This window comes from Adiantum capillus-veneris, chromosome 17 (assembly GCF_014529385.1).
Source record: "Adiantum capillus-veneris isolate H3 chromosome 17, ASM1452938v2, whole genome shotgun sequence".
In the NCBI taxonomy this organism is placed as follows: domain Eukaryota; kingdom Viridiplantae; phylum Streptophyta; class Polypodiopsida; order Polypodiales; family Pteridaceae; genus Adiantum; species Adiantum capillus-veneris.
Window position 1 is genome coordinate 104,691,426 of NC_140947.1, and position 72,089 is coordinate 104,763,514.

The following is a 72,089-nucleotide window of genomic DNA, read 5'->3' on the forward strand; positions in this document are numbered from 1 at the left end:
TGATGCCATGGGATATCAAGACCCTTACCTCTCATGTCTTCCAACAAGTTGTACGGAGCCATACCATGTCCAAGAGGGAAGTCTTGGAGGTTGATACGACGTCGATTCTTCTTGGTTTCCTTGGTTTCCTTTGCCTTCTTTTCTCCTCCATGGTCCCTTTGTGACGTAACTCCTTCTTTCTCCTTACTTTTTCCTCGGACACGCTTAATGCCATTTTCTTCCATGTCAACCTCTTTTGAATTTTTCACCTCTACTACATGCACATTTGGTCTGACAAAGGTGGAACTCCCTCCACTCCTCATGGAGGTGGTCTTGTCCCATTTGGTCTTTGTAGATGCCCTGGTTGTTGACTAGTTTCTTCACCTGCATTCATCACTCGATAATTCAAGTTAGGTTTCCCTGGCTCCCCACGGGGCCAAGGACAATTATACATCCCATGTCCAGACTCTCCGCAATTCCAACATTGCAAGACTCTCCTATGTCGTGGTGGCTATCACTCTTCTGACTTTTTTGCTTGTCCCTTTGGACCTACAGCTTGTGCAATGTGAATTGACAGGTTGCTTAAAGATTCATTTAACTGCTCAATCACTTCAGCCGTTACCTCGGGAATCTCTGTTGCGGAAGCAACTCACACACCCATGAAGTGCATGCAAACACTACCTAGATCAACATAATGTCAATCGAGGACACAGATGACACGATAGGCACACGGAGGAAATCACTTTAGCTTGTCAGGCTGAGACCATCCTACACATACAACACTCTGGAAGGCCAACTAAACCACAATCAAGAACCTCACTGCTCTCAACTACACCACCTAGCCACATACACACATACGGAAGGTAACTCACCTAATCATGCCAGATTCGTACGAAACTTAAGGAACACCATCCCCTCACTAGGATACACCTGTCCCTAAGCTTCTACACTCAAAACCCTCACTCTAAACCCATCTGCGGAAAACGCGTAGGATGATAGAGCAGAATTTTGAAAGTGCCCAAAACTGAAATTTATGAGTACCTATGCGTAGCTTATGTTGCCACGATTCTATAGACTACTAGCACGCAGAAAACAGACATCGTTTGATACACTTACGGCCACAAATAGCTCGTAAATGCGTCGGCGTGTGTGCTTCATCGCGCGTGGAATGCTTGGCGTTGTCGCGTAGCTCTCATCGAGCCTACAGCAATGGTGCAGTCGCATCTCCAATGTGTTGAGCGAGCCGGGCGTAGTGAGAGGATAAAGCTCACGCTCACTCTCTTTCTCTCTCACACACAGTAGACGGCAGCGCTAAAGTTTTTTATTATGAAAAAAAGTCTTTTTTACAAAATGACCTAGGTACCTTATATACTAAGGCTACCTTAGGTTTAACCAAAAATGGGGTTGAAAGGGTCAAATGGCTTTGTATTTACAATCTGGAAGTGCCATTGCACCCCGGCTTCTGAAACTAGAATAACTACTCATTACAAATGACATCTATAGCCATAATCTGCAGCATTTCATAACTCGCAAAAGATAAGACTTTGGTACGAAACTTGAGTTATGTTGTGTTGTTGACCCAGCGGTCAACACTCCCCCCTTCCGCGTTCATGTCGTCCCCGACATGACCTGATTGTCGATGGCAATGTGGTCTTTGCTGTCGTTTTGGCTTTATCTGTTGCACTGCTTATAACTTTGTCGAACCACAACAAGAACTATGATCCATTAGAGCGGACATCTATCATCATAACCATTCATCTTTTGAGATCCTCTGATTACTTTTATGTCTGCTCTTCTTCATTGGGGACTTCTTTGTTCCTGTGCAATCATGTTGTTAGTGTTGTCTGCGGCTTTGTCATTGTAGGCCATTCTGCGACTCCCATTGAGGAGAAGTATGCTATGATCTGAAATTGGTGCTCCAATTCATTTGTCAATTGATTTGAGTAGCATTTCCTTATTGTTGATGTAGAAGGAATATGTACAAGAGGATGGTGATAGATGTCTTTAGGTTAGGGTATAAAACCTGGATGACCAAAGGGAAAAAAACCGGGTGGGAAAAAAAATGCCTTTGGTATACGCTCTTATTGGAGCTGAGCAGTTGAACGTGAAGTACATGTTCATGAAAGGTGAGTGCTTGGGTGAAACACGGAAAGAGTGCCTGATGCAAGTGCCAATTATGGGACACTCTATATGCATATGAGAAATTTGTCAACAAAAGCATACAATGTGAAAGAAGGAGATGATGGGTGTTTCGAGGAATAAATGTAGCAGATGTGACATCAAAAGATGTCTCAATAGCTTCCACCTTTCCAAGAAGGGTTGTCGATGTAGAATTTTCTCCACTCGTATCTCACTGTGCTCAGTACGTGAGTGTCTTTTGGACCTTCTCCTTCACTTCACCAGACTTAAGTACTTAGACTTTGACTCTTTTGCTCACCTATACCAGCATGAGTGACACAACGTAAATATGCTCAACTCTTCCATCTTGAGCAGTACCTAGAATAGCTAAGACGCTTAGACCACAGAGAATATTACTTGAAGCTTTGGGACTAACACCTCACTCATTTTGTGGCTTAGCTACTTGACTCTAACTTGTATGACTTGTCGGTTGCCTGTTGACACTGCTTTGTGACAAGTTCTTCGGCTGTTGTAGTGGCTTCTGAGACATACTTCGTGAAGTTTCATCGTCTTCCTGTACCTTCTTCTCTTTGTAGTGCTCAGGCCTCTCGTCAATCTTTTCTTCATGTGGATTATGGATTTTTTTATTTTTTCTTAATAATAAACAAAGAAAATCTTAAAACAACTCAACAAAAGAAAAATCATTCAAATAGAAATCTAAATGCTATGCACACTATACACATGTCCTTAGGGGCTCATATATGGATTTTGTCCCCATACTCCTTCGTAACACTACTATGAGGGCATATACTCTAAATTTCCTCAAAAAATTATCACAATAAAACGCAAAAATTCAATGCATCTCACAAAACATTGCCCTCTAATAGTCATAGTGTTAGGTCCGCATTCAGAATGCCTCTCCCCTTCCTATTTGGAGTCATCCTTTACGACAGGGTATCGCAAAGTGTATGTGTTGTGCTTGGGCAATTAAAAGTTGTGTCTATGCAGGCCTTGTAATGTAGCCCTATTATGCATACACAGTCAATGCATGGAAAAGATTTTTGTTGTGCAAGATGTGGGTATAAGCAATTTGCTTATTGGCATTTGTTGGCAAGGCTTCCTATTCTAAGCAATGTAATGGTCTTTGAAGCTCCTATATCGTTGCTTCATTGAAGCGACTTGCTCTCTTCTAACTGTACTGTAATCGTAGGAAGAATTGTAAGAATTCAAGCGGCGATGCACTGACAGCAGTTTTGTTGTTCTTCGTTGGGACCCATTTCTTTGCGATTATTGGTTGTTTTGTTGTGCTGACGCCGTTTGGGAACCCATACTTTCCCGTGCTTCATTTGTGTTTGAAGAGACTTATTTGGGATCCACCTTTTTGTTGTGTGAGTCAACAGTGGTCTTTGCTTCAGCCCTTGTACACTTGGTTGGGGATGGGATTTAGGCTTTGAAAGTTGATATTGTGGTTGTTTTGGAATCCAAATGAATTCCTGACTTTTTTGTGCTTGAATCAACTTCTTTGGAGCCCAAACCTGAGTTGTGAAAGCTTGCGACTTTGTGATATTCTTACCCGTTCGTGCATTCTTTCCTTGTTTTTGTTTTGGTGTTGGATCTTGTGATTTGTCATTAGAGATCTTTGTCTTCTTGATCCATATCTGTTTTTGGCCAATCTGGCTTTTTGGCATCCAGATTTGTCGAGCTTTTTGGCTTTGACTTGTTGTCATGTTTCTTTGACCTATCATGGTTGTTGTTGAAGGGGTTGGTGATAGTGATGGCCTGAGTTGATGATAGGGGATGTCGTAAGATTCATCACTATCGCTACTATCCTCAGCAAGGTTGACTTCTTGTACTTTCCCTTGATTTTTTGGTTGGTAGTGGAAAGTTACTGTCTGTTTGCTCGTGGGTGGTAGTTTCTTGGAGGACTTTTCTAGCCCATTGATTAGAGCATTGTTAGCTTGTTGCTCTGGTCGTATTCCTCCTAGCTGAGTCTTTGCATCCTTATTAGGAGCCCTGTATGAGGATGCTTGTGGTGGCTGTGTCTTCACCGAGGACTTTGGAATCCACTTTTGATGCACTTTATTTGTGTAGCGATGGCATTGATTCCCGGGTCATTGATCTTCTTGAAGCTCGAAGTGTTCTATAGAGTCATAGAACTCGTCGTCTTCTTCATCTTTTGATTCTCCACATTTCTTTGTTTGCTCCTTATTTCGAGAGCTTGTTGATGTCTAGATCTCTTCGTTTTCTTGAATTACACTCACTGCAAAATAAAGAACGACATCATAGCCATTTTCATCACAAAACTTTGTTGTGGGAGCATCCTCCAAGGCGCACACGTCCAGAGTAGCCAAGATGTGTTCCCATCCAAAAGGCTCTAACTCTTCTTCAGGAAATGGTTCTGGGATATAGTCCCTATCCTCTATAACCCACTCTAGGATACATTCCTCAAGTTTCAAGCTGCCACATTGTGAAGCTCCACACATCCATAGTTCTTTAGGCTTACCTAATGAAGCTGGAAGTTCTGATCCTGCTATTGGGGCGGAATCAAACTCCTCAACCGGTGTTCTCGTCACATCCCTATAGCTATGTTCCCTCAAGTTTATCTTTGTTATCGTTTCCATATGTCTCAGGTATATATGGTCATAACCCCAATCTTGGACCATTTTCAATTGTCGCATGAATGGTCTTCCCAGAATGATGTCATAGTTGTTCTTCTTGCCAAAGTCAACAACAGCAAAAGTGTGTTCATATTCAATGCCACAAGAAGTAACAAGTACTTTTTCTAACAGTCCTAGGGGCTTTTCCTTGTGTCCGTCTGCAAGCTGCGGGGCCATTCGTGTGGATATCAAGGCAGGTTTTTCCCATTTTTTCCAAACCTCTTTGGTTGCAATGGCCACACCAGCTCCACTGTCAAGGATTGCCATGGTTTTTACATTATTGAATTCCATAGGAAGGGTACGTGGTGTTTCCATCTTCTCCCTCGTAATACTCGCCTACCTTGTTTAATGGCACTGGCCTAGTATTTAGTTGAGGCATTTCGAGCTCTTTGATGCCTTCCTCGATTTGAGTCATTGGGGTTTTTACACCAAATTTCTCTACACATTTACCCACATTAGCCCACATGTTTGGTCTTATTCTGAGCAACTCGGCTAACATTATTGTAGAGGTGACTGGGGTAGATAGAATATCTACTAGCCCCTTTGAATCAATGGCCTTGTTGGGAGACAGTCTCTGTGATGGGACTGCAACCACATCTGACTTGGTCTCGTACTCTCCCATGTAGGACAGTAGTGTTCTTAGCTTTCCTTGCATGGTGAAGAGTAGTGAATAACCTTAAGTCCTATGATACATGATTATTTAAAGTTTAAAATCCTTAATCCTCCTGTGAGGATCTCCAAATAGATGGCATAGACTGTGGATTTTTGACAAATTCTTCGGAAAAGAAACAAGATGCTGTCCAAACTTTTTCACATAGAAGGCTTTTCTTGGGCTTTGTTGATACATTCGACATATGGTACTTTGTAGTTCAGGCTGTAAGCTAATCTTGCCGGTGTGACATGGATAACAATTGGACCAGTATTAACACCTGTAAAATGCACAAGCATAGCCAGTTCTGAGTGAATGCTTTTGTATAGGATGCAGGTAATGGTTGAATCCTTCTCCTCGTAGGATTAGTGGATGTTTGTTTCTAGGGACTGGATATCTTCCAAATGGATCACAACAATAGCAATAATTAGAGAATGACGATCTACATCAAACATTTTTTCAGTCAATATAGGTTTAGGCTAATGTAAATTATTAAAATAAAATGTTGACATGGTGTTATATACATGTAACTTATTTTTTAGGTATAATGTTCGTATCATTGTCCATGTATCATTACCCATGTCCTCATGTCAAATGTGATCTATTCCATTGTATGGTTCAATAGTTTGTATAATCAAACTATTCTTAGGCTTTTCATTTCAAACACACACACATGTATACCTATAGAACAGTTAAATTATATAAATATAACAAATATATATATATATATATATATATATATATATATTCCCTTTTTTACAAGGATCCCTATTTACCTTGTTTGTTACTCCTAGGTTGAAACCTACACTATTGTACGGGTCGGTGTTTCTTTAGAAAAAATGGGCGGCAACCCTCCTCCTTCTATCGTCTCATGAGTGCCCACCCCTAAGGAGATTATGTAAAGATTGTGACTTTCATTACCCTAAACTTCACGCCCACGTGCTCTCTCTGTCCCCCTTGACTATACTACAACACATAGTAGCCTAATGCTAACTCCTACACATGCTCTCTCTCCCTCTCAACTCCAAGTATGCAAGCAGGAGTGGCCATAGCGGCGGCTTGGGAAACTGTAGCCCACCAAATACTCGATCGTGGGGCGTCTTCTCATCTTGAGCAAACCAGTTGCACTATAAAAGGTGAGGGTGCTTTGGCCCCTCAGTTAGTCTGTGGGTGTATCTCTCTTTGTGTGTCTATTTCAAATCAAGGTGTGAGGGCTTTAACACTGTGCAGCTATGGAGGTGGTTGAACTACCGTCACAGGTTGGTATTCTCCTTGTTAAGGGTACCTTGATGACTTAATATAATGTTTTTGTACATACTGCATGGAAACTTATTGTTATCCTTAGGAGCTTAGTTTAAATTCCACATATCGCACAGGTACTGCCTGGCTTAACCTGGTTTTCTTGTTGGGTATTCTGTCATGAATGCATAATGTGCATAAACTGGTTGTTTACGGGAGGGATGGTGAAACACTATGGCTTGTGGTACCCATTTTTTTGGAAAAAATTGAAGATGAATATTGAGGGGATTAATGATTTTGTAACCCATACTAATCACGTTGATTATTGTAACTGGGTTTTTTTGGCCTTTTTATGGTAGGATGTTGGTTTTTTATACGAAGGGTTTTGAACAAAAACAAAGCAATTGATAACTTGTATATTGCCTTAAATACATTGTGGTTGAGATTTCTAGAAACCCATGCATAATCAGAGTAGTGGTGCTTGATATTGCAGTATTCGGACAACAAAATAATGGGGGATCTTTGGGTACTTGGTACTGACATTTTTCTGGTCCGTCATGATAATATGCAACCTAATGTTTGAGTTTTTTACTATGTATCTGATGCGTGGAAAAGTTTGCATACTATTTCGTGGTATAATGGGGGGTTCTCTTCCCTTATGCCATTTTTGGGATTGTTATGCATGCTAAAGATCTCGCTTGTTGTCTTATATAGCATGATGCTGACAGAACTATAAACAAATATGGGTTTTTTCTTTTTTTTTAATAAAGCTGTAAATAGGTTCTTTTTCACTAACATCTTGGCTTTGGCTCATTTAGTGTGTTTTCTTCTCATTTGACATACAAACTGAGGTAAGATGAATTTCGTAAGCCCAAATGGGCATGAGAAATTTGAGTTTGCTTGATAACATAGCGGAGTTTTGTTACCTTTAAATGGAATTTTTTTGTTGAGAGGTATCTGAAGCCATTGTTTTGGATACTTTATGGCTTGGTGGTACTTAAAAAAGCTAGAGAGCCTGACAAAACTGGCAAAGTAATTTTGGTATTAAAAGAATGATCTATGAGATGATATGGGGAGTAAGACACTTGGATCAGAAGGGATGGTGGCCTTTTGATCAGAATGCTATATATGCTAATATCTATTTAAGGTCTAAAAGAAAAATGGGGATAGAAATACCATACTTATAAGTACTTCTTTTAAAATCTTTGGGGTAACAAAAACCAAAGAATTGAAATACATGAACACTTTGGACAATGGTTTTAAGTTGTTTTTTTAAAAGGTTGTAAGTTGGACATGGATAGCAACTGATATAGTCCATTGACACCTGTGAAACACATCCAAGACTAGCGTAATTGTTGTCTTGTTTGGATGGATGCAGGTGAGGACTCTATCCTTTCTTGATTTTTTTTTTGGCTTAAAGCTATTTTTTGTACGATAATACACTTGCTCCTACCCCTTGGGAAGTAATTCTTTATTGGATCACTATCATTGTATACTAGAATGTGGCTTCATTCTCATATGTCATGCACAAAGATAATTCTAAGACTGAGTTGTTTTTGTACTAATCTTTTCCTTTCCTCTAAAGCCAGCTATCTTTTGAATGTAAAATTAAAGTTCATTACCTTGAAATAGCCTCTCTCCCTCTCTCTCTCTCTCTCTCTCTCTCTCTCTCTCTCTCTCTCTCTCTCTCTCTCTCTCTCTCTCTCTCTCGCGTGCACACACACACACACCATGTATTGATTGCTGGCAAGATCAATCTCCTGAAACTCCTTATACTGGTCTAACTATAAAAGATCCATTTACTAGCACTTACACTCTCTAGTATTACTTTGGACTTTACCCATAATTTACTCCTTGGCCTAGAAACCATGGTGAGTCTATTGCCCAATCTGGTTCGTGTTAATTATACCTTAAATTGGGTCTTTTTCCCACTTATGGGACCTTTTCCTTAACCATTATTGCTCACACCTACTTGGTGGCCTCACACTCCTTGGCATGGCATTTACTTGTGCCCTCTTCCATATGCTGACTTTTGATGGCTGTAGCATCGCCTACTGCTCCTTTCTGCTTGAGGAACATTCCTGCATACCTCTTGTCCTCTTGATGTAAAATTCCACCCTCTCTTCCCCTAGCCCTAATATTTGTGTGCATACTACTTCTCCTCTTCTATCCCCTGTAACGTCTTAGAATCTGGTTTTTTGGCAGCAGCTCTACTTGGCATCTGAGGCTTTAGCCCATGCAACTGTAAGGACATGGGTCCTATGGGCAAGGCCACCGGCACGACCAGACAGTGTGTACGCTAGGGGGAGGCTATAAGATAGCACGGTTGGGTGGAGACTAGCACACGCATTACCACCACCCTTTCATTGGTATCCGAGCTATTTCTGGGGGAGGCTAAAAGTGGCTTTGCATGTGCATGCGACGCCCTGCTTCTCCCCCATGTTCCGCAGACAGCGACGTCTCCGTTGTGCAGCAAAAAGAAGACATACACAGTTTCTTATGCGAACACCGCGTGGACAAACAGCGACAGCCGATCGCGACCGCCCCATCTACGCCCTCCACAACGCACGACCAAGGCAAACTCGACGGCACCGAGGCTCCGAAGGCTTCCGTTGGCACCGTTGGCTACGCGCGTAGGAAGGCCCGCTTAACCCTTGCATGAAGGAGGGTTTAACGCACCCCATGAGGGTAAGAGGCCAAACTTTATCATCAAGCTATTGGAACTTGTTGTGTATAACGAGGAAAGATAGTCTACTTATGTTGAAAGGAAAACTAGAAGGAATGGGAAAGCTTCAAACTTCAAGGAAGTAGCTTTACCCTTCCTTTTCACTTCTTGGAAGAAGGCATGTTTTCCTCCAAAAATTCTTTTTTCCTCAAGGAGGTAGCTTCAAAGTGAAGAAAAGCCTTCACAAAAACGACGAGTTTTTGTAAAGAATCATCAACGGTGTTCTTACAAGGAACGACAAGTGAAGCGCTCAACTTTTCACAAGGCGAGGTTTGCATGCAATGCAAATCGCGGAGCATACAAAACACAAAGACTTCAATTTCTCAAGGTACAAGTTGTTGTTTCTTTTTCCGTCTTTGCATTAGTGTGTGTTTACCATGGCCAGTGAGGATATCCCACCTACACACACATTTGATTTTGAGCACGTAGAATCGGGGCACCATGGGTGATGCTGACACTAATATGCATGATGATGATGATGATGATCTAGGAGATCATGGGCTTGTAGATATGACTTCTTTCAAGACTTTGGAACATTGGCAAAGCGTACTTGAAAGAAACATGTCTGCACTCAATGCAAATGTTACCAATCTTACAGAGTTACTTGTGAAATTTATGAATTCACAGACAACTCAAGGAGCCACAAGTGGCATGGTTCAAGGGAACCAAGCTCGCACAACTCAAGGAGTCCAAGAGACAAGTGCTGCAGAAGATGCAAAAGGTAGCAATGCATTACTTAAGAATATCACCATTCCTGAGTTTCACGGGGAAGAGCGTGATCGCAACAAGGATGCGGTCAATACGTTCTTACACAAATGGAGTGATATTCATAGATTGAGACACACCGCAGATATAAAGACGGCTGTTGAAACAAGTCTATCTCTTAAAGGCAAGGCCTATAAGTGGTGGATGACATTTCCAATAGACGCTCGTCCTCCGTCTTGGGCTGTGTTTCAAGCTTCTTTCTCCAAAGAGTTGTTGGACTCCAATGAAGAAGATAATAATTGGTTAGCATGGGATGCATGCCGCATGTCTGGTCTATCTCTCACACAGTACCTTTCAAAGTATCGGGATATCATATTAAAACTAGAAGGTCTAGATGAATTCCAAAAGATACGGGGTTTTAATAGGGGTCTTCCGAACATCCAAAAACTTTGGAAGAAGCCATTAGTCATGCACAAAGATATGATGATGACCAAGAGAGGAAAGGAAATGTTCCCTACTCGAAGAATACTTTTGCTAAGAGCAATGTGGCTAAGAGCTAATGGCGAGTGTTGAACGGATACGCCGCGATGGACGTCAGCAGAGCGAGAACTCACCTAACAAGATTTGTCAGCTAAGGACGAAGTTCGACTCGCAGGCGCGTGGAAGCAAGCATAAGGTGTCAACCTACACTCGACTGACTCCTAACTAATTCCTACAGAGGTCTCTATCCAATGTCTAAGTCACAACCTTCAAGAGTGCATAAGAGGAAACTTCCTACAACGCTTTCTAGAGCCGAACACCCATCAAACAATCTCGAAACACCACAGAACTTGAAGGAGACCCTACTAACACCAATAGGTCACTCTCCCTAAGGTCTATGAACCAAAATCCCAACCCAAAACACCCGGTGCAAAATCACGTAGGATGTCTGGCCAAAATTTGCAGGTCTTCGTTTCCAAAATCTGAAGTGCCTAATATGTAGCTCTACTCAATGTGAACGCATGGATATGCTGCAATGCAAAATCGGACAACATATGCTCACCGAATCACCAGACGAAGCTTGTAGATAGAGCTCGCAAAACTGGATCGTACGCGCTCAATGTAGGTATCGGCGCGTAGCTCTCGTCGGGGGCAACACGCTGCACTTCTCCGCACTCGATTTCGACTACCGGTGCACACGTAGCGTCAAGATGAAGCTCACACTCTCTCTCGTACACAGTACGTCCACTCACAGACTTCAAAACTTTTTAAAAATGACAAAAGGTCTTTCATTAACGTCAAAGAGTGGTGTAAATACCTTACAATTCTCAAACCCTACAGTTCCAAATCAACCATCTACTCAATATAACTATCAAAACTGGGATACAATATGGAAACTTCTGTAAGCCCCAATATTTACAAGGTGAAATGTCTAGTTTTCTCAATAAATGAATAATTACAAAAAATGATAATCTGCCGAGTAGTCAGTTTGTAGGGTGGGTCCAGCTTCTAACACTCCCCCCCTCCTTGCTCATGTCGTCCCCGACATGGCTGTTGAGTTGCTTCTTCATCTTATTGTTTCACACATCTTGAGAAGCGACTAGTATCTTGCATGTAAATCCTATAGTGTTGGGCCGAATATATCAGTGTTGATGGTGAAGAAGCCGGTGTAGAACGCTTCTTCAAAGGCCTGGAGATGATAGGATGGCAGAAACATTATCCTTTGATACAATGCATGTATCACCTCCTTGGAAGGCTGACCAAATAGATCATAGCACATCTGTAAGTATCTTGAAAGAAGAAGATATTGTCTGTCACCTGGCTCGGTTTGAACGTCTCGAAGACTGCCAAAAGGGTTTTGCAGATCTTCCTCATCATTATGCAAGAAAGGTCAGGCGAGACAATGAACAATCTGATGGCACCCGTTAAGGTTTTCACCATGTATTGAACACTTATTCTCTCGCCTGCCTTCAAGCCTGGCAACTTCGGATAGTTCAACCAAGTGGGTTGGCTTCTTTGTAGTATCTCCTGGGCCTTCCCCGTCTGTATCCTTGGTAGAGCACAGAAGCTTAGGTTATCTCTGATGATTTTGGGAGCCTCTACCAAATGGATTAGGTACTGTGGATACTTCGTCAGCCATGCCTTTCTCCACCTGGGTTGGGAGTCGACTATTAACTTGGCCCCTTCAGGCTGGGAGATATCTGTTGTGTAGAGTGGCATCCTCGGCTCTTCTCTAATCCTCTTGTTGATGGTGGCGGCTTCGTATTTTAGCAAAGGATATGGAAGAGAGGGCTGTAGCCATTCACGCCTGAGGTTGCGGGCGTCGATCTTCTGAATGGTCATGGATTTGAAAATCCTCTGCTCCCATTCCAAGGCTTCCTTGGCCGTTTCTCTTATTTCTGCCTCTATGGCCTTGCGCAGCTTCTCTTCCTCTTCTTGTGTCAGATCTTGTGGCTCTTGAGAGGGTCCATACTAGGATTTCCTCTTGCATGGGTGTGTCCACAGGATCTAACACATTCTCTAGGTTTATGCCTTCCATGGTTGGCGGCCCTGTGCCTGCCTGCTCTTCTACCTGCTGTCCTCTCAGCTCTTCTATCTACTTTAGGAGTGTCTGCTTCCTTGCTTCAGCTTCTTCTCCCATGTTCACGAGGAGATTGTTCAACTCAGCGGTTATCTTCTCCGCCTCCTCGAGCTTTCTCTTGATAATTTCTAGCTCATCTTGCATTGCTTTCTGCTCTTCTTCCATGTGTGTTTGCATAACCACCGACCCTTATGCCATCATCAACCTTTGCTTTTTTTCTAAAGTCAACTCTTTCTGAAGCTCTTTCATATGTTCTTCATAGATCTGGCTTTCCGTAGTGGTGTGAGTCGACCTAGTAGCTCTAACTCTGGTAGGAGATGCCCGTAGCCGCTGGATGGTTTGATCTTTAACTTTAAGTTGGTCTTTGAGCTCAAGGACTTCATCCTGGCTAACCTCTTGGTTTATTTCTGCCTTTTCTTTGGAATTTCTTATGGCCTCAACTTCCTTGGACTCCTCAGCAATTTGTAGGGTTAGGTTATCCCTTTCCCTCTCTAAATTTTTCAATGACTTGCTGAGTTGTCTATACTCCTCTTTGGCTCCTTGCGGTCTTTGGATTGCTGCCTAATTTTCTCTTTCCATTACCTGGCATCTTTGCAATGCCTTTGCCAGACTGGCTTGCAGCTCTTCTTCTCTCTCTATCTACCTTTGGATTTGTTTTTGTAAAGTGTCAACTTCCATCTTTATATGCACTTCAGTGGCTTTGAGAGTTTCCATTTCACTTTCTGAGGCCATTGACTGGGCTCTTATCTTGGTTAGCTTTGTCATCACCACATCCCAATCATTGGTGGGTGGGTGCAGGTCCACTCTATCAGTGGCCATCTCCTTTATCTCTACTAACCGTATGCTTTGCATTTGCTCTTTGTTCCCCGTGCTTGCCAAGTCGAATGCGACTGTGGCAGCCTCTTCTTTTGTGTATCCGGCAGCTAGCAGGTTTAGAAATGTGTTGTATGATTCATTTGGGTCTGGTTGCCCACTTTTAGGCTTAGCCTTTTCCTTTGGTTCCTGATCCTGGCTTTGCTCTTGCTTGGACTCTTCTTGTTCTTCTGGTTTGTCTTGCTCCTGTTTGTCTTCTTGTGGAGGGCTACGAGGAGGTGGTGAAGGCGGTGGGCTAGACTTAGGGCTGGCCGGTGGAGTTGTCGGCTTTTTCTTGAAATCTCTATCCGCCTTGGTCTTCCTTTCTCTCTCTTGGCCCTCCTGCTCTTCTAGAAGTTTCTGTCATACTTGCTCCACTTCCTCTTCTGTAAAGGGCACATGTGGGATATTCTCTACTGTGGCATCAAGAATCTCAAAATTCTTAATGTAATCATCGAATCTGTCTTTGTGCACCCTTCGGGATGATCGCGACATTTCTTCCAGAGACAGCTTCCATAGCTCGTCTAAATCTCCTTTGAGGGCTCTTTCTACCCTGAAGCTTTCCATCAGCCGCTCTAGACGTGCCGCTTTCTGTGATTTCGTCTCTTTTGCTGGCACTTGGGCAGATTCTTTCTTTCCTTTCTTCAGCTCTGGCTGCTCTGCTCGCACAATTTCTAACTGGCATTTCAAACGGGTTGCCACCCTTGGTGCTTTTGGTTGCTCGTCTTCCTTATCTTCTTTGAGCCTCATCTAGTCGTTCTGTGATGGAGGGTCAGGCCATCTCCCCTTGGCGTGCAATGCTCCATAAATCACCTTTGTGATTAGCTCACCCGACACAATGTATGTGGGGTTCTTATTGCCCATCTTCACCAGATTATCATGTACATAAGCTGCAAAATTGATGAGCTTCGGCTTGCTTTTCTGCATTGCTTAGGTGAATGTTGTGGAAATTGCTGCAGGCGGCATCCTGTACTTTTGTGGCCTCTTTGTACACATATGGAAATATTGATTGTACAGCTGACTCATGATTGCCACTTTGGGGTTGGCAATATCTTCAAAGGTATAGTTGGCTTTCTTTTCAGTGTACACCTTTACTTCGTCTCTTCTTTTGGTTACACTATCCCCCTTGTTGGAGAGGTCTAGAGCCGCTTCCACTACTCTTTCTGTGATTAGAATCTCAGTGCCTGGCTTGCCCTGCAGATCTGTAACTAGAGCCACTCCATCTTCTTTTATTGTTGTCACAAATTCCCAGACTCTTTTTATGCCAATACCTGCCGGCACCACTTCAAAGTAATTGTGGAGATCAATCTTCTCCAGATACTCTGCCATCTTGCTTCTGGCGAACACATTGAGTTCCTGCGGTAGCATTGGTAGCTCTATTGCGTTTCCTTCGGTGTCTTTGAACACGCCTTGGTAAATCTTTAGATCATTGGACTTTAGAATATCTTCTTGGATCCATGTGCTTGTTGGCTTGAGAGTTCCTTCTGGTATGACGAAGGGCTCTACCTCTTCTAGGTAATCTTTTATGGTCATCCTTTTCTTCTTTGCCGGTGACTTTGCGGTTGCCATAGATCCTGTTGCACGCAGTAGTCCGAAGTTAGTGTTTTTTTCCATATCAGCTGAGAAATTGAGTTTTAACCATCCAAATGACTTGAAAATTGAAAATAAAGCTTAAAAGGAACTTGTGAAACTGTGCATGTGCTCATAGTGCAATTCTGGCCAAAAATTTTCAGTTAGACATCCTATGCGTAGGATGTCTTTTTCATCATATTTGGGTTATACTTGACATGTTGGTGGTCCTTGTCCTGTACAACATGGCTATGTGCTTGGATTTGGAATTGGGCATGAAAAAGTGGATTTTTGGGCTGATTCATGCTTTAGGTCACAAATTGGGTAGAAAGTCCATAACAGGTACCAAGTGATGTCCAAATGGGTTGAAACTTGATATATGGGCTCATTGCACCATGGTATTGGCTCCCATGATGTCATTCTTTGCAGAGAGGATCAAAAATATGCTGGAGACATCCTAGGCGTAGGATGTCTATTTCATCAAAATGGCTTGGGATTTGTTCTATGGGTAGTCCTTGGCATATGGAACATGGCCATGCTCTTGGATTTTGATTTGGACAAGAATTGATACTTGTAAGAGCCTGTGTAGTAGTTTTGGGCTCAAAAAGTGTATCTTGAAGGTGTTGGGGGTCAAAAATGATTAGAATGGCTTCAAACTTGGTATATGAGCTCTTGAAGATGAATTGATTAGATTTGGAATGGAGAAACACCCTCTGTAGATCAAAAAATGTCAAATAGACTTCCTACGCGTAGAATGTCTATTTCATCAATTTTTGCTTGTGAACACAGAGATTGGTTGGTTATGTGCTTGTGAATGTGTTGTGCAAGTTTCATGTGATTTGGACAAGTTTTGGTAGGTCTATGGCCCATTATTGCCTCTATGCCCTAACTTTGCGTTTTTCATGCATATGAGGTCAATTTTGGTCCAAATGTGATGAAACTTGGTGGCTAGCATGTAAAGGTCGTTCAGAAAATATGTGTGATGAGAAATGTTGGGATCTGTGCCCAGAAATGCCCTTGAGACATCCTACGCGTAGGATGTCTCCTGATGATTTTTTCATGGAATCTGTCACTAGTGCCTGCCCTTAGTCCCCCTGAGTCCCTTTTAAGACTAAATTCAACAAAAAAGTCAAATGGCCCTGTGTGGATTTCAGAGCCTCCGAGCCGTTTGCTGAATTTTGGAGTGCTTTTTGACGATGAAATTTCTTGATGTTGGTCTCCATAGCGTCCCGATCCCTTGGGGATCCTTGCCGTATGGTTTTTGTCGCCTTTGGCTTCACCGGAGCTCCATTTGGCAATTTGTCGCTCTAGAAGCACCTGTGGTTGCGTTTACATGTCTTCGATGACTTGTGGTGGTCTACCACCATAGGACTTGGTTGTTGATGGTCTAGGAAAGTCGCTCATGAAGTTTGGTGGCAAACGGACATGTGGTTTGGCCGCGAGAGCTATTTGACGCTTTGTGTGTCTGATGCCGTTTCTGAAGTTTAGTGCCACTTCGGGTCACCTTTTGGTCATGTGGGCTACATAGACTTGTTGAGCATGTCGAGATGCTCCTACCCATGAATTTTGGTAGCATTTGGGCGCCTTTCTGCCGATTTCCCATTTGGTGGCCTCTTGCGGGATTCTAGGAATTAGGGTTCTTCCTGATGGTTTTCTACTGCCTTTGGACATCCAAGATTGGTCTCCTATGCTAGGGTAATCTGCCGATGAAGTCTCATTGCTTTTGGTTTAGCCGTTCGGTGGCCTCTTCTACTTGTAGGTCTCTACTGCTCGCTTTGTGTGTGATCCCTACGCTAGTTTTCACGACAAAACGACAAACATGCGTGAAAAGATCAAGGTGGTGAGCCTACCTCTCATGTCTGAAGCCCGTCAAGTAGTCGTGCGCGTTGTAGAAGCTGCTGGAAGTTCCGCTCGCTCTAGGTGGCAGAAGCTCTCTCTCAAATGTCAATAGTGAAAATGAGCTAAAAATGAGGTGAAAATTTCTTATAATTGAGGTCCCCAAGCCACTTTTCATGATATTTGATATGTGCTCCCAACTTCTTGCGAGATGCGGTTTAGGCTTAAAAATTTCTTGATTTGGACTCCATTTGCCCTGTTTACCAGAAATCTAGCATTTCGGTCAAAATCTCTCTCTACTGCTCGCTTTGTGTGTGAACCCTACGCTAGTTTTCGCGACAAAACGACAAACATGCGCGAAAAGCTCAAGGTGGTGAGTTTACCTTTCATGTCTGAAGCCCGTCGGGTAGTCGTGCGGTCGTAGAAGCTGCTGGAAGTTCCGCTCGCTCTAGGTGGCAGAAGCTCTCTCTCAAATGTCAGTAGTGAAAATGAGCTAAAAATGAGGTGAAAATTTCTTATAATGGGGGTCCCCGAGCCACTTTCATGATATTTGACATGTGCTCCCAACTTCTTGCGAGATGCGGTTTATGCTCAAAAATTTCTTGATTTGGACTCCATTTGCCCTGTTTACCAGAAATCTGGCATTTCGGTCAAAATTTGGCCAAAACACGCTTTCCGCTCCAGTCTCATAATTGCACCCCCACTGTACCATAGGTTGTCCTATAGTCACTGATCATCCCCATATTTTTTGTACAACAGTTTTTCACTTGCTTTTTGTATTTTTGAAGTTTTTCTGCCGAAAATTAGCAAAATTAAAAGGAAAATAGCAAATCAAACCCAAAAATTTCCCAAAAATCATAATAAATCCAAAAACATCACCGCAAAACATTATATACACTCACATGCAATTTTTATGACCAGATTTCTCCGTTTTTTCAATATTTTGCTGGAAAAATGGCTATATCTACTTATATACACACACCTAGGGGCTTGATTTGGCGTTTGGCCCCATATACCTGTAGATACATGCTGTATAAGGGCATTTGTACTTGGGTTAGTTCAAAAAATTTCGCAATCAAACAACAACCCTTAAAATTAGTCAAAAATCATGCCCTTTTTTACTCTTTCTGCTATTCGCTCCGTATTTGAGAATGCCTGGCCCCCTACTAGCCGGAGTCCCCCCGGACGACAAGGTATCGCCTTGGAGTATGTGCCATGCATAGGTTGAAAAACTTGTGCTAATGCGTGGCCGATTAATGTGGCCCTATTTTATGCATACTCGGTCAATGCATCGCAAAATTAATGTTGTGCAAGAGAAGGGTATAAGCAAGATGCTTATTGGCATTCGTCGTCGAGGTTTCCTATTTTCTTGGCAAGTAACAGATGTAACTCTACTGCTCTCTGTTTAATTGTCTTTCTTGCAAAAGGCAGTCGCTTTGCCGCTACTGTTGATATGGCCGTAGTCGTTTCTTTGGAGAGGATTGGCTTGGCCGAAATGGCCATAGACTATATCTCTTTTGCTTTCCATTGGTAGCTTGTTTTTACCGGTTTTTGTAGGTTTTTTACTACTTCCTTTGTTGCCACTATTTTGTTGCTTATTGACATCCACATAAGTCGGTTTTCCGGTTGCAAATGCAGCTATCTGCCTTCCAATGTTGCTTGTACTGAAGGGATTTCCTTTTGCTTTTGTTGTGGTATCCAAATGCGAGTAACATTTGGGTTATCGCTAAGCATTTTCTTTGGGATCCATATTTGTTTTATGCCCTTGGTTTTTGGTTGAGCTATCTGCTTCGGTTGAATTCTTCCGTTGTATTGTTTTTGGTCTGCCATGTCTGCCGTCGGTGACTTCGTATGTATGTAGTTAGCATGGTCTGCTTTTACCTGTTTGTTAGCCTTGGGTATCATGTTGTTCTTTGGTGGAACTCTTGCTTTTAGCTCTTTTTTCAGTGATTGCATTGTTGGCAGTTGATTATTGCGTGGTTGCTGAGTAAAGGCTATTACCTGTTGTTCTTGTGCATGCTGAATTTGGACTGCATTCACATTCCAATCTATCTGCACATTGTACTCTTTTTGCCAAGGTTGTCCCAACAACATTGGGTGTTTTGTGCTTTCATCTTTGACTACATAAAATTTGTGTGGGTAAATATATTGATGTACTTGTACATGCAATATAGTCCAACCCAATGTTTTCAACGAGTGTGATGTACTACTTTCCAGCACTTGAGGAGTATGATGAAGTTGACTTGTGGACTTGAGCTGTTGGTATAATCTGTAAGAGATCAAATTTGCTTGAGCTCTAGAATTAATCAATGTCGTCGATTCAAATTGATTGCTATCAACTTTGACTGCAATTATTGGCTCCATTGTGTCTTCATCCAACGTCGTTAGTCGAATGGCATTGATTCGCAATGGTGCTCCACCTTGTTGTTGTTGTCGCAGAAGTCTTCATTTTGCAATGCGTTCTTTTGCTTTTGCTTGAGCTTCTTCTCATACTCTCTATTTCTCCTTCATTCGTTGTTTTCCTTGATGGATTTGTTGAAGCATATTCTGTGTTAGTGGTAAATGATATTTCTTCAATCGACACCCACTAACCGCACTTGTTTCGCATTAGTAGGCCTTGGTAGGTCTATTGTGACTTTGACTTTTTGTAGATCAGTGGTTATGCCATTTTTTGAGACAATGTGTCCTAAGATCGGCCTTGCCTAACCATAAAAATACACTTTTCCGGGTTAAGACAGATTCCATATGTCTTGCATTTTTCAAATACCTTTTGCAAATGGTCAATATGTTCCTCTCGTAGAAGAGAGTGTAAACAAAGATCATCCATGTATATTTCTAAGAATATTCCCAGGTATTCTTTGAATGTGTGCGTCATTAACCTTTGGAAGGTAGATGGGGCATTAGTTAAGCCAAATGGCATAACTCGATACGCATAAATTCCCCATTCTGTGGCAAATGCTGTTTTGTGTTGATCCTCCATTGCAATTGCCAGTTGGTTGTATCCCGAAAACCCATCCAGAAAGGAATAAGCCCGTTTCCCAGCCACCCACTCAAGTACATGTTCTATGATTGGCAAGGGATAATTATCCCTTATGGTGGCTACATTTACCTTTTTGAGGTTTACACACACTCGCAGTTTCCCGTTCTTTTTGGGGACTACTACAAATGGGTGACACCCAATCTATATGTTTGATTTCATAGATGAATTCAGCTTCTATCAGCTTGTCAATCTCCTCTTTGATTCGTTTAGCAAATGTGTCATTATATGTATAAGGACGTTGTTTGCTAGGTTTTGCATCTGATTTCAAAGGAATTGTATATTGGCATATCGCTGGATCAACTTCTTTGAGGTCTTTATAGGACCATGCAAACACATCTTTATACTTCTTGAGAAGTTGTGTTAGCCGTTCTTCTTCTTCAGGCTCTAAATCGGTTGCTATATAGACCGGCTGAGGCTTTTCACCTAGTTCCGCGAGGTCTATCCTTTTTTCATTTTTTGGCCCATCGTAAGATTCCTTGTTGGTTCTTTCCCTAACTGGTGGTGTCATGATGATTTTTCTGTCCTGGATGGTAAATTTCCGATAGTGTGATGGTACATTCATGTTTCCCTTCTCTGACTCCCCTTTACCATCACTATCTTCTTCAGTAGTCCATATTTCACGTAAAGACCTTTTTAGTTCTTGGTATTTCTGTTTACGCTCCACTTTGGTCCACTCTTGGTCTTTTGTTGTTTCTTTTTTTTATTTTTGTGATTTTGTTTCTGTTTTAGCTTTTCGTACTTGTTTTATTTCCTCTCGCGTTCTTTCCCTTTGAACTTTTGAGAATGTTCCTGATATTTGATCTTTTACACAATCCTCTGCTTTTACAAGCATCAAATAGTGAGTTTTACTTTTTATCCTAAGCATGAGGTTCTCTCACGCTTTGTTTCCTTCTCGTTTTCTCCTATAGCGTTCTTGGCGTCTAGGGTGTTGATTAACAAAATCATAAAACTTGATATGCTCTGTTTTCCCCCCAAGCTCACTCGAGTTGTCTGAACACTCGTTATCTGCATCATTATTTACTTCCAGATGTTCAGAGGAGTTATAAAACTCTTCTTGTTTTGGTGGTTCTATCGTCTCATCTCCTCCTGGTATAATGCTTACCATGTAGTAGGGTAGCACATCATAGCCATCCTTATCGCAAAAAATTTTTGTTGGACTATCTGTAATGGTACAGACATCCAATGTTGCTAGTATGTGTTCCCATTCTAGAGGTTCCAAGGCATCTTCAGGGAAAGGTTCCAGAATATACTCCTTGTCCTCAATCACTCTTTCGAAGACGCATTCCTCTCTTCTTGAGCTTCCACAATGTGAAGCTCCGCACATCCATAGATCTTTTTTTTGCCCTAACCATGCTGGGAGTTCCGATCCTGCTAATGTAGCTGAATCAAACTCTTCCATAGGTGTTTGGTTCACATCCTTGCAACTATGGTCTTTCAGGTGTATTTTAGTTGTTGTCTCACCATGTCTGAGGTATATGTGATCGTAACCCCAATCTTGGACCATCTTCAATTGTCGCATGAATGCTCTTCCAATGATCTCATAATTGTTCTTTTTGTCAAAATCGACTATTGCAAATGTATACTCATACTCGATTCCGCACGAAGTGACAATCACTTTTTCTAAGAGAGAGGCTTCTCCATGAACCCATTTGCCAATTGCAATTTCATTCTGGTAGCTCTTAAAGCTAGTTTTCCCCATTTTCTCTAGATTTCCTTGGTGGCGATAGCAACTCCCGCTCCACTGTCAAGGATAGCTTTGGAAACTACTCCTTGGAATTCTACTGGCAGTGTGGTGTTTCCATCTTCTCCCTCGCAATACTCTCCAACCTTGTTTAATGGTACTGGCCTAGTATTTAGTTGAGGCCTGTCCAATTCTCTGATCCCTTCTTGAAGCTTCGAGGTGGGGTCTTTCACTCCAAATTTTTCTAGGCATTTGTCTATTGTGGTCCACATGTTTGGTCGTAACCTTAAAGGTTCGGCTAATGTGATTGTGCATGCCACCGAGGTGGACAACAACTCAATTAATCCTTGTGAGTCCATCACTTTGTTAGAAGAAAGTCTTTGAGATGAGTTTGCTCTCACTTCAGACTTGGCTTCATAATCTCCTAGGTAAGAGGGTAAAGTTTTCAGCGAGTCTGGTTGGCTGTGCCCCGAACTAATTGATCCCTGGTCCCCCCCTTGTGAATTTATATGAAAGTTCATTTGCGACCTTGCCTCAAATTCTTCAATAGGAGGTAAGATCTCATTCTTCTCTTTTCTCGTGCTATTCATGTGGTTGCTCACCCTGTAAGCCTCGTTGGCCTCACGGATTTGCTTCCACAGATCATCTAGACCGTTACAACCCTTATCCATTTCTGTCAATGTTTTAGGCTGGAACCCATCACTTGCCTCATCTGTTGTATTTGGCACTATGATAGGCTCTCCTCTGGACTCATAGGCATTGGTGAGTCTTTCCTTCATTTCTACTTGTTTCTCTAAAGTTGGTTGGATAGGGGTTAGAGCTGATACTTCATGCCAATTTGCATGTTTACCCAGCAGGTCTTCCATCAATGATTGAGCTGTTTCAATCACCTTTTTACACATTTCCAACCTTTTTTTTTCTATTTCAGCATATGGATAAGTCATCCATCTTTGCTTTTGCGTTTGGTTCTTTTTGAGTCTGGCTTTATAAGCTTTTAGAAGTGCATCCAACTGCTCATTTACCTTTGTCTGCCAGTACTGATCCTCCTGATCGTGCACTTTTGGGCTCTGCTATTTCCTTGGGTGCTATGGTTGCCGTGGTGTGTGATCTTAAGCTAGCTAGATCCTCTAACTGCTCTAATCTATCCTTTGTATGTTTTAACTCCTTGGATAGAGCTGTTTGCTCTCGTTCTTTCCTAGCTTTCATACGCGCCTTTCTAGCTTTCCAAGTGCTTCTCTGATTTTTCGTTTCTGAACTTGGAGCATCGATTTTTGGCTCTTCAATTATGGGTTCGTTCATCATTCTTTGAGCTTGGGCTCGTTTCACCGCCTGAATATGTATGATTGTTTCATTTTCTGACCCTCCACTGGAAGGTACTGTTTCTAGCATGGTGGTTTTTGCTCCTTTGCTCGGGTTTTTAGGGCAATCGGGAATCAAATGAGTAACTCCACACTCGGTGCAATATACGTTGACTCTAAAGATTTCATCATGAGGACAGTCTCTTAGCCAATGGTCTCCACCACACTTGTAGCAGGGTCCCTTGGGTTGTTGAGGTGCTCCTTGAGCTCCCCTTTGTTGGTATGCATGTCTTTGTCCGCTCATGCCTCTATTGGCTATGACGAACAATGTTCGTTCATCTAAGCTATATCTTCCTTCTCCTGCTGCCTGTGAAGTTGTTGATGGTCCTGTACTTCCTATCATGATCTATGGTTCTGGTGTAGAGGGTTCTTCCGGTGGATAATAGACAGAGTTTGCTGCATATCCATTGGGATCTTCATAATATGCATCCATAGCCACCAAGGCCTTCTCTTCTGATTCGGTTACGGTTGGTGTGTATCTTATACCAACTGGTCGTAATCCTGATAGGGGTGGTTGTTGCCCCAACATTGGTTGTGATCTTTCTACACCTACAGGTCCCGGTAGGTTGCCTGCTTGATGCATAGGCATTGGTGGGACTTGAGGAGAAGCTACCTAAGCTTGGGGAGCATAAGGTCTCTCTCTCACATATCCCTTGTTATAATAACATTCCTCTGTTCCATGGTTTGTACATTTTTGTTCAATAGCACACCACTTAGGCTATTTAGCCTGGGTTTGGCGTACAAGTTAATCTTTTTTAGCACTTCCTCTACAAGCTGCTCTTGGTTTATAGCTACTTCTCCTTTCGGTGCTGTCTTAGAATACTTGCTTCCACTTTGTTGTGAGAATGAATCGTCGTCAAGGTCCTTGAACTCCCCTTCTTTGTAGATCGCACAATTGTCCACAAGGTAAAGAGCCTCCTTGGTCAACTCATTCAACGTCGTGCTCCTCTTCATATGTAAGTCCTTCTAGAGATCTGCATTCCTTAGTCCTTGGATGAATATAAGCATAAGTATGGACTGAGTTGGCAGTTCTTCCACAAGACAGAACTTAACATATCTTTTTAGTCTTAGGGATGCCTTTCGTACAGATTCCCCATCTTTTTGTTTTAATTTATGGATTTGTGAGACGGTATTATGAGCTATCCCCCTTTGTGAGAATTCCTCGATAAACTCGTCAAACACTTCCTCCATAGACTCAAAGTCTCTACGCTCTACAGAGTCAAACCAAGTAGCAGCGTCATCCTCTAGGGTTAGTCCAAACCCTGCAAATTGGGTAGGGAAGTCTAACACCTCTTCAGCTCTAATTACACGCACAAAGGCTGCTACATGATCTCTTGGATCTCTGTTTCCTGTGTATTTCTTGTTTACCCATTTTTGCACTTGACAAGGTCTAATTCTACGATGGTCTACAAACCTCATCATTGGATCTCCACGTCCTAATTGATGTACCTCCTCTGGTCTTCTGTAGTAGGCTGCTTCCTCTCCCATTGGTGCTCCTAAGCCATAATTTCTAACAGTTCTTGCCAGAGATGGTTCATCTCTTCGAACTCGTTCGATGGGTGGTCTTCCAGGCTCTGTTGACCCTTGAGTCTTTGGCTTACTCTCTCCTTGATACCTTGAAAAGAGTGGTGGTTCTTGCAAGTCCCTTAGCCCTCGTCCAGCGTGATAACCATCTTGGTTTTGGTCTTGTTCCAATGTTGCACTCTGTCAAAGCCATGCCTGCAATGATGGATGAGTTGCTGGTTGGTTTTGGTTGTTGAATGTCTGAGGTCGGGTAGAATGTGAGGTAGCGTCATACTCCTCTGAAAAGGAATTTGTCAACTTGCTAGGGGCGTAGGTAGCTCTTGGCACTTCGTCTGGGGCATATGTTGATGCTCCTGGAATTGTTTCCTTTTCTACCTCCTCTAGGAGAATACGTTGGCATTCTCGCCCATATCTATCAACAAAAACTATATCCTTTCCCATAGCAGTTTCATAAGAGAATAAGTAAAGAACCTTGTCTTTGCTTAATTCGTTTAAGTATGGCTCTTTGCAGCGAAAGTAAGCGACTATTCCCTCACTCTCATGCTTGTAGATCCCCACGTTCTCATCATAAGTTGAAACCTTGGTTGTTTTCTTATCATACATAAAAATTGCTCCAGGTCGATTAATGTTTGGTGGCAGTTCTTGAGCTTCTGAAACCATTTTCCCTTTCGCCACGTTATCTCCATATCTATTGTAATCTTCAGGGTTACTAACTATCAGATAGTGGTTCCCCTTTTCGTCTCGAAATCTATCTCCATCATCATAGACTCGAATTATCTCCAATCTCTGAGCCGGCCTTTCTTTAATACAAATGCACTTGCGTCCTCGATAATCAGAATAGACTAGGGCTCCCCTCGAGTTTGTTTTCTCTAAGAAGATCACAGTGAACTTGGAATCATTCAAAGGATTTAGGGAGGTGCTTCCTCCTGGCATTGGTCCGTCATAGGTGAAACCTCCTGGCTGTTGACTACCCATCATGAAGAAATATTTGTCTGACGAAGTGTCAGTATCACCACCTTCCTCAATAATCGGTGCTAGTGGATCTAGCCTTGCCTGAGTTACACTCTCCTCAGTGGACACTAAGCTACCTTGGTCCCGTGCCACCTTCTGGTCTCTAAAAATGTATCTTCCTGATCTTAAATTCATCAAACTTATCAATGCAATTTATCACAAATCCAACCACTCACCTGACAAAGGATTAGTCTCCGCACAACTTCTTGCTTTGCTGCTGAATATACCTGTACACAAGTGTTTAATTTCGGCAATCGAATCAAAGCATTTAACTGCTAGAGGTTATCTTAGTAATGATTGGTATAAATGGAGAGTTAATCTCAACCACTACTGTATTTTATACACTGCTGATGTTCTGGATTACGTCTGCTAATCTTGAACTGTACTTCCCTCGGATGTTGGTCAATTTACATGAAAAAGTCTGAATTTAGTCTTTGCTCCGTCAAATGGACAAACAAGGTCCAAATTCACTTCTGAAAGAAGTTCTGGAACCTTGAAGCCAAATGGAATCTCACTGTCTAAGCCAGTCAAATTTTCTCTTCAGTAGGCCCCAATAGACATCTTACGCGTAGGATGTCTCCTACTCTGTTTTGCCTGGATTTTTGCACTATGGATTCCCCTTGATGTGCTGAGTCCACAGTTGTTTTTACTTTTTGATCTGGACAGCTATAAGCTGGTCAATGTATCATAAATATGTTCCAATAGCTTGCTGCTAGTCTTGATCACTATATTCAACTCCAATTTGGACCAAAATTGACTAGGAGGCTTGCCTCAGGCTATACAACACCTTGCTATGCCCACAGCCAGTATCTGGCTTCAATTTCTTGCTTTAGACATCCTACGCGTAGGATGTCTTTTTCATCAGAATGGCTTCAAATTCAAAACACAGCCTCCCCTTGCATTGCTAATCACTTTGGTATGCTCAAAATTAGGTTTGGAGTGCAAAATCACACAGAAGACATCCTACGATGTCGTGTTGTGGCACGTATATAGAGCGAACGGGCATTAAACGATTTATCTTGTGACTTTTTGACGCATAGGTATACTTTATATAATACTCATATGCATAAATAAAAGCTTTCTACCATACCTTAGTATTTACCCTTGAAGTAATATAAATGTACATTACTATTAGAAAGTACTGCAAGCAAAGTATCAATGATTGTGCCTCTTTTTGTCTGGGGGAAAATCATTTGTATATTTCTTCTAATATCTCAGCTATACCTTACCATATATAAATTATTTTCTTCTTTTCACATTTATCTAATAATATAACCCTTCAATAATGCATACCTTCTTGGATACATACAAGAGGGAAGGGCCTACTAGAAGACTTTATGAAAAGGAAGATCCAAAGCTTCTTGGACCATCCCAATTTGAAAATCTCAACCTAAGGGTGTGGAAAAAAGGCCAAAACCAATTCAAGCTCTTTTAGTAGGCCAATTTTTCCTTTTGAAGCATGTCAATCCGAGTTACAGGTCAAAAGTTACAGGGAAACCAATGAAAAACCCTCTCACAACTACACTGCAAAAAGAGATGGTAAACAGGTGAATCAAGTGAAAAGAGGTAATCTTGGTCTTTTTCCATAAAATAAGATATTTGGAGGATAAAAGACACAATCATGTGAATGTGACACCTCAAAGATGCCTTGAAGGACAAGACACACAAGTTGGGACCCCCTGCTGGAGCCACAAAAAAGATGCCTAGGTGGGGCTCACATACATCATGCACCCACATGGAGACTCAACGACCACAAATGCTGAGTTTCATGATATTTTGAGTCCTAATATTGCCCATTTTAAGAAATATCCAAAGAACATTTGATTTGGGCTAACTCTTTAGCCTAATCAAGTGATTATGTAAAACATGGCTCCCTCACCTATAAAAAGGGCAACCTTATCTTCATTGGGGGCAAGATATGAGTGAGTGAGAATAGATCAATTCCATTGTGACACACTCATCTTAGTGCCACATTTTCTCTTGAAGAAAGGCTGAAGTCTTGCCTCATCTTCTCTCTCCATTAAGGTGGTGGTGATTGCTCTCATGTATTCAAGCAGCAACCTTGTCAATGTATTAATGGGTACAACCTTCTTGCGGGAAACAATTATGTGCACAAGGTTAGTAACCATATCTTCATCTTACACAAGTATCTCTCTCTCTTAAGGTTCTCATTCTCTTCGACAAACTCTAGAATCTCCTTGCTACAGGTACTTCTCTCCCCGCAGTATCCTTATTGCCTAAGGGCAACAATAGGGCTTGGGAGAGAAACTCTCTTCTTCTTCTCCTTTCACTTCTTTCACACCTTTATCTTTGAACATACTAAGTATATCATTGATGAATAACCATAATCCACAGAGGTAATTTCTTTCAATTCCATTCAGTGCAATCTATTAGGGTCAACATTTGGATTAGTCGAAAGATTCACTTTCAACAACGCATAGTGTTTCTATTTGGTCCTGAAAGGCTCAACGAAATACTTCTCTCACCAGATCCCATCATACTACCTATTATTGACTATGACTTCTCTTTTGATGTGAATGTGGTTATTTTATTATGAATCAAGAGGATTTGTACTCACAACTAATCCCAATCTCTAGACAAAACATATACATAATAGTAAGCACAAAGCTACAGTTCCAAAGAGCAATCCGTAGCTTATTTGGACAACAAAGATTAAATATCATTAACTCATCCATTAACCCTTTTATTCTACCCATGATACGATATGATCGTAATCTCGATGTTTTCATTTTTGTTTTGTTCTGACTATCTTTCATGAGTTCTCTCCATCACGTGTGTGTTTGTAAGCAGAAGTGAGCGGCTTCTTTGGCTACATTTCTTCTTTAGCTTTAGAAGCTATGTTATCTACATCTTAGCTCCTTCTCATAACCCTTGAGCTTCCTCACAAACTCTCACAGCAAGAGGCCCGGTGACTTCCTGGCAAGACCGCCAACTTCTTGACATATTTTTGGTGAACCTGACGCGAAACTGCCAGGGTGAGAGTTTGTGCGTAACCATGGGTGATCATGTTGAGCAATAGGGTATGCATTTTTACCTAACAACAATGCAAATGTTTCAAGCATTTGCAATGTTCATGCAACAACAACATGCCACTGAAAGAAGGGAGATTTCAGCAACGAAGGCCATACAAGCGGTCGTCAACAGAATGGATCAATTCAATGGCAAAGATGTAACCAAGTACTTACGCGAGTATGTGAAGGAGATGGAGCTGCATCGCGTGTCAGAAGGTGAGATGATTCAAAGCTTTGAGCTAGTTGTTGCTCCAGAAATTAGGGAGCATGTTAGGGCAATTAAAGATGGACATGGGAGAAATTGGAAAGAACTCAAAGTAGCTTTAAAGGAGAAATATTTCATGGAGGACTCTGAGAGAGTAACCAAAAGGACATTCTTAGAATGGGTAGTCAAGCCAAAGCAAGGACTATCAATAACAGAGCTACTTAGGGAATTTGAGCGGCGCTATGCACAACTCACAAGGTCAGAAAGGGCCACACTAGATGCACAGAAGACAAATATTTTCTTACAAGCTGCAGGTAAAGAGTTTCAAGAAAATTTGGAGCTTCTTCTTGAAGATAAAGATGTTGAGCAAGGACTAAAGACCGACTGGAATGAAGTTGAAGGTGCTGTCTCGTTGCTTGCCAAACGACAAAGAAGAAGGGACAAGATGGTAGTAAACACTACAAGTCCTTCAACCTCAACTTCTAACAAAATGGTAAAGCCTACTTTTATCGCTCCTAAGTTTGATGAGTCCATGCTAGATGAGCTTGTGAAGGGAATGCGTGACTTGAAGGTGAAGCTTGCAAAGCTTGAAGAAAAAGGCCAACCATCAGGGCCACTTCCTAGGCAAAGACAACAGCCCAAATAAGGGTTTGTTAATAGATGTATTTGGTGTGATAGTACAGACCATGTAAGAAGGGATTGTGATGATTTTAGTGATGCTTTGTCAAAAGATATTGTCTTTTTTAAGGATCGTAAAATCCACTTAAGAGAGACAGGTCTACCCTTGAGAACTAAATTTGGGAAGGGGGGAATGCAAACCTTAGTTGAAGATATGGCAACTAACTGTGCCAGCTCTTCAGGTGAGGCAGCTACTTATGAAGTAAAAATTGAGCATTTTTGTGATGAAGAGGTGATTGACCATCATGGTCAAATTTGGTCAAATGTCATGCAATTAGCTAAAAAGGGAAAGCTTACAAAAGAGATTCTACATGAAGCAGGTGATTGCATACGGCTAGAGACAGGATGGAATGATCCAGTGGACTCATTGTCAGTGCATGCGTACATTACAAAACGCCAACAAAATGAGGCAATTGTAGAAGAGAAGTGCAAACGTGAGAATGCTAATGAAGGACCATCAAAATGAGCTTCTAGAAGTGGGGGAAGAAGAGACTCAATGCCTTCTCAAACACACTCGACACAAGGAGAATCTCCACCTGAAGTACTCATGGAGGAGTCTACAACAGGAAAGAAGAAAGAGCCAACAAAAGGTAAGACAAAAGGCCCAACTTATAAACTACAATCTGATAATGAGGTTGCTATAGATTTAAAGAAGGTCTTGGAGGAAAGGATCTTGAATAGCAAGATTGAGTTTACGCTGGGAGAAGTTCTTGGCATTGCAAAGCGTGAATTCCATGAGGAGATTATTGACATCATCAAGAGGAAGAGGCAAACCCTTGCTGAAGTTTCTTGTCCACAGGTTGAAGGGGAAACCTCGAAGACACAAGGGATGCAGCTGCTAAATAAGGAGGATGATGGAGCTGTGGTAGGATGCTACCAATCTAGTGGGAGAGTGAAGCAAGTGAATTTCTCAAATGATGATGAAGAAGTTGAAGATATTCCTAGGAGCTACTATTCACAAAGTCACTGGGCAAGGGCTACTATAGAAACTTTGGTCAAGGTAGGTGATCTTGAAAAGCCATTTGTTGCCTTTATTGACCATGGTTCAGAAATAAACATAATGTCAAAGAGTCTCTACAACAAGCGCAAATGGCTGATGGACACAGATCATGGCTGGATGGTAAAAGTGGAAAACAATTCATCCGGTGAATTGTATGCAGCATGTCCAGGTGTGAAGGTGACAATAGGTGATGTAAAGATTGACCAAAACTTCTTTTTACATGATACATCTTCATATCATCTCATCCTTGGACAGCCCTACATTGTGGGAGTTCGAATGGAAACAAAGGTAATGGACGATGGTTCAACATATGCTAGGATACGCAGCAAAGATGGTAAATGAGTTGTCCAATTTCTCACAGTTTGTGTAAACCATGAAAGAAATCGTGACAACCTCAAAGAACATCCTCTACCAAAGGTAAGCAAAGAGTTTCATGATCATAGAGAAATGATGGATTTTGGCCAAGTACCATTGTAAAGCGGGATTGCAATGGTACAAAAAGAAAAGGGGTCTCGTCTAATCCAAAAATAGGTGAAACTTTCTCAATGAGCTCTTTGGTAACAAGGAATGGATCGGTATGTTTTACAAAACTTGAAGATTTGAAGAGATGTGAGAGGCAATATGTGCATAATGTACAAATAGGCATGAAAAAGAGTGGGTTGCTAAAGCCTACTGAACATGTTTTGGGTTTGTGTGAATAAGTTTCTTTTGTAGATACTATGGGTGAGCTTGATGCTATAATGAGGTCTAGTTTGCATCTTGAAAATGAAGTTGTGGAAGTTTGCTCTATGGAAATGTATCAAGTAATAGAAGCCTTTAAAGAAAGCCAAACAGTTGGCCCAGAAGTCCATGTTGAAACTAAATACAAGAGTGTAGCAAAGAAGGTGAAACCAGTAGCTTCACCCTTACCACCCAACAACAGGGAAAAGATTGAGCAGGCTTCTTTACAACCAAGTTTGAGGAATCCTAAAAAGATCGGACATACCTTCACAAAGGAGTCTTTTCAAGAGTTGCAGATTGGTTGCGAGGAGTTTCTAACACAGGAGGAGACAAAGTGCTTCAAAGAAATGCTTTCAAAGCATGGTAAGGCTTTTGCATTTGAGCCACATGAGATAGGATGTGTTGATCCTTCTATTGTAGCTCCTATGGTAATTTTCACAATACCTCATGTGCCTTGGAATCTGCGGCCTATTCCAGTTCCCAAGGCTCATTTGCCAAAGTTAGTAGAGCTACTGAATGAGAAAATCAAAATGGGAATCTTGGAGCCTTCTTGTGCTCCATACTCAAACAGGTGGTTCACAGTTCCAAAGAAGAATGGTTCTCTACGCTTCATCCAAGATATGCAACCAGTAAACAAGGTGACAATTAGAAATGTAGGTACAGTTCCAATTGTGGATGAGTTTGTAGAGGTGTTTGTAGGGAGGGCAATCTACTCAATGGGGGATCTCTACTCAGGGTATGATCAATTTCAGCTTGCAATCAAAAGTAGAGACTTGACAACCATGAGGACACCTTTGAGTTTGGTAAGGATGTGTACCTTGCCACAGGGAGCAACCAACCCAGTTGCACATATGATGAATGGGATGAATAAGGTCTTACGTGACTTTATTCCTCAAATCACAATGCCTTTCATTGATGATTTGCCTATCAAAGGACGTGAAGAAAGTGACAAAGATGAAGCTTTGGATCTCAAGGGATGTCGCAGGTTTGTGGTAAATCACATAAATAATTGTGATAAAATTTTGTCTAGGTTGGAAGAAGTGAATCTTACATTGTCAGGGAAAAAGTCTATGTTTGGTGTCAAAGAAGTGCTCATTGTGGGGCACATGTGCGGGCCATATGGTAGGAAACCTTGTCCATCAAAGGTAGATGCCATCCAAAGAATGAAAGAAACATGCACTAGCATCACTAAGGTTAGAAGGTTTCTGGGAGCATGTGTCTTCTATGCTATTTGGATTCCACATTATGCACATGTAGCTGATCCTCTTTATCAGCTGCTTAGAAAGAATCAGAAGTTTACATGGACAGAAGCACATGTAAAATCCATGAAAAAGCTAAAGGAGTTGCTCCAGTCAGCAACAACTTTGAGAAAGGTAGACTATGAGTGTCAAAGGCCAGTAATTGTGACAGTAGACACCAGTCCTATAGGGATTGGATGGGCAATAGGGTAAGATGACAAATAAGGACACATGTATGTGGTAAGTTTTGGAGAAAAGGTACTAAGTGCTCGCCAAAGAAACTATCCACAGATAAAGAGAGAGTTATGGGGTATGGTTACAGCCTTGAAAAGTGGGAAAGAGTACCTAATTGGTACATGTGTGGTTGTAGAAACAGATTGTCTACCACTTCTTGGGATGATTACAAGCTGCTCAACGCTAGACATTGCTATGTTGCGGTGGATTGCCTACATTAAGTCCTTAAATCCTGAGTTTAAGCACATTGTAGGTAAAGACAATACAATGGCAGATATGCTATCAAGGGAAAGGTATGAAGATGAGTCACAAATGATTGACGAGGGAGATGATGTAGGCACAAAGTTCTATTCTATCTGTCATGTCAAAGGTAACAATGTCTGCATGACTAATCTACTTGAATCATTCTTGAAAGAGCTTTATGAAGGTGATTGGCTTCTTGAGTACTCTAACAAAACAGGATGATTGGTCTGAACAAAAATTCACGAGGATACGCAGGAAAGCATATGGGTACTTTTTGAGGGATGGTTACTTGTGGAAGCATCCTAAACAAAAGGGTGCTACACCACAACAGGTTATATGTAAAAAAGAGACTCAAGTAAAGCTCATGCAAGAGTTTCATGAGAGTCTATGGGCTGGACACAGGGGTGTGTGGGCAACCTTCTCCAAGTTGAAAGAAAAATATTGGTGGAAGGGTATGTATAAAGATGTATCTCAATTTGTAGAGTCATGTGTAACTTGTCAAATGTATTCAAATGTCCGACATCGTGATGGATTGCACCCTACATATCCACTAGCCATGCACTATAAATGGGTTGTGGATCTAGTCACAATGCCTTTAGGACTCTGGCAGATGAGATACTTGGTTCTTGTACGAGAAGACATAACTAATCAGGTTGAAGGAAGAGCATTAAGAGCTAAAACCACAGAAGCTGTGTGCAAATTCCTTCTTGATGAGGTGATTTGCCGTTATGGTTGTGTGGGAAAGATCACTGCAGATAGAGGTGAGTTGGATGCCGAAGAAGCAAGGGAGTTCTTTTCGAGATTAGGAATCAAGATTTCTCTTACTACAACTTACAACCCTAAAGGCAATGGAAAGAGTGAAAGAGGGCATCCTCCTATCATCAAAGCTTTGGCCAAGGCTTGTGAAGGAAGAGTTGGTGAGTGGCCAAAACTGTTACCATATTCTTTATGGGATGATCGTACAACACATAGCTCAGTAACTGGCTACATGCCTGCGGAGCTAATGTATGGTCAAAAGCTAGTGATGCCGATTGAAGATACAATTCCCACATGGAATGTACTACCTTGGCAAGAGGGGCTAAGCAGGGAAGATCTCCTTGCACTGCGTATAAGGCAACTAGAGAGAAGACCTGGCGACATTGAAGCTACAAAAGAACGACTCAAAAATGCAAGGTTGAAAAACAAGGACTACTTTGATAAGCGACATCGACTCAGGAGCAAAGCAATTGACAAAGGTGACTAGGTTTTAGTGTATGATAGTAGCCTTGATAACCAGCACACAGTCATGCACAAGTTCTCAAAAAGATGGTTTCGACCGTATGTTGTAAAGCATGTGCATGAAAATGCTACTTATAGTTTGTCTGAACTAGATGGTACAGAAGTAAAGATTCCCATTGCAAGAAAAAGGATCAAAATGTTTAAGAGAAGAGGAGACAATGATCTATAAGATGTTGATGAGGGAAAAGAGCAAAACACAGGTGAAGATCAAAGTGAACATGAAGCTCTGGAATCATCCACTGAAGAAGAAAGCAAGGAAGATGTACAAGAGGGCTGATCTTACAAAGAGACAATATGGCGCATACCGGAGGATGTGCAGGTTTAGAGGGGATGGATGTCGTGTTGTGGCACGTATATAGTGGGAACTGGCATTAAACGATTTATCTTGTGACTTTTTGACGCATAAGTATACTTTATATAATACTCATATGCATAAATAAAAGCTTTCTACCATACCTTAGTATTTAACTTTGAAGTAATATAAATGTACATTACTATTAGAAAGGGGGGGATCCACATTTCGAGCGAAAAAAACCGAGCAACACATTTTTCCAAGCGAAGCGTGTCAAAAACTTGATACAAAATGCATACTTGCTTAGTTAACCATGATATCAAAATGTAATAGGTACTATAGGCAGCTTGGAAAAATTCTCGACCATATTGTAAACACCAGTAAAACTATCTTTGGTCACACTGAGAAGAGAACGACTGATGATAAAGTTCCACGATGGGCTTGGCCCGATTCATTGGCCGCATCAAAATTCTTCATAACTCCCAAATCACAACAGGCATGTGGGATGGACTATGTCACACTCAAAACATGTGTGTGTGTGTGTGTGTGTGTGTGTGTGTGTGTGTGTGTGTGTGTGTGTGTGTGTGTGTGTGTGTGTGTGTGTACGGAGTGGGTAGGGCTACGGGGTGGTGGACACAACTGTACACGTGGAATAGCAAAGGTAAGTAGAATTGGTGCTGAGGGACGCGGGGATGGGATGCCTTGGAGATGCGCTTTTGAGGAGTTGGCAGGTACAAAGATTGTGGAGCAATGCAACGATTATTTTTTTAATGCTAAGTATTGTATCTAGGTGGAGTTCGATGTGACAGTCGGAGTGGTCAGGAGTGGTCATGAGAGCCGCATCCCAATGGGTGGTGTCAAGCTTGAATTTGAAACCATCATTTTTAAATGGTGGAAGGAAAAGAAGAAGAGTAGTATTTTAATGTCATAGGAAACTATCCCAAGAGACCTTTAAGAAATCAATAAAACTCAGATGCGTAGATTTTGAGGGTCAAAGGCTCTTTCTCTCTCTGTCTTTCCTGTGCGCCCGCACGTCTCTCTCCCTCTATCTCTCGTGCGTCACCATCGTGAGGAAAGTCCATGCGCGTGAAGAGACATGGGCCCATGCACGGACACACATGTAAGGGCAGTAGGTGTCGAGCCAAGTATAGCTCTCTCTCTCTCTCTCTCTCTCTCTCTCTCTCTCTCTCTCTCTCTCTCTCTCTCTCTCTCTCTCTCTCTCTCTCTCTCTCTCTCTCTCTCTCTCTCTCTCTCTCTCTCTCTCTCTCTGCTTCTGTGGCAAGGGAGGTTGACGGGTCTCCGCATGGGTTGTGCACGAACGCTCTCTCTCTCTCTCTCTCTCTCTCTCTCTCTCTCTCTCTCTCTCTCTCTCTCTCTCTCTCTCTCTCTCTCTCTCTCTCTCTCTCTCTCTCTCTCTCTCTCTCTCTCTCTCTCTCTGTGGCAAGGGAGGTTGACGGGTCTCCGCATGGGTTGTGCACGAACGCTCTCTCTCTCTCTCTCTCTCTCTCTCTCTCTCTCTCTCTCTCTCTCTCTCTCTCTCTCTCTCTCTCTCTCTCTCTCTCTCTCTCTCTCTCTCTCTCTCTCTCTCTCTCTCACACACACACACACACACACACACACACACACACAGCCCTCAGCGTTGGAATGTGCAAGTCTGCCCTTGCTTGCGCAATAGCATCTCTCTCTCTCTCTCTCTCTCTCTCTCTCTCTCTCTCTCTCTCTCTCTCTCTCTCTCTCTCTCTCTCTCTCTCTCTCTCTCTCTCTCTCTCTCTCTCTCTCTCTCTCTCTCTCTCTCTCTCTCTCTCTCTCTCTCTCTCTCTCTCTCTCTCTCTCTCTCTCTCTCTCTCTCTCAGCGCTGGAATGTGGAATCTCTGCAGCACCGGCAACATCGATCGCACCCTGCGATCATAATGTCCCACTCCTTGCTGCCTCCAACGTATGGCACCTGCACTCTCACACCTGCGCATGCATTCTACCACTCCCCATATTCCTTCTCATTCATACTTGGGACAGTGCTCGAAACAGTCCCGCGCCAGCGCGGGAATGTTTCGAGCACTGTCCCAAGTATGAATGGGAAGGCAGTCCATAAGGGATCCCATAATAATTGCCTATCCAAAAGACTACTGCGTTGGCTCTTCTAATTAAAAAAACGAGATTCTAGACGAATATTCTCCTACCCTCCTATCCCCCCAAAAAGGATGTTGTCATCTGGCTTCACTACATCAGGGGGCTCCACAAGCTCGCGAGGCAGACACGCAAGGATCTCACACTACGAGACACAAAAAGAAAGGGAGAAGAGACCGTGTTTGTATGTGTGTGTGTGTGTGTGTGTGTGTGTGTGTGTGTGTGTGTGTGTGTGTGTGTGTGTGTGTGAGAGAGAGAGAGAGAGGATAGCCTCACGAGCCTCAAGAAATGTCCTGTGGGATCAATATATTGTTGTTGGCATATGGCAAGGACGGTTGCCTGCCAAAATATACCTTGAGCTTTCTTCGTGTCCAACAATCCTTTGCCCGGTTTTGTGCAAACCAAGGCCATGGAGAGAGCCGGCCTACGCTTCTCCTCCACCGCTGGCAAACGCTACGAGGAGCTGCTCATCACGGCGTCCAATACTGTCATGCATGATGCTTGGCTCTTCTATGGTATGCCCTTTCCTCATTCAAGAGTATGCTTCTGATGCTTTCGGGTTCCCTACCTTTGATGTTGTGCTTGGCGGAGACTAGATGTACGCATTTGGCTCTTTAAGAATTTCAAGTAATGCAATTTCCTTTCCACATAATGGACAGACGATGATCACCCTCCCTATCTCTCAAGCTACTCCCAAGATGACACATTAGTACCCAGGAGTAGTACAAAGGTGCATATCCAAAAGCATGCAATTACTATGGAGTCGAAGCTTCGTTACTTAGCAATAACACTATTGCAAGATGCTTGAGTATGATATGGCTTTGCTATTTTCATTTACTTAGATGTGAAGTTTCTATTTGCCTTCTGTAGAAAGATATTAGCTCCTTTCAAGAGGTTAGTTTATTTAGATCTTTACAAGATCTTTAGATCTTAAGTAGTAGGATACTCGCTTAAAGACATAGATAAAGATATACATTGCAAGTAGCTGAAGAAATTGCCCGAGAAAGGTGGAATATCTTTTGTTTAAAAAGGATTTTGGAAGTCATAATGTGTCATGAGATGGGTAGAGGGAAATTTCACCTTTATGCAAATCTTATTATATAATATTCCCATGTAACTAAGTTTAAAGTTTGGTGTTGAAAAAAAAAGAGAGAGAGAAGATGATCAAGGTGATGCTCAATGACAGGCCTGGCAAGAAAGTCAAAGTGAAATGCATGATGAAGACGACACCATATGCAACCTTAAAAACCTTGTTGCTGTGCAAACATGCACGTGCCCTGAGAAGATCTGCATCTAGAAGTTGTACAACATCTACAAGGATCACATCACCCTTAAGGACTGAGAAGTGTTGTCATAGAACAACAATGCAAGGCCTCATGATGTACATAACTTCACTTGAAATAATATATTACAAAAATATGTCGTTTGAACTTCTTCACTATCCCTCATTGTCCCTTATGATAAACCTGCCGTGTTAGTGCAGTAAGTGGAGTAGAGCACTGAACGAGGGGGGATTCATTCCAGTTCCCATGTCGTGGTTCATAATAGCACTTGATTGATAGCCTTTTGTGGATAGAGAGGATGAGTGGAACTTGTCAAGGGCACTTGAGGTCTCGCTCCGTTTTTTCTTTTGCTCGGTAAAGTTCGCTCGGTGCATGGTAAGACTCATTAGAAAGTACTGCAAGCAAAGTATCAATGATTGTGCCTCTTTTTGTCTGGGGGAAAAGCATTTGTATATTTCTTCTAATATCTCAGCTATACCCTACCATATATAAATTATTTTCTTCTTTTCACATTTATCTAATAATATAACCCTTCAATAATGCATACCTTCTTGGATACATACAAGAGGGAAGGGCCTACTAGAAGACTTTATGAAAAGGAAGATCCAAAGCTTCTTGGACCATCCCAATTTGAAAATCCCGACCTAAGGGTGTGGAGAAAAGGCCAAAACCAATTCAAGCTCTTTTAGTAGGCCAATTTTTCCTTTTGAAGCATGTCAATCCGAGTTACAGGTCAAAAGTTACATGGAAACCAATGAAAAACCCTCTCACAACTACACTGCAAGAAGAGATGGTAAATAGGTGAATCAAGTGAAAAAAGGTAATCTTGGTCTTTTTCCATAAAATAAGATATTTGGAGGATAAAAGACACAAGCATGTGAATGTGACACCTCAAAGATGCCTTGAAGGACAAGACACACATGTTGGGACCCCCTGCTGGAGCCACACAGAAGATGCCTAGGTGGGGCTCACATACATCATGCACCCACATGGAGCCTCAACGACCAAAAATGCTAAGTTTCATGATATTTTGAGTCCTAATATTGCCCATTTTAAGAAATATCCAAAGAACATTTGATTTGGGCTAACTCTTTAGCCTAATCAAGTGATTATGTAAAACATGGCTCCCTCACCTATAAAAAGGGCAACCTTCTCTTCATTGGGGGCAAGTTATGAGTGAGTGAGAATAGCTCAATTCCATTGTGACACACTCATCTTAGTGCCACACTTTCTCTTGAAGAAAGGCTGAAGTCTTGCCTCATCTTCTCTCTCCATTAACGTGGTGGTGATTGCTCTCATGTATTCAAGCAGCAACCTTGTCAATGTATTAATGGGTACAACCTTCTTGCGGGAAACAATTATGTGCACGAGGTTAGTAACCATATCTTCATCTTACACAAGTATCTCTCTCTCTTAAGGTTCTCATTCTCTTCGACAAACTCTAGAATCTCCTTGCTACAGGTACTTCTCTCCCCGCAGTATCCTTATTGCCTAAGGGCAACAATAGGGCTTGGGAGAGAAACTCTCTTCTTCTTCTCCTTTCACTTCTTTCACACCTTTATCTTTGAACATACTAAGTATATCATTGATACATAACCATAATCCACATAGAGGTAATTTCTTTCAATTCCATTCAGTGCAATCTATTAGGGTCAACATTTGGATTAGTCGAAAGATTCACTTTCAGCAACGCATAGTGTTTCCATTTGGTCCTGAAAAGCTCAACGAAATACTTCTCTCACCAGATCCCATCATACTACCTATTATTGACTATGACTTCTCTTTTGATGTGAATGTGGTTATTTTATTATGAATCAAGAGGATGTGTACTCACAACTAATCCCAATCGCTAGACAAAACATATACATTATAGTAAGCACAAAGCTACAGTTCCAAAGAGCAATCTGTAGCTTATTTGGACAACAAAGATTAAATATCATTAACTCATCCATTAACCCTTTTATCCTACCCATGATACGATATGATCGTAATCTCGATGTTTTCATTTTTGTTTTGTTCTGACTATCTTTCATGAGTTCTCTCCATCACGTGTGTGTTTGTAAGCAAAAGTGAGCGGCTTCTTTGGCTACATTTCTTCTTTAGCTTTAGAAGCTATGTTATCTACATCTTAGCTCCTTCTCATAACCCTTGAGCTTCCTCACAAACTCTCACAGCAAGAGGCCCGGTGACTTCCTGGCAAGACCGCCAACTTCTTGACAACGCGTAGGATGTCTGTTTGGCCTGTTTTACCCCAGACTTGACCCACAGATTCCCCTTAATGTCAGCAACCCAGTGGTATGCCTAGATTTTGGTTTGGATTTCAAAAGTCCCCAATTTTAGCTGTTCTTGCCTTTTTCAGTCAAAAGTGCTAAAGTCTGCTTTGAATCCCAATTTTCTTACCCAAATGAGATGAAACCCCTCTCAGTCACTCAATATATCATGCAGATCCTGCTCAACCAGCCATCCTATGGTTTTGGTCTTAAAATAATTCTTTGGTACAATTTGGGTAGGATGTCTGACAATTTTAGTATATCTAGCCTTATCCTGTCAATATATGGTCAAATTTCCACTTTCCAGTTGAAACTAGGGTAAACCCCACCTTCAGAACACACTGCTCAACTCAAAATTCCAAAATTCCCTCCAGATTAGCCTGTAGACATCCTACGCGTAGGATGTCTCCTAGCTTAAAATTAAAATTTTTTCTGACAGAAATGCTCCTGATGCTCTGCAGCTCTATCAGAAACACTCACAGTAACTTTTGGACTTCACTTCAGCTTTCAAACACACTTTTGCGTCTTTTACAACCTTGTGATGAATTTAACAAGCAAGTATACATGCATGAAGTGCTCTAGATCCTGAATCATGATGTCCTACTTACTCTACTCCTACTCATCCTGTGAAATGGTGATAATGGTGTTTTGGTTTCTTTCTGGCCTCTCCGGACTATCAAGCTCTCCTCTCACCGCTTCTACCACTCCAACTCATACTCTCAAACTCAACTCATACCTAAAACTATCTCAATCTACCTAAATCTACCTAAGTCGAAGGATCTAGGCCAGACACACGCTTCCTAGACTCCCTCTAAGACCTAGAGAGTCCTCCACCCTCTGGTCCTATCTAAATGTAAAACGAGACTCTTGGCAAGCCAAAAATCCCTATCCTCAAGGACTAGTCTCGGTCACCTACCTAAGGTTTTCGTCCCGGACAGCGGTGCCAATGTTGGACGGATACGCTGCGACGGACGTTGACACAACGAGAACTCACCTAACAAGATTTGTCAACTAAGGACGAAGCTCGACCCGCGGGCACGTGGAAGCAAGCATAAGGTGTCAACCTACACTCGAGAGACTCCTAACTAATTCCTACAGAGGTCTCTACCCAATGTCTAAGCTACAACCCTCAGGAGTGCATGAGAGGAAACTTTCTACAACGCTTCCTCGAGCCGAATACCCATCAAACAATCTCAGAACACCAGAGAACGTGAAGGAGACCCTACTAAAACCAATAGGTCGCTCTCCCTAAGGTCTATGAACCAAAACCCCAACCCAAAACACACGTTTCAAAATCACATAGGATGTCTAGCCAAAATTTGCAGGTCGCCGTTTCCAAAATCTAAAGTGCCTAATGTGTAGATCTACTCAATGTGAACGTGTGGATATGCTGCAATGCAAAATCGGACAATGTATGCTCACCGAATCACCAGATGAAGCTCGTAGATGGAGCTCGCAAAACCGAATCGTACGCGTGCAATGTAGGTATCGACGTGTAGCTCTCGTCGGGGGCAACACGCTGCACTTCTTCGCACTCGATTTCGACTACCAGTGCACACGTAGCGTCAAGATGAAGCTCACACTCTCTCTCGTACACAATACGCTCACTCACAAACTTCAAAACTTTTTAAAAATGACAAAAGGTCTTTCATTAAGGTCAAAAAGTGATATAAATACCTTAAAATTCTCAAACCCTAAAGTTCTAAATCAACCATCTACTCAATCTAACTATCAAAACTGGGATACAATCTGGAAACTTCTGTAAGCCCCAATATTTACAAGGTGAAATGTCTAGTTTTCTCAATAAATGAATAATTACAAAAAATGATAATCTGTCGAGTAGTCAGTTTCCGTAGGGTGTGTCTAGCTTCTAATAGCGAGGTAGATCTCCCACACATTCCAAGAGGAACAAGAGACAATCTACCTCTGCACGCCCATAAGAGGCTAAGAAGCCTAAGCAATCACAAGATACTCCGCGTGGGTCTCTCAGCACTGCTGATTTTGAGCGTGCAAAGAAACACAATTTGTGTTTTAGATGTCTTTTGGACCAACATAACAAGAAAGATTGTCCTCTTTTGCAAGGCAAAGAAAAGGCCATGCACACGGTACAACGCCTCACATTAGATTCATCTCCTAAATATTGTGTTGTAGAGGTTCTTCATATGGAAGAAAAGCACAAGTGTTGTGTGCCTGCTTCAATGTGGCAGCCCACCTTTGGCCCCCATGATTTGACTCGCATGCATGGCACTATTAACGGACAACGTGTTCGTATTTTAGTGGATGATGGTGCAACTCATAGCTTCTTGAACTATAAGCTATTCAAGAAATTGAAGCTTACACAGACTCCCTGCTCTCACAAGTATGTGGTGGAGCAGATGTCTGGGATGATAAAGAAGTATGGGACACGGTAGTTCAAGGGGTTGAGCTTATTGTTCAAGATCATACGATGACCCTTGAATTCCAAGTTATGAACATGGACCGCGCTGATGTAGTTTTACGACGGGAGTGGCTGCATGGTTTAGGAAACACATTGCACACTAGTTATGAACACCACTCCTTATCCTTTATGGCCAATGGTAAACATGTGCTTTTGCTTGGTGAGAAAAATATACCATCTGCACCTCTTATATGTACAGCCGAGCTTTCTATTTGCAAAAAGCAAATTTAATAGATGAAGTCTTTTTGTGTTACTGCTTGTCTCCAAATCTTGTGAATTCTCAAGAGCAAAGTGCGGTGAATTCTAGTAATGGTATGCAAAGTGCATTGAAATTTACTGATAAACAAAGTGTTAACAAATCTAACGAGCAAAGTGCTTTCAATTTTGAATTCTATAGAGCAACGTGCAATTGTTGTAAAATAAACATTACAAGAAATTACAAGATTTTCCATCCCAGCATAACTCTAGCTTACTTTCTCCTTTTGCACGGCAAAAGCTGACTCGCTTACTCACGGAGTATAGTGATGTGTTCTCAAGTGATTTACCATCGGGTTTACCCCCTACACGTGATGTGCAGCATGGCATAGATGTCTTGCCAAGCACTAAACCGGTGAGTAAACCACCTTATCATATGAGTGCTAAAGAAGCCAAGGAGGTTGAGAGTCAGTTGGCTGACTACCTTGCTCGTGGTTTCATTAGAACTAGCACTTCGCCTTGGGCATCACCAATTCTATTGGTAAAAAAGAAAGATGGTACTATGCACATGTGCATAGATTATCGCGGATTAAATGCAATAACCATCAAGAACAAGTATCCTCTACCTCAAGTGGATGAGTTGTTTGATCAACTCCACGGGGCAAGATACTATACAAAGATAGATCTTCGTTCAGGATACCACTAGGTACGTATCCTACTGCAAGATATCTCCAAAACTGCCTTTAGAACACGGTTCGGGCATTTTGAATTTTTGGTTATGCCTTTTGGTCTAACCAATGCTCCAGCTACATTTATGAAACTCATGGATAGTGTCTTACGTCCCTATCTTAGAAAATTTGTTGTTGTTTTCCTTGATGATATTCTCATTTACAGTAAGACTGAAGATGAACACATAGAACACTTACGATTAGTGTTTGAACAGCTACGAGCTCACGCGTTGTATGCTAAGCAAAGCAAGTGCGATTTCTTTAAAACAGAGATACATTACCTCGGTCATGTGATCTCTTATTCTGGCATCAAGATGGACATTGACAAGGTCGCTGCCATTCTTCGATGGCCACATCCCAACACGATTGAGGAGCTTCAAATATTTTTAGGCATGGCTGGATTTTATAGATAGTATATCGGTGACTATGCCAAAATCATTGTTCCTATGACGGATCAACTTAAAGCAAAAGGTAAGACCTTTTCTTGGGAAGAAGTCCAAAAATGCAGTTTCGAACAGCTCAAGGTAGCTATAGCCACTGCTTCCATCCTAGCAATCGTCGACCCACTTAAGTCGTTTGTGGTAGAGACTGATGCTAGTGATAAAGCCATTGGTGTGGTACTTCTCCAGGAGGAAAGGCTTATAGCTTTGAAAGTAAAAAGTTAGATAGAGCTCAACAAAATTATTCTGTCTATGAGAGAGTGCTCTATGCCATAATTCACGCTTTACAAAAGTGGCGACACTATTTATATGGTGCCGAGTTTGAAGTAGTTTTTGACCATGAGAGTATGAAATGGTTTACTACTCAAAAAGACTTGAAGGGCCGTAAAGCTAGATGGGCAGAATCCTTCAAGATTATGATTGTAAGCTACGATATTGCAAGGGGCGATATAATGTAGTAGCAGATGCACTAAGTCGGATGCCTCAGATTAATTCACTTGCTTTCACGGAACTAAAGAGTGGATTTTTGGAGTCATTACGTGGCAAGTGTGCACAAGATCACTCATATGCTAAAGTGTGGAGTGCAGTTTTAAAAAGGGATCCCTCACACTCAATGTCCCTAAACAACTAGATCAACATGTCTCTGCATGCGCAGATAGAAACTCCAACACAGAGAGCTCCACCCCTACTCAGGAAGAGCATAAGCGATGGAATAATTTTTCCATTGATGATGGCTACTTACTCCACAAAGGTAGAGTATGTGTGCCAAAGGACTCAGACACTAGGCGTCAAATCTTATTTGAGTGTCAGGATAGTCCAAGTGCTGGTCATCCAGGTATTCGTAAGACGTATGCCTTAGTTCGACAGCAATTTTATTGGCCGGGCTTACATCATGATGTTGAAGAGTACGTACTAAACTGCCAACAGTGCTAAGTTAATAAGGCAGAGCACCTCAAGGTAGGTGGCCTTTTACATTGAGATTCCACAAGGAAAGTGGGAGAGTATCTCTATGGATTTTGTAGTAGGACTACCTACTACAAATCGTGGCCATGATGCCATTTGGGTAATTGTAGACCGTCTCACAAAGATGGGTCGATTCATTCCCACTAAGACTATGGTTAAGACACCGGAATTAGCACGGCTATTTGTAGAGCATATATATAAACTCTATGGTATTCCATCTAGTATCATTAGTGACAGAGATTGAAATTTCGATAATTGCTTCTGGAGAGCTATGTTCCAAAAGTTGGAAACTAAACTTAATCTAAGTACGACTGATCATCTAGAAACGGATGGTCAAATAGAAAGAGTTAACCAAGTGCTAGAGGATATGCTACGAGCATACGTTAGCAAGAAGCAAACCAATTGGGAAGACTACTTACCTATATTGGAATTTGCTTATAATAGTTCAAAGCATGTGACTATAGGGTTTAGTCCATTTATGCTTTTGTATGGATTTCAACCTAGATCACCCGTTGTGGTGGGATTGGCTAAGGAGAAGATACAACAAGCGAAGGATTTTCTTCAAGACCATTTTGACATGCTTCGAGTTGCTCGACAGAATGTTAAGCAAGCTCAAGATCGATATAAGAAGTATGCATATGAGCATCGACGTCTTGCTACTTTTGAAGAAGGAGAGAAGGTTTTCCTCAAAGTTCCGGAGCATTCAGAAAGTTTGAAGACGGGAAAAGTTGCTAAACTTTCACCACGCTATTGTGGACCATTTACCATTCTCAAACATATAGGTCAAGTGGCCTATAAGTTAGCTCTTCCAGAGCACTCACGAGTTCATCCTGTTTTCCATGTTAGCTGTTTACGAAAATAGCTAGGGCAGAATGATAATGTCATTGACACAGGTGTACTATTGACCTTATCGAACCGCCAAGCATTCCTCATGAGCCCGAAAAGATTTTGGATTCTCATGAGCTTCGCACCAGAAATCATGTCAGACGACAGGTGTTGGTAAAATGGCTAGATAGACCTGAAGAAGGTTCTACATGGGAAAATGTCTTCGCACTTAAGAAACGTTTTCCTACGTTTGTTTTTTAGGACGAAAACAATTCTCCAAGGGGGGGTAAATGTAAGGACATGGGTCCTATGGGCAAGGCCACCGGCACGGCTGAACAGTGTGTGTGCTAGGGGGAGGCTATAAGATAGCACGGTTCGGTGGAGACTAGCACACGCATTACCACCGCCCTTTCAACAACCTTGGATTGCTTCGGGATTTTCCATTGGTCATTTGTATGCAAAGCAAACTTCAAGGTGTCTAATGGTGTACTGGCTCAACTTGCGCCTATATAAATAAGTGAGTGTTTTGTTTATCCCTCACTTAGCCTTGAGCTACTGTATTAGCATTACAATTGCAAGAGAGGGTCACTTCATTGTTTGTTGTCCTGAGTACTACGATATGGAACTTGCTGAGAAAACTGATGCCTCTCAAGTTGGTGCCGAACCGCCTGGATGGTTTTTTTTTTAGTAGTTTATACAAATCACTCAAATTGCCATGGTGGCATGATCTATCATCTTTGAAGATTTGCAATATCATTTGCTTGCTTCATACAGTTCCCATGTTGTAGTGTTATTTTCAATGCGATATCTCTTTATTGATTGCTGCTGAATTCATGTCTAATACTATATTATTTTTTGCATATTGGTATATTTGTTATCACAAGGTTGTGCCACTATTAGTTCTAGATGCCCTAATAAATTATTGATCACGTGTATTGGCTGACTTTTCAGGTTATAAGTATGGTTTTTTTTTTAAAAAACCCAGATAGGTTTAAATTACATGAGTATAGTGTAAGATTGTGCCGCTACTTGTTGGGATTACCTGTACTATTAGCTAACTTCTTTGGTTTAAATAATGGTTTTTTGTTACAAAAAATACCCAGACGGGCTAAAACTAGCACGTCTGCTGTCATACTGTGGTTATCGGTTACTTCAAATGGTACCTCTATGATGCCGGTTTTGGTTTTTTCCATGATTGATCATACATATACTACCGTTATCTCATGTGTAACTTGGTAGTAATAGATCTTCTACTATGCAATGCAGATATGCAATATGTATAACTTGGTATTGCTTGATGTACTGCTATGCAATATCAATACGTACTTTAGCTAATTAAAAGAATCTTTGTGGGTTTGCTTGTAGTAGTTGATAATTTTTTTGGGATACACTAAGCTAAAAATTACTGATAATACCAATGTCCAACCATTAGATGACTGATACATGGTGGCCTTTTAGCTTGATTGATTTAAATGGGGTAAGGTTCACTCATTATCTCTTTTCGCATGGATAACCAAAAGCATTAATCTAGTACATCTAAACCTTGTACCTCCCCCTCATGGCTATACATTACTTTACCGGTGGTTATCAATTCCTATTAGAAAACCACTTTACATTTGACTGGATCAGTGGTGTGGTGACTATTTACTTTGAAAGACGAAGCAACTATTTGTGTAATCTCAATGTTTTAAAGCTTGATAGTTTGGTTAATTAAATGGACTAATTTTGAAACTCATTGATTATCTTTCAATTTCTTAAAGCATCGCTAAAAAACCTTACATAAAATTTTACTCTTGGGCCTTGTTATGGCTCAATTAAAAGGGGTGAATATAGAAGAATCTTAATTTGAGTACTACTTGGAATGAATATTTGTCAACACACTTGCATCAAAAGGGGTAATGGCCTTTTCATGTCCTTATAGTGGATATGTAATTCAAAAAGTTACATCATATCTTAAATACATCACATTTTTTTAATGAAATACTAAAGAAATCTTTTGAGACTTGGATCAGAAGGGTTGGTGGACTTATGATCACAATGAAAACAAGTGGAAATATAATTCTTTAGGTTTATTTAATTACTTTTGGAAGGGTTATTTGTCTCCTTAATACTTTGCACTATTTAATACTCCTAAAAATATAGTAGGACTATGCAGAGAAGTTTTTTAGTAGGACATGGATAATAATTGGTAGGTTTGTTGACACTTGTAATACGTATTCAAAGATAACGAATTTGTTGTCTTGTTGATATGGATGCAGGTGAGAATTCTATCTTTAATTAGGAACTTTTTGGCTTAACTGTTGTTTGTCATTGAAGAACCTGGCTTCCTTTACTCTAGGACCATTGTATCTTGACTATCTATTGTACAAAAACATTAGAATGATACTTCATTCTTATTATTATGTACAAAAGTGAATCTAAGACTGAGTCATCTTTGTGCGAATCTCTATCTTTTGTTTAAATCTCGTCTAAAGCCATCTATCTTTTGAACTTTTAGTTCTTTTGTGTATAATTATTAATTTAATACAACAAAACACACACACACACACACACACACTTGATGTGAAAGATTGTAAGAGAAAGAGATATAGACATGATTTGTGAATACATAATATCGCATAAGAGTGGAGAGAGAGGAATTTTGCACCACTACAAGAGGTTGTGTGCACTTGTGATGTTTTTAGTGACGGAAATACCTTGGTGGGTTTTTATACTCCCCGGCGTCGTTAAAACCGTTGCTATGGGAACGTCGCTATCTGCATCACTATTTGCGTTGCTATATATCCTATAGCGACGCTCATAGAGATGTTGTAGAGTCTTATATAGAGACGCCCGAGAGTAAAATTTTTTGGTTGGTAGGGCATTCACCCATCAACCATATTGAATGTTTCAATAATAGAGTAAACCAAAATGAATCCAAGATAAGCCGAGATTCACCTTTGAAAGAAAGTGCAAGGTATAGACCCAAAGTAGTCACCCACAAGACAATATAACGATTAACTCCATCATGCATAGTATTGTTTGCGGAATAAAGATGCAAAATTGACAAAAGTAAATTGATCGCGTCCAAGCGGTGTATCTGTCAAATTCTGTAGAAAAACAATAAGACTTTCTGTAAGTATAAACATATAATTTACAAAACAATACAACAAATGGAAAAGAGTAAAATGAAATACTAACTATGCCATCGTGAGAACTCAGAATGTACATCAGGGCGTTGAAGCCCTTTCTGCCTGCATACTTGTGCTCGTATGGTGTGAGGTCATGTCCTGTCATCGACCACTGTTCAAAACATACAAAGAATCCATTATGTTAGAATTTAAAAGTACATATAAACGCCACCGTTTCCCAAAGTGGTGCGAGCTCCCTACCTCTACTCTTGCTTTGGCTGCTTACTTTTGTTGCTTCCACTTGTCAGGATTCTCATGTGTTGCTCGCTTTGCATTCTTCCAATCTTCTTTGGCCAGCCACTCTGTCTGTTCCACTCATGCTTTATTGCTTTTTGTACTTCAAAATGTTTGTGCTTGCATTATTCGCGCATTTGAATCTTCACCAGGTCTTCATTGAAGTGCTCATTCCGACTTGACACGAGAAACTCGTCATGTAGCATGCTGATGACTCTCTTTTAATTCACGTGGCACTTCACTCCAGGTGTTTAGTATGTAGTGTCTAAACACCTGAGAGCAAAGACCACATATGCACGAGATCACCTTCTTTCCTTCATCATCCAAGAAGATACCGCCACTGATGTTGACGGAGTACGGCAAGCCCTCTTGCCTGTGATGTGTGAACCTGGGTGTCTAGTCAGGGGTCTCTAGTGACTTCTTGATGGTGGTACGGACGTCAGGTGTCTCCACTGGAGTTTGGGCCCCGAAGCGAGGAGTGTCGACTGGAGTGACTAGTAGATAGTGGTGCGTAGCCAGGAACGGCCGATAGCTGCGCAAAAGCTGGCATAGATGGTGATTTCGTGGCTGATATGGGGGCCGGACAAAGAAGGGGAAGGTAACGAGCCTCGTCCAACCCGAGGTGATGTCGAAGCATCAGCGGTGGCATCCCCACAACAACCACCACCGCCATCACTAGAGTGTCGGTGCCTAGACGAGTGTGAAGATCGTCTCGTCGACACCAAAGCTTCGGAGCACGTTGAATGCTCTGAAACAGAGGGAGACGTTGAAGGAGTAGAACAACATGATGGTGCTTCAAAGCGATGACAATCCTTGTACCACCTCCTCTACTGGGGTGATAAAGAAGAAATAAGCTCATCATCATCCATACCTGCATTAAACACACGGACATTTAATCTTAATATTGAATGGAGAAGACAACATGGACAAGTTATAATTTATACTATAGATAATAGGGAGAGGGATTCTTGTGGAGAGAGAGAGAGAGAGAGAGAGGGATTCCTGTGTAGAGAGATTCTTGTGAAGTTCTTGTGAATTTTTCTCCCGTATGCATTCTACGTATCTTGTAAAAGGATGAAACTGGTAGTGCGATGGAGACTGAGACTGCAATCGTGAAAGAGGTGATACGTCCCTGCTCATAGATGCGGATCACCTCCTTCGCGATTGCATTTTTAGTCTCTATCGCACTCAGAGCGCAATGCTATGTCGGCGTATCAAACTTTCACGACACACCGAGGAGTATCCCTGCTTGTGAGAACATACCTGGAGCATACCTGGAGTGGAAGCAATGACGAAGAAATGCTTGATGCAAGGAAGCAGAGAAAAATGTCGCAAAAGCTTTTGTGGAATTTTTGTTCCGTGGAGATCTACTCGATATCTCTCGGAATCACATTTTGGACACTTCTCCATGTCTATGTATTCCCCTCTAAAAAGAATGTAGTCGTTAGAATAAGAATGAATCAAATTGTAATCCATCCCCAAGTTTTACAAGATCTTTCTTTCTTCCTCTCTGGAATTTTGCATCACATTATCAGCTGGCAATATGTGCTCTTTGAGCAATCTACACAGCGAAAAAAATGCGGTACACTTGTGTAAGTAATCTATGAGATCATTGTATATCTAGAACACATTATAGATCACCTGAAAAGCGCTAGGACGCTAGTGTCACTCCATCCAAACTTTGCCTGCATGTTGAGAAGAACCAGGAGCGCCTTCAATCTAGACACACTTGCTCCATCATACAATGGCGTATCAGCTTCACTTTTCATATCATCATAGATAAGCCTTTCTGAATCCATGATCGTCTCGATCATTTCATTGATCTCAGGCTCAAACATTGCCTCGTTGGGAATGTCGTCTACATGATCATCCTCCGAGCTGTCAGAGGCTACATCTTGTGGCCTCATGTGTGCTTCTTGACCAAAGTGCCTGCGAGCACGTCTATTGGGTTGCAAGATTTCTACCTGTTGGCCAGCGTCAGAGTCCGATGAGTTATAATTGGCAACAACTCAATCTATAATAGATGGATCAAACTCGCCAACTTCGCAAACATGCTGCAAATAAATGTGTCTTGTCTGTCGCACAGGATGCTTGCATTGATTATAAGGACATAAGATCCTTGTTGAGAGATAGATGTTTCGGTTGGCCGGCCCCACATCCTTGTCACTACTCATAATGAATGTAAAAACCTTATAACCTGGACATAAATTCAATCTTCTATTGGCATCCTCCATCTTTTAATTCTCTCTCTCTTTCTCTCTCTCTCTCTCTCTCTCTCTCTCTCTCTCTCTCTCTCTCTCTCTCTCTCTCTCTCTCTCTCTCTCTTTGTTCACACTGTAAACTACCTCACATTCTCTAGTCATGTACAATCCCCGCACACCTCGGTCTAGAGGTGCACAGAGATTAGAACCATCGGGTTATAATCTCGTCTTTATTGGTCAATGCCTATATTTGTGGGTACGACAAATATACACACCCATGTCTACATGATAGTGCATGTAGTGGACAAAACCCATTTGCCTCTTCTCTAGCTATAACAATTCACAGCATCTTAACATCTCTTTGCAGCAGATCTTTGTTTGAGGGATTACTTAGCACATTACATGTTGGCCTCCAATTTGAGTATCATGCTGTTGAAAGCTTTCCAACTTAAGGTCGCATCCGTAGAGAGGAAGAGAGGGATCACCGTTCGCCTAGCTCTAATTTTTTCCGTAATCCCAAAGATCGACTTTAATATAAAAACTAAATCCAAAATCTGATCTTAAATCTAACCTAATTGAACATATGGTGATTCGTGGCTAATTGAATATGGTTAGTGGGTGAATTAATAGATGTCAGATTCTGATGGGAATATACATATTATTGTGTAACTAGTGTTTGCTCTTTAGGCAAAGCCTTCATTGACATGCCCTAAAATCTAGCCTAAATCTAATCTAATCTTAAATTGAACATAAATCTAGATCTAATCTAATCTTAAACTCAACATAAACTTAAATCTAATCTAATCTTAAATCTAACCTAAACATCCTAAATGTAATCTACCTTAAATTTAAATATAATCTAATCTTAAATCTTGTCTTAATTTTAAATTTAAATCTAATATAATCTTAAACTCAACATAAACCTAAATCTAATCCAATCTTAAATCCTAAACCTAAATGTAATCTAACTTTAATCTAACCTAGTTAATTTTAAACCTTGCCCTAATTTCAAATCTAATGTAAATCTAAATCTAACATAATTTTAAACTCAACATAAACATAAATCTAAATGTAATCTAACCTAATCTTAAGTCCAACCTAATTTTAAATTTAGCATAAATTTTAAATATAAGTTAAATATGATCTAACTTAATCTTAGATCTTAATCTAATCTAATTTTAAGTAAATGTAATTTTAAATCTAACCTAACCATAAATCTTAATATAACATTTTATTTCATATTTTCTTTACTTTTCTCTCTCTCTCTCTCTCTCTCTCTCTCTCTCTCTCTCTCTCTTTGTTTTCTCCCCTTACCTCTCTCTTTTCGTCTTCTCCCCCCCCCTCTCTCTCTCTCTCTCTCTCTTTAGTTTTCTCTCTCTCTCTCTCTCTCTCTCTCTCTCTCTCTTTCTTTGCTTTTTTATATATCTCTCTCTCATTCTCTCTCTTTACTTTATCTTTCATTCTCTCTCTCTCTCTCTCTCTCTCTCTCTCTCTCTCTCTCTCTCTCTCTCTTCCTCTTTCAATGTGTGTGTGTGTATGCATTCTTTTTTTATGCATGTGTGTGTGTGTGTATGTGTTTTTTGTTTATGCATGTGTGTACTCTCTCTCTCTCTCCCTCCCTCTCTCTCTTTCAAAGACACAATGTGTGTGTGTGTGTGTGTGTGTGTGTGTGTGTGTGTGTGTGAGAGAGAGAGAGAGAGAGGGAGAGAGAGGGGAAGGGAATATGAGAAAGAGGAGAGGGAAGGAGCATACCTGGCTCTCCTTCCTCTCCTCATGTGTGTGTATGTGTGTGTGGGTGTGTGGGTGTGTGCGTGGCGAAGAGAGAGAGAGAGAGAGAGAGAGAGAGAGAGGGAGGGAGAGCGCGGGTTACCTCTTTTGCTTGAGCATCGAAAACTCAGATTTGAGATCTGAGTTTCTGACGCTCTTGGTTTATTTTTTACCCCTGCGAGTGTCTCTATAAGCGTAGCTATGTAACAAAGAGAATAGCAACGTCGTGGATTTTCACTTTTGAGCGTGGCACTGCGAGCGTCACTAATGAAGTACCTCTTGTAGTGCACATGAATGACCTAAAAATTGTAGCCCCAAACTCCACGACACCTCTTGTGGAGTTTTATATTTAATTTTTATTATTGGCTTATAGGTGCCAAAAATTGGAGGCCCCGCTTTACACTTAGTTTCGATTTTGTCTATGAGTGGCGGCTATCACTTATTGCATGACCCTCTATAGGGTGAGTTCTCACTAACTATTTACAAGGGAGCCATAGTGGCTTTTTAGCAAAATTAACTATAACACTATGCAAATGAAAATGGATAAGAGAATTATTTATTACTGGTGCATTCTCCTCAAATCTCGTAGTTCCAATCTACACAACATTAACTCAATATTAGTAAAAATAAAAAGACAACACAATAATAAACCATTACACACCAGCTATCCCAATTGTACTTAACCACATCCAACAGAAGGGTGCCCAATCTTGTAACACTAAAAGCCCGATGTAGCAAGAGGCTCGATGCCTGTCTAACTAAAGTAACACATTCTTTTCAAGTGAGATTCACCTCGCTAACACTTGGTGTATGTCATGCATCTATGTTTCTACAATGTTTGGGAAAAGTGTGGCTTAATGTAGCCTTAATCTGGATAGAAATCTATGACAGTCAATTGAAAGGAAAAGTTGAGAAGGAGAAATACGATTTGGAATTGGCTTAAAAGAAAAGGTTTTTCCAAACATTACTTTGGCCCTTGGGGTTTGGATACCACATTTTGTCCTTGAATCATCAAAGAGGGGATATCTATGGTAATTTTATGGACACAGATCTTTGGATTTTGGACACCTCATAGGTCTTTGGACAATTGGGTACCCCATTTGGTCCATGGGCATTGTAAGGATTTTGTTGGGCACCAAAAATTGGGGTTTTTTAACAAACATTTGGGTTTGGGTGATCATGAGTGGATGTTGGACGGTTACGCCGCGACGGAAGTCAGCACAATGAGAACTCACCTAACAAGATTTGTCAACTAAGGACGAAGCTCGAACCACAAGCGCGTGGAAGCAAGCATAGGGTGTCAATCTACACTCGTCCGACTCCTAACTAATTCTTACAGAGGTCTCTACCCAATGTCTAAGCTATAGCCGTCAGGAGTGCATAAGAGGAAACTTTCTACAACGCTTCCTCAAGCTGAATACCCATCAAACAATCTCAGAACACCACAGAACTTGAAGGAGACCCTACTAACACCAATAGGTCGCTCTCCCTAAGGTCTATGAACCAAAACCCCAACCCAATACACGCGGTGCAAAATCACGTAGGATGTCTGGCCGAAATTTGTTGGTCGTCGTTTCCGAAAAATAATGTGCCTAATGTGTAGCTCTACTCAATGCGAACGTGTGGATATGCTGCAATGCAAAAACGGACAATGTATGATCACTGAATCACCAGATGAAGCTCGTAGATGGAGCTCGCAAAATTGGACCGTATGCGTGTAATGTAGGTATTGGCACGTAGCTCTCGTCGGGGGCAACACGCTGCACTTCTCCGCACTCGATTTTGACCACCGGTGCACGCGTAGCGTGAAGATGAAGCTCTCACTCTCTCTCGTACACAGTACGCTCACTCACAGACTTCAAACTTTTTAAAATGACAAAAGGTTATTCATTAAGGTCCAAAAAGTGGTATAAATACCTTACAATCTCAAACCCTAATGTTCCAATTTAACCATCTACTCAATCTAAATGTCAAAACTGGGATACACTTTGGAAACTTCTGTAAGCCCCAATATTTACAAAGGTGAAATGTCGGGTTTTCTCAATAAATGAATAATTACAAAAAAATAATAATCCGCCGAGCAATTATTTTTCGTAGGGTGTGTCCAGCTTCTAACACTCCCCCCTCCTTGTTCATGTCGCCCCCGACATGGCTGTTGAGCTGCTTCTTCATCTTAGGCTTTCTCTCATCTTGAGCAGTGACTCATATCTTGCATGTTGAGCCAATAGTGTTGGGCCGAATATGTCAGTGCTGATTGTGAAGAAGCCGGTGTAGAAAGCTTTTTCAAAGGCCTGGAGGTGATAGGATGGCAAAAACGTGACCCTTTGATACAATGCATGTATCACCTCCTTGGAAGGCTGACCAGACAGATTGTATGCACATCTGTTTGTATCTTGAAAGAAGAAGATATTGTCTATCACTTGGCCTGGTTTGAGCGTCTTGAAGACTGCCAAAAGTGTTTTGCAAATCTTTCTTATCATAATGCAAGATAGTTCAGGCGAGCTAGTGAACAATTTGATGGCGCCCATTAGGGTTTTCACCATGTATTGAACACTTATTCTCTCGCTTGCATTCAAGCTTGGCAGCTTCGGGTAATTTAGCCAAGTAGGTTGGCTTCTTTGCAGTAGTCCGCATCCTTGGTAGAGGGCAGAAACTTAGGTTATCTCTGATGACTTTAGGTGCCTCTACCAGATGGATTATATAATGTGGATACTTTGTCATCCATGCCTTTCTCCACCTGGGTTGGGAGTCGACTATCAACTTTGCCCCTTTAGGTTTGGAGATGTCTGCTTTGTACATTGGCACTGTTGGCTCCTCTCTGATTCTTTTGTTGATTGTGACAGCTTCGTACTTTAGCAAAGGATATGGGAGCCATTCACGTCAAAGGTTGCTCGCATCTATCTTCTGAATAGTGATTGATTTAAAGACCCTCTACTCCCATTCCAAAGCTTCTTTGGCCGTGTCTCTGATTTCCGCTTCTATGGCCTTTCTCTACTTCTCTTCTTCTTCTTGTGTCAGATCTTGTGGCTCTTGAGAGGGTTCTACAAGGATTTCCTCTTGCATGGTATATCCACAGGATTTGCCACATTCTCTAAGTCTATTCCTTCCATGGCTGCGGGCCATGTGCTAAACTGCTCTTCTGTTTGCTGCTGGCCTCTCAGCTCTTCTATTTGCTTCTGCAATGTCTTCTTTTCTACTTCAGCTTGCTCGTTCATATTCACAAGGAGGTCTTTCAAATCGGCATTTATCTTCTCCGCCTCCTCGAGCTTTCTCTTGATGGTTTCCAGCTCATTCTGCATTGCCTTGTGCTCTTCTTCCATGCGGGTTTGCATGACCACTGACCCCTCGGCCATCATCAGCCTCTACTTTTTCTCTAAGGTCAACTCCTTTTGGAGCTCTTTCATTTGTTCTTCATAAAGTTCCATCTCTGAAGTGGTGTGAGTCAAGCTAGTGGCTCTGACTCTGGCAGGAGATACCCGTAGCCGTTGGATGGTTTGATCTTTGACTTTAATCTGGTCTTTGAGCTCGATGACCTTATCCTGGCTAGCTTCCTACTCTATCTCAGCCTTCTCTTTGGCATTTCGCATGGCTTCCACTTCCTTGGACTCTTCAGCAAGTTGTAGGGTTAGGTTGTCCCTTTCCCTCTCTGCATTTGTCAATGACTTGCTAAGTTTTCTGTATTCTTCTTCACCTTCTTGCAGTCTTTGAGCTGCTGCCTGATTCTCTCTTTCCAACTCCTGACATCTTTGCAATGTCGTGGCTAGACTGGCTTGCAGGTCTGCTTCTTTCTTTCTATGCCCTTGGCTTTTTTTTGGAGAGAGTCAACTTCAGCCTTGATCTGAATTTCATTGGCTTTGAGATTGTCAACCTCACTTTCCGTGGCCATTGATTGTGCCCTGAGCTCGGTTAGCTTGGTCATCACCACATCCCAATCATTGGTGGGTGGCTGCAGGTCCACTGTATCAGTGGTCATCTTTTTTAGTTTCACTAACCACAGGCTCTGCATCTGTTATTTGGGCCTTGTGCTTGCCAAGTCAAATGCGATTGTGGCTGCCTCTTCTTTTGAATATCTAGCAGCTAGTAGATTGAGAAACGTGTTAAACCTTGCTTCATTTACCTCTGGCTTCTCACTTTTGGGCTTAGCTTCTTCTTTTTGCTCTTGCTCTTGGCTCTGTTCTCGCCTTGAATCTTCTTGATCTTTAGATTTTTCTAGCTCCTCATTTTGTTGGGTTTGTGGAGGGCTACAGGGAGGTGGTGATGGCAGTGGGCTGGACTTTGGGCTTGATGGTGGAGTTGCCGGCTTTTTCTTGAAGTCCCTATCCGCCTTTGTTTTTCTCTCTCTCTCTTGGTCTTCCTGCTCTTCTAGCAGTTGCCGTCGTACTTCATTCACTTCTGCTTCTGTAAATGGTACATTTGAGATATTTTCTACCGTAGCATCCAGGATCTCAAATTTTTTGATATAATCTTTAAACCTATCTCTGTGCACCCATCGGGATGATCCCGACATGGTTTCCAGTGATGGATTCCATAGCTCGCTTAAATCTTCCTTGAGGGCTCTTTCGGCTCTAAAGCTTTCCATTAGCCGCTCTAGCCGTGCTGCTGATTTTGTCTCTTTGATCAGCACTTGTACAGTTTCTTTCTTTCCTTTCTTCGACTCCGGCTGCTCCTCTTGCACGGTCTCTAACCGACGCTTCAAACATGTTGCTACCCTGGGTGCTTTGGGCAGTTCATCCTCTTTATCTTCCTTGAGCCTCCCCATGAACCACTTTCGTTATCAGTTCCCTCCGCACAATGTAGGTGGGATTCTTGTTGCCCATCTTCACCAGATTATCGTGGATATAAGCAGCATAGTTGATTACCTTCGGCTTGCTCTTCTGCATTGCCCAGGTGAAGGTTGTGGCAATTGCTCCAGGCGGCATTTTGTACCTTTGTGGCCGCTTCGTACACATGTGGAAATACTGGTTATAAAGCTGGCTCATGATTGCCACTTTAGGGTTTTTAATGTCTTCAAAGGTGTAGTTGCTTTTCTTTTTAGAGTACACCTTTACTTCATCTCTTCTTTTGGTTACACTATCCCCTTTGTTGGAGAGGTCTAGTGCAGCTGCCACTACTTTCTCTGTGATTATAATCACAGTGTCCGGCTTGCCCTGCTGATCCATAACTCTGGCCACTCCATCTTCTTTGATTGTAGTCACAAATTCCCATACTCTTTTTATGTCAATTCGAGCTGGCACAACTTCAAAATATTTATGGAGTTCTATTTTCTCCAGGTACTCTGCCATTTTGCTTCTGACAAACTCATTGAGCTCCCGAGGTAGCATGGGTAGCTCTATTACATTTCCTTCGGTATCTTTGAACACGCCTTGGTAGATCTTCAGATCATTTGACTCTAGCAAGTCCTCTTGAATCCACTTGCTGGTTGTCTTTAGAGTTCCTTCTGGGATGACAAACGGCTCCACTTCTTCTAAACAGTCTTTTATTGTCATCCTTTTCTTCTTGGCCGGTGATTTTGCGACTGCCATAGATCCTGTTACACTTAGTAGTCCGAAGTTAGCGTTTTTTCCATATCAGCTGAGAAACTGAGTTCTAACTATCCAAATGACTTGAAAATTGAAAATAAAACTTAAAAGGAACTTGGGAAACCCTGCATGTGCTCACAGTATCATTCTGGCCAAATTTTATCATTTAGACATCCTACGCGTAGGATGTCTTTTTCATCATTTTTTTGTGAAACTTGGCATGCTAGTGGCCCTTGGCCTGTGCATCATGGCTATGTGATTGGAATTGGGTTTGGGCATCAAAAAGATTTAGGCTTTAGGCTCACAAATTGGTAGGATGTCCCCAATAGGTGACAAATGATATTCAAATGGGTTGAAGTTTGGTATATGAGCTCCTTGCACCATGGTAATGGCTCCCATGAGGTCATTTCTTGCACAGAAGTTCACTATCATGCTAGAGACATCCTACACGTAGGATGTCTATTTCTTCTAAATTGCTTGGGATTCGTTCTGTGGGTAGCCCTTGGCATGTGGAACATGGCCCTGCTCTTGGATTTTGATTTGGACAAGATTTGGTGTTGGTAAGACCATGTATAATGATTTTAGGCTCAAAAATTGTATCTTGGAGGTGTTGGGGGCCAAAAATGGTGGGAATGGCTTGAAACTTGATATATGAGCTCTTGAAGGTGATGTGAAGAGATCTGGAATTGAAAAATGCAAGCTTGGGGCCAAAAAATTCATTTAGACATCCTACGCGTAGGATGTCTATTTCATCATTTTTTGCATGTGACCACACAGATTGGTTGGCCATGTGCCCATGAATGTATTGTGCAAGTTTCATGTGATTTGGACAAGTTTTGTGTTGGGGTATAAAGCCCAATGTGGTCGCCCAGGTAAGTGGGCAGGCCGCCAGGTATGTACACATATTCTTTTGTAAAAACCTAATAAGAACTCACTATGCTCTACACATTATAGTAGAGCGAGGTCACCATATCGTCGTGCTCTTCTTCTCGCACTCTCTCTCGCGTCGCACTTCCGCTCGTACTCCTTCAATTGGTATCAGAGCTCAGATCAAGGCTCGGGGCAGCACTGCAGGAGGCTAGAGTCACCAGCTCAAATTGGAGTGAAATTCGACAGGCAAAGACACGGCCCCAAATCTTGTGGGTGAGCTCGTAGGGCTCGGTGTGCTCAGAATTTCATTCTGAGGTCATCTCGGTCACCATTCGGCTTCGACAAAGTTCTACGCAGGCCATTTTCGACTACGTGGTCTCAGCGGGTGCAGATCTGACTCTGCAAATTTGGGGTTTTTCGGTCTACGACTGCAGGTGCTAAGGATATCGACACTCCCAGAGTGTTGATTTGTGGCTGTCTACACATCGAAGGACGGCTCACAGTTCTTGGAGGCGTGTCACATACGACACGGGCGCATCTACACACAGACTGTACTTCCACATGGGATGTATTGTCAGAGATGATGTATGTCTGTTGATGGTTTGCTGGTTGTGAGTCACACAGCAAACAACCGCCGCAGCGGTTACAGCATACAGTGGGAAATTTGTGGATGTATGACTTTGTGGGAAGTCTATGTACTGTCAGATTTACTGCAACCTTTGTTGAGGGTCGAGTGAGGTTTTATTGAGCTGGGGGATTCTCGAATGTTGAGATCCTTTCGGTGATACAGGTCTTGGAGCGATCCCTCGAGCACCCTTAGATAGGCAGCTAGGATGTATTGACTGTGAGTTAGACAGTTGGGATTGCATCTTTGTTTACTGCCGTTGAGGCATTGTCGCAGTCTATGCTTACAAGACACTGACAGGACAGCCAGAGACAGTACAGGTGCAGGACAGGTTTACCCACAGCTTACAGTGTTAGAGAGATAGTGGTTTTTTGAGCTATTTTTTGGTCTGTTTTTAGTACACCAGAGACATTTTACAAAGGAGACTGCCAAAATTTCTACTGAATCTGAAGCTTTCTTGGTTCATTTGACAGGTTGATATTGGTTCAGAGGTCAGTTTATAGGGGAAACTCTGCCGAATTTTTCCTAGGAAAGTAAACTATTGTGAAGCGTAGCTATGGCTGGATCACAGGACACTGCTCTTTACAATATCAAGAAGCTGGATGGAACCAATTTCCCATTATGGAAGAAGCAGATTTGGCACGTGTTGGTACAAAAGAAGCAGATAAAACCTATAAAGCTCAAGGGGATAAAACCAGAAGATATGGACGAAGATGAATGGAGCGAAATGGATGAATTGGCACTTTCTACCATTATGCTGACTTTGGCAGAAAGCGTTTACTTCAATGTGGCAGACGAGATGTCGGCTTATCAAGCATGGTTAAAGCTGAGTGATCTTTATGAGAAGCAGAGTGCAGCTTCACAGGTATACTGGATTAAGAAGCTTGTTGACTTGAAGATGAAAGAAGGGACACCTATGTCCAATCATCTGAATGAATTCAACACAATCTATAGTCAGTTGTCAGCTCAAGGTGTCAAGTTTGATGAACCTGTTAGAGCTATGTTCCTGTTGATCACCTTGCCGGAAAGTTGGGACACTTTTCGCACAGCTTTGAGTAATTCTGCACCTCTAGATGGTTTGAACATAGCAGGTGTAGAAGGAAGTCTGCTTACTGAAGAAACCAATAGAAAGACAATGGACAAAGGCAAAGGAACAGCCTTAGTTGTCAGGGGAAGGACCAAAGAAAAGTACAAAGGTGGAAAGAGGAATCAGTCTCGTAGCAAGTCCCGCAGTGCTAAAGGCAAGAGTGACATAGAATGCTACCATTATGGCAAGAAGGGTCACATGAAAAGAGACTGCAGAGAATGGAAAGCAGAAAAAGGCAAAGAGAAAGCTGAAGACCATGGTGAGAAGAACAAGTCCTCAGTGAAGATTCAAGAAATAAATGTGACAAACACTGTTGCAGAGGATGACAGTCTAGTGTCAGGAGACATCTACTTCTTGAAGAATACAATGGACTCAAATCTTCTTACAGCATCTGATGGAAATGCACTGAGTGACTGGATTATAGACTCAGGGGCATCACTTCATGTGTCTCCAAACATGGAGTGGTTTACCTCTTATGTGACCACTAAAGATCATGTTCTGCTAGGCAATGGGCAGACATGTGAGATCTTAGGTGTTGGAGATGTTCAACTGAAGTTTCAGAATGGCTCTTCTTTCACGCTGAAGAATGTGAGACATGTTCCCGCAATTACAAAGAGCTTGATCAACACAGGTTTACTTGATGATGCTGGCTACGTCACCACTTTTGGACAGAACATGTGGAAGATATCCAAGGGTTCTATGACAGTAGCACATGGATTAAAGTCTGGAGAACTTTACATGATTTATGTATCAAATGTCTCTAAAAATATAATCAATGTAACCGAGCAGCCAAACGTTTCTTTGTGGCATAGCCGGTTAGGAAATATATCCAAGAAGGGAATGGAAATCTTGTCTCGTTCTGGTTATTTTCCAGGCTTTTCATTTAATGATTTTGAATTCTGTGAACATTGTCTGTATGGTAAGCAAACACAGCAGCCACATAAGCATAGAAGCAGTAGAAGAGATACACAGTTGGCACTTGTTCATAGTGATTTGTGTGGACCTATGCCTAACCTATCTCTAGGGGGAGCTTCTTACTTTATGACATTTATAGATGATTACTCGAGGAAAGTATGGGTTTACTTTCTCAAGCACAAGGATGAAGCGTTTAGTGTTTTCAAAACGTTTGTGACACTTGTGGAGAATCAGAGTGGCAAGAAGCTTAAATGCTTATGCACTGACAATGGTGGAGAGTATGTTTCAAAGGCCTTTCAGGACTTTTGTGAGTCAAAAGGTATAAAACGTGAACTTACTGCTCCTTACAATCCTCCTCAAAATGGTGTTGCTGAGAGGATGAATAGGACCATACAAGAGAAGGTCAGAAGTATGTTGTCTAATGCACAGCTGCCAAATGGGTTTCGGGCTGAAGCTGTATCAACAGCTGTTCATCTTGTAAATAGATCTCCTAGCAAGGTTTTGCAGAAGGATTCAGTGCCAGAGATGGTATGGTCAGGCAAAATGCCCTCATACAAGCATCTCAGAGTCTTTGGCTATGAGACATATACTCACGTTCCAAAGGAATTTAGGAACAAACTTGAGCCAAAGAGTAGAAAGTGCATCTTTCTAGGCTATGGTAATTATGGTGAGATGGGGTACAGACTTTGGGATCCCGAATCCAAAAAGGTTGTCCGTAGCAATGATGTTCACTTTAATGAATCCAAATATCATTCTAAACCAGAGAGGGTTGAGGAGATTAGAAGAGTTGTCTTCCAAGAAGATGGACCTGCACGTGCAAGAAAAAATGTCAGGGCTCAAGAGGAGCAAGGACAGGATAGAGTGGAACCACAGGTTGTGGCTGAGCCTGAGCCACCTATTGTGCATAGATCTGGACGTGTCACGCGACCTCCTGATAGGTTTGTTCCATCTATGAACTATGTCATGTTTATTGATTGCAATGAGCCTTCATGTTACAAGGAAGCAGTGCAAATGAAGGACTCCGAGAATTGGCAATTGGCCATGCAGTCAGAGATGACAGCTCTGCATAAAAACAAGACATGGAAGCTAGTTAAATTACCACAGGGCAAAAAGGCTCTACCTTGTAAATGGGTTTACAGGTATAAGATCACCACTCATGATAGTCAGCCAAAGTACAAAGCAAGTCTTGTTGCCAAGGGCTTTAAGCAAGAACAAGGCATTGACTTTGATGAAGTCTTCTCTCCGGTGGTCAAGATGACTACATTGAGATGCTTTCTTGCATTGGTTGCCATATTAGATTTGTTGTTGCACCAAATGGATATCAAGACAGCGTTCTTGCATGGTGATTTAGATGTGGAAATTTACATGCAGCAGCCAGAAGGGTTTGTTGAGAAAGGCAAGGAGGATTGGGTATGCCAGTTGTTAAAGAGTCTTTATGGCTTAAAACAATCACCGAGGGCATGGTACCATAAACTGTTAAAGAATATGATGTTAAAGAATATGTCCATTGTGCTATGGGCGGCTGGACACTAACTATACTATGTTGTAAATATACTTTGGATAATAGTTCAAAAGAGAAGAAGAGAAGAGCAGCTGGTTGAATGGCTGTTGCAGGGTAACGATTGTGTGTGTGTGTCTTGATGTGTGTTGGTGTGTGTGTGTGTGTGTAGTCTTCTTTCCTACCTTCTCCATCACCTGCGCACTCTACAAAGTGGTATCAGAGTTCAGTTTGAGGAGCTACAGTCAATACACAGGTTTCCACAGCTCTGAAAAACAGCAAAAAAGAGAGGTTTTTTGGTCATAACTCCCTCACCCGAACTCAGAATACAGTGATCCAGGAGTCTATCTTTATGTTTTTGGGCGTTCCGGACGCATTGGCATACTCAGATTTGCCAAAATCTGCAATTTTCTGCAGCAAACAGCCAGTTCACACAAGCATAGGAGATGTCGAGTTTTGCACTCGACAGTAGATTTACAGGTTACAGGTGAAGAATTCAGCATTTACACAGGTTTTGGAGAGCGACATAGAGCTTTTGCATCATGATATTGTGTTATCGAAGATTATGTTTGGTTGTTGTGGGTCCGTTATGGACAGCCGCCTATCTAAGAAAGGTTGTGGGAAGAAGTTGAGGCGGTTATATTGTCAGATTGAGTACTTTGTGGTTATGTATGGATATGCGGTCAATGTATTTTGGAAAATTGCAGCCTTTGTGAGGGTCGAGTGAGGTTTTTTGAAGCCTTTCCTTGGGAGCTTTGGTACCTTGGCAAGGTGGATTAGGTACTGGAGCGAACCCCCGACTAGCCCTGCGAAAGACCTCATATGTCGTTTACGACTATGGGAAGAAGGTGGATGTATGGATATGTGGTACAGGACAGCGTATGGATTGCATTTGCATACAAGTCCATGTGGAAATTGTTTTAGAGTATTTATGCATAGTACTGAGTCAGTCTGTGGCAAAGTGAGTCAGTGGATTTTCCCTTGGCAGTGAGAGATTTTCTGTCAGTGTTTATGAGCACTTTGGTTAAGATTTTCACTTGAGATATTGTCCAAATACAAACGAAACTCTGCCGAAATTTTATCAAAATCCTTTGAAAGAAATTGAGAGAGTGAAGATGGCAGAAAGTTCAACTCAAGTCACACAGATTGTTGGAGAGAAGCTGACCAGAGAGAACTACAGCATATGGTCTTACAGGATGGAGAACTTTATCATGGGCAAAGGTTTATGGGATTATATTACAGGTGAACAAGAGTGTCTCGAGGTTGGTTTGGAACCAAATAGAGAGAATGTTGAAGCACATAAAACATGGCAAGCAGGAGTAGAAGCTTACAAGAAGTGGATCGAGAATTCAAGGAAAGTGATGCATTGGATTTCACTATGCATTAGTGACTTCTTTATACCACATGTGAAGAAGGCTCAATCTCCAAAGGAAGCATGGGAGATACTAGCAAGAATGAACAGCTCCAATACAGAACCACGAAAAGTTCACTTGAAGCAAAGGTTACATTGTGTATGGCGAGGAAATAGATCCATATCAGATTATGTGACAGAGATAAAGCAAATACAAGAAGATCTTGCGAGCATTAATGTTGAAGTTCCAGATGATGACTTAGTTTCGGTGACATTGAATGGTTTGGGACCGGAATACAAGTCATTGGATACATCTATATCTGTTCGAGGACACATGCCTGATTTTGAAGAGTTAGTAAACCTTTGTTTGTAAGAAGAGGTGAAGTTAGGCAAGTCAGGTCCTTCTACATCAAATAACAATTCCAGAGATCAGGTTTTTTACTCTAGAGGTCGTGGAAACAATAGAGGTGGAAGAGGAAACTATGGTCGTGGAAACAATGTTGGAAGAGGTCAATGGCAAAACCAACAAAGTCAAAGTTACAATGATTATAGCCAAAGAGGCAGGGGGACATCCCGAACTCGTGGACGTGGAGGTGGACGATTTGTACATCCTCAAAGAGATGGATATTGTAATAGATGTGGCATTTATGGTCACTTTAAAAGAGAATGTTACACAAGGCTAAATCAAAATCGTGATCGTGGTGGAAGAGGCCGAGGTTATGGAAGACATGGAGGAAACTTTGCTGGATACAATCCTCATGATCAAAATATATATGACAATAGATCGAGTGGACATTTATTTCCTATGGAGCATGTTGTTGGAAGCATGGTGGAGCCACATCATACAAATGATTGGTATTTAGAAAGTGGTGCCACAAATCATATGACATATCATGGTGAATGGTTTGACAGAAAAGAGAAATTAGAAGAGGATGAGTTTGTCGCTACAGGTGATGATAGTATGCATCGGATTACACATGTTGGTTCAGTTCCATTGCTAGAAAAAGACGGGACATACAACACATTGGGAGATGTTCTATATGTGCCTTCAATCACAAAGAATTTAGCATCAGTTGGACAGATGACAGATCAAGGGTTGCAAGTCCGTTTTAATCGTTATGGCTGCTTCATAGAGGAGTTTCACAACGGCAGACCAGGCAAGATATTGGCACGTGGAAGAAAGAAAGGTCGCTTGTTCTCATTGGAAGCTGGAGATCCATGTTTACACAGTGGTATGTATGCAAATAAATCAACCACTCAAGATAATTGGGCAGAGTTATGGCATAAGAGGATTGGTCATGTCAATTTTAGAAGATTAAAGCATATGCAATCAAATCAAATTGTACGTGGATTACCAAAGTTTGGCAGATTGAATTTTGATCATGTTTGTGAAGCTTGTCAATTTGGAAAGCAATCTCGTTTACCATTTCCAAAGAGGGGGAGAATTAGCCAAAGTCCTTTGGAAATTGTTCATTCAGATATTTGGGGACCTTGTGATCATGCTACGCCAAATGGTTGTCGATATTTTATCACATTTACGGATGATTACAGCAGAATGACATGGGTTTACTTTCTAAAGGCAAAGTCAGAGGCATTTGAAGTATTTTTGGAGTTCAAAGTTATGGTTGAGAAAGAGAATGGTTGTCAAATTAAATGCCTACGTACAGATGGAGTGGGAGAGTACATGTCACACAGTTTTGATGATTACTTACGTGAACAAGGCATAAGAAGACAGATTACTTGCAAATACACACCACAACAAATGGACTTGCTGAGAGAAAGAATAGAGTCATAGCAGAGATTGCAAGAGCCATGATGAATGAGATGAATATGCCATTAACATATTGGGCTGAAGCAGTTCATACAGCAGTACACATTATGAATCGAACACCAACAGCTGCCATTCATGAAATTTCACCTTATGAGAGACTTTATGGGATCAAGCCAACAGTTTCCTACATGAAAGTTTTTGGATGTGTTTGCTATGTTCATGTGCCAAATGAAGCAAGAAAGAAGATGGAGCCAATGGCAGTGAAGTGTATATTCTTGGGCTACCCAGTTGAAAAGAAAGGTTACAAGTGCTATGATCCTACGACAAGACAAGTTTATGTTAGTAGAGATGTTAGATTTTGTGAGCATGAACCATGGTATAAACCAAATCCAGTGATGATAGAAGATGAGTATGAAGAGCAAGAGAATGTGCGTCATGTTGTTGATAAGCCCGGACCATCAACAAGAACTATTTCAGGACCACATATGGCAGAGGAGAGTATAGGAAGTGTCAACCCATGGAGCAGTCGTTTGCGAGATAAGACGCAAGACGAGAAAGGCAAGAAGAAAGTGGTTGAAGAGAGTTCTGGAGATGAAAGCCTCAATGAAGAGCATGGTTTACCACATTTGAGAACACCTGGCAGTAAGCATATTGAGAAATATGTACCCCCATATATAAGAGTTGAAGAGAAGAGTGCACCACAGTTGAGAAGATCAGAGAGGGTGTGTTATCCAGTTGATAGATTGACATACAACGGTTACATGCGTACACATTATGCATACATGGTTTCACGTGTGCAACATAAAGAGCCTACATGTTTTCAAGAGGCAATTGGAAAATTACAATGGGAGTCAGCTATGGATGATGAGATGGATTCTCTTGTGAAGAATGACACTTGGGATTTGGTTCGCTTGCCAAGTGGAAAGAAAGCAATTGGTTCAAAATGGGTATACAAAGTCAAGTGCAAGTCAGATGGTAGTGTGGAAAGATACAAAGCGAGGCTTGTTGCTAAAGGTTATGCACAAACAAAAGGTCTTGATTATGATGAGACATTTAGTCCAGTTGCAAAGATGACAACAGTCAGATTGGTGATAGCAATGGCAAGTATGTTCGGTTGGAAGTTACGGCAAATGGATGTGGATAATGCATTCTTGAATGGTGACTTGGAAGAAGAAGTTTATATGATACAACCAGAGGGTTATCAACATCCAAAGTTTCCATATTATGTGTGTAAGTTGAAGAAAGCATTGTATGGTTTGAAGCAAGCATCTAGAGCTTGGTGTGAAAAGATAACCAGATTCTTGAAGAAGATTGGATTTAAACAGTCTACTGATGATCACTCATTGTTTTTGAAGCATGTTGATGGAGAGATCGTCGTTATTGTTATCTATGTTGATGACTTGATTCTCACTAGAAGTCATGCTGAGCAAATTTTGCATGTCAAGAAGAGTTTGTTGAGAGAATTCAACATGAAGGACCTTGGTGAGTTGAGATATTTCTTGGGAATGATGTTAAAGAATATGTCCATTGTGCTATGGGCGGCTAGACACTGACTATACTATGTTGTAAATATACTTTGGATAATAGTTCAAAAGAGAAGAAGAGAAGAGCATCTCGTTGAATGGCTGCTGCAGGGTAACGATTGTGTGTGTGTGTGTGTCTCGATGTGTGTTGGTGTGTGTGTGTAGTCTTCTTTCCTACCTCAAGGCTACAAACGTAGTGAGTTTGATCAATGTCTATATACAAAGAAGGCTAAGGATGGTAGTTGGTTGATCCTTATTTTGTATGTGGATGACATGTTGATTGCTGGCAAGCACTTGGAAGAAATTTCAGCTTTGAAGTCAAAGATGGAAAAATCGTTTGACATGAAAGACATGGGTGAGGCGAGTCATATACTTGGTATGCGCATTGAGAGAGACAGATCAAAGAAGTTGATTTGGTTATCTCAAACAGAGTATATTGACAAGGTTTTGCAACGTTTCAATATGGAGAAGGGAAAGGCACTGAGTGTTCCATTGCCACCATATGTGAAACTTAGCAAACAAGATTGTCTTGTGTCTGAGGAAGAACAGGCTGAAATGGATAAGATTCCATATGCGTCTGCAGTGGGTAGTTTGATGTATGCAATGATTGCTACTCACCCAGACATTGCATTTGCAGTGGGAGTAGTAAGTCGATACATGTCAAACCCAGGCAAGAAACATTGGGAGGCAGTGAAAGGAATATTGAGATACCTGAAAGCTACAAAGAGTATGCGTATATTCTATGGGAGTCAGGAGCTAAGTCTAAAGGTTTTTATAGACTCAGATTATGCAGGTGACTTAGACAACCGAAGGTCTACGTCAGGGTATGTCTTTACATTGGCTGGTGGAGCAGTATCATGGAGTTCTAGATTACAAGATTGTGTTACTCAGTCTACTACAGAGGCTGAATATGTTGCAGCATCAGAGGCATGCAAAGAATCAATTTGGCTTAATCGACTAGTAACAGACTTGGGAATCAAAGAAGAGATGCTTGTGTTATATTGTGATAGTCAAAGTGCTATACAATTGGCTCGCAATCTTGTTTATCACTCAAAGACAAAGCATGTGGATGTGAAGTATCATTTCATCAGGGAAATGCTCAAGGATAAGCAGCTTCAGCTTGTCAAAGTTCACACCACAGAAAATCCTGCTCATCTGCTTACAAAAGGACTTCCCTCAGAGAGCTTTGCGCATTTTCGCAAGCAGTTAGGTGTAGGGTAGTACATCACTTCTCTACATCTCTTGTATATTAGCTTGTATAGTAGCTTCTCTCACACTTAAAGTACCACATTGGACTTTAAGTGGGAGGTTGTTGGGGTATAAAGCCCAATGTGGTTGCCCAGGTAAGTGGGCGAGCCGCCAGGTATGTACACATATTCTTTTGTAAAAACCTAATAAGAACTCACTATGCTCTACACATTATAGTAGAGCGAGTTCACCATATCGTCGTGCTCTTCTTCTGGCACTCTCTCTCGCGTCGCACTTCCGCTCGTACTCCTTCATTTTGGTAGGTCCATGGCCCAGGTTCATGGCCCATTATTGCCTCTATGCCTTGACTTTAAGTTTTTTTCATACATATGAGGTCAATTTTGTCCAAATGTGATGAAACTTGGTGGAGAGCTTGTAAAGGCTATTTAGAAGCTGTGTGATGAAAGATGTTGGGGTTGGTACCCAGATTTGGCTTTGAGAGATCCTACGCGTAGGATGTCTCCTGATGAAATTTTTGTGGACACTGCTACTGGTGCTTGCCCTTAGTCCTCATGACTCCCTTTTAAGCCCTATTTCAACAAAAAAGTCAAATAGATAGAAAGTAACTCCCTGTGTGGATTTCAGAGCCTTCGATCCGTTTTTTGACTTTTGGAGTGCTTTCGGCGATGAAATTTCTTGATGTTGGTCTCCATAGCTTCCCGATCCCTTGGGGATCCTTACCATATAGTTTTTGTCGACTTTGGCTTCACCGGAGCTCCGTTCAGCAATTTGTTGCTCTAGAAGCATCCGTGGTTGCGTTTTCATGTCTTTGATGACTTGTGGTGGTCTACCACCATAGGACTTGGTTGTTGATGGTCTAGGAAAGCCGCTCGTGAAGTTTGGTGGCAAACGGACATGCGGTTTGGCCGCGAGAGCTATTTGACGCTTTGTGTGTCAGATGCCGTTTCTGAAGTTTAGTTCCGCTTCGGGTCACCTTTTGGTCATGTGGGCTACATAGACTTTTCGAGCATGTCGAGATGCTCCTACCCATGAATTTTGGTAGCATTTGGGCGCCTCTCCGCCGATTTCCCATTTGGTGGCCGTTTGCGGGGCTCTAGGAATTAGGGTTTTTCCCGATGGTTTTCTACTGCCTTTGGGCATCCAAGACTAGTCTCCTATGCTAGGGTAAGCTGCCGATGAAGTCTCATTGCTTTTGGGTAGCCGTTAGTTGGCCACTTCTACTTGTAGGTCTTTACTGCCCGCTTTCTGTGTGAACCCTACGCTAGTTTTCGCGACAAAACGACAAACATGCGCGAAAATCTCAAGGTGGTGAGCCTACCTCTCATGTCTGGAGCCCGTCGGGTAGTCGTGCGCATTGTAGAAGCTGTTGGAAGTTCCGTTCGCTCTAGGTGGCAGAAGCTCTCTCTCAAAAGTCAATAGTGAAAATGAGCTAAAAATGAAGTGAAAATTTCTTATAATGGGGTCTCCGAATCACTTTTCATGAAATTTGACATGTGCTTCCAACTTCTTGCGAGATACAGTTTAGACTCAAAAATTTCTTGATTTGGACTCCATTTGCCCAGTTTACGAGAAATTTGACTTCGGTCAAAGTCTGACAAAAACACGCTTTCCGCTCCAGTCTCATAATTGCACCCCCAATGTACCATAGATTTTCCTATAGTCACTGATCATCCCCATCTATTTCGTTTTTCATTACGACCGTTTTTCACCTGCTTTTTGTATTTTTGAAGTTTTTCTGCCGAAAATTAGTACAATTAAAAGGAAAATAGCAAATCAAACCCATAAAATCCCCAAAAATCATAATAAATCAAAAACATCACCGCAAAACACTATATACACTCACATGCAATTTTTATGGCCGGAGTTTCTCCGTTTTACCAATATTTTGCCCAAAAAATAGCATTTTTTACTTATATACACACACACCTAGGGGCTTGATTTGGCGTTTGGCCCCATATACTTGTAGATTCATGCTGTATAAGGGCATATGTACTTGGGTTAGTCCAGAAAATTTCAGAATCAAACGAAAACTCTTAAAAATAGTCGAAAAACATGCCCTTTTTTGCTCTTTTTGCCATTGGATCCGCATTGAGAATGCCTCCTCCCTCCTAGCCGGAGTCCTCCCGGATGACAAGGTATTGCCTCGGAGTATGTACCATGCATGGGTTGAAAATTCGTGCTAATGCTTGGCCATGTAATGTGGCCCTATAGATGCATACTCGGTCAATGCATGGGAAAATTAATGTTGTGCAAGAGAAGGGTATAAGCAATATGCTTATTGGCATTCACTGTCGAGTTTTCCGGTTGGTTGTTGATTTGGTCAGCAGATTTTCTTTGCAAGTAACAGTTGTAACTCTACCGCTCTTTGTTTTATCATCTTCCTTGTTGCTTGGTTTGCCGATATTGTCGATATGGCCATGGTTGTCTCCTTGGAGGGAATTGTCTTGGCTGAATTGACCATTGACTTCGTCTCTTTTGCTTTCCATTTGTAGCTATGCTTTGCCGGTTTTTGTAGGTGTATTGCTACTTCCTTGGTTGTCAGTGTTTTGTTGTTGATTGGCACGCACATAAATTGTTTTGCCGGTTTCATATGTTGTGTGTTCCTGCCTTCCGTTGTTGCTTGTACTCAAGGGAGTTCCTTTTGCTTCAGTTTCGGGATCC